The following is a 72089-nucleotide window of genomic DNA, read 5'->3' as shown; positions in this document are numbered from 1 at the left end:
ATGCACGTCCGCATGTATCCCGTGCCACCCAACGTGCTCTAGAAGGTGTAAGTCAACCACCCTGGCCAGCAAGATCTCCGTATCTGTCCCCCATTGAGCATGTTTGGGACTGGATGAAGCGTCGTCTCACGCGGTCTGCACGTCCAGCACGAACGCTGGTCCAACTGAGGCGCCAGGTGGAAATGGCATGGCAAGCCGTTCCACAGGACTACATCCAGCATCTCTACGATCGTCTCCATGGGAGAATAGCAGCCTGCATTGCTGCGAAAGGTGGATATACACTGTACTAGTGCCGACATTGTGCATGCTCTGTTGCCTGTGTCTATGTGCCTGTGGTTCTGTCAGTGTGATCATGTGATGTATCTGACCCCAGGAATGTGTCAATAAAGTTTCCCCTTCCTGGGACAATTAATTCACGGTGTTCTTATTTCAATTTCCAGGAGTGTATTTCTCGTGCAACACGCCGTGAGCTTTTTGAGGGTGTGTTTTTCAGCAGTGCTAACGCCTCCTGTTCAAGCCTTGGTGTACCCGTACGCACTGTGCGTTGACGACTGTGACCGTCAGGCCTCCGCATCTGTAACGCAAAATGAACACACCAGGTTTCGAAGTAGACCTTAAATGCACTTGTGTCATTACGAGAAGGTGCCAGTGGAAAACGTACTTCAAGTGAACCTGTATCTCGTAGAGTCCTGTGGATGGAAGTACATGTGCGCGGATTTGGCACTCTATGGTTGGGAAACCGCTGAAAGTACAAAGTTTGAGCACAGTGTGCATTTCCTTCCGCCGCCCCGTAAGCAAAATGCATGTCTGCTTTTTCCTCCCATGAACGGCGCTCAATTTCCTGTCCGCTCCACGCAGTAACACACTCAAGAGTGTCCCCGTTTGTTGATAAATTGACTCAGGGACAATTGACTCCGCAACGTACACAGGTGTTGCCCTATACGCAACACCTCTCAAACAAGCATTTGGACAGCCAAAAGCAACGCGTACACGTCCGAGTAAGTCGTATAGATCATTAATTTAATTGGTTATAATCAGGGTTGTTATAACTCTTATTTTAAAATCTATATCTTAACTTTTATTTTTTGAATATTTATTCTAGTTCTATTATTTTTTATACATCTAGGAAAACCTGTAGCGCTCTCCCTGAAATATCCCCAACTGTGATGACTGCAGCGTTTGCATATAAAGGTCGTAAGACATTTACCTTGGACTCTCCCCTCTTCTCTGCCTTCTCTATATGGCAGACATGCCATCGCCCCAACCCCCCACCCACCTCCTCCAATATCCCGATGACATGGCCTTCCGTGCCCTCGCCCCCACCCTTCAACGCTCCCAACGCCTTCTCCAATCCCATCTTGACCAGTTTACCACTTGGTGCAACCAGTGACTGCTCAAGGTCAATCCTTCAAAAACCCAGGCAATCATCATAGGCAAAACAACCCCTTCCTTCCGACTCCTGGATTTCTATCTTACCATCTATGGCCACCCCATTAACCTCACCCCCACCCTGAAGCACCTTGGTGTCACCCTCGACCGCCGCCTTTCCTGGACCCCCTATCTCCGGACAGTTCAAGCCAAGGCACGAACCTGTCTCCATCTCCTCATAGTCCTCCCCAGCCGAACATGGGGGTCTGGACCCGTCCATAATACTTCACTTATAAGTCCCTCATCCACGCCATCCTTTGATATGCCCACCCCACTTGGATATCCGCCCATCCCAGCTACTATAAGTCCCTTCAAATCCTTGAATGCAATGTACTCCACCTCGCCTATCACATCCATTTTCGAACCCCTCGCAGCTCTTTTACGACCCGATTCCTTCCGTGCGCCTCCTCCTTTTCCTCGAACAGATGCAGATCCCTTACACCTCCCGCAAGCTTGACCCTTCCCACCCACTTGTCTCTCCCATCCTCTACCACCCCAACCCACTGTTGCACCTGTACTCTTGCGTCCCACCTGCTCTCCATCTTCGCATGCTCCACATCCTTGTCCAAGGTGGCTACCGCCAACTCCCCCTTCCTGATAACGTCCTCGTTTCTTCCATATACACCTCCTATCAGATCTAATCCTCCCCTTCTTTCCCTTCCCCTTTTCCTGCAGGGCTCCCTCTCTCCCTCCTCCTCCTCCTTTCTCTCCCCACCTCTTCACTCCCAGTTTCTCACTCCCTTCCCCCCTCCCCGGGCTTCCCCACATAATCCTACCCTCTCCCCTACTCCCTCCCTATCTCCCATTGGCTACTTCTTCCCCTCCTTCCCCCCTGCCCGTCTCCTGCACCCAGTGGCAGGCCACCACCCCATCTCCACAGTATGTTAAGTGCACCGACGATCATCACAGATGTGATACAGTGTTCTCTTCGACTAAGTGTGTCAGTGTTCTTCTTCAATGTGATCCTTCGTTCGAGTGTGAGTCTACGTTTGTGTGCAATGCTGAACTTACTTGTACAACCAGTGGCTTCCGTGAACGCCTTCATGTCATTTCTTATGGATATCCCCTGTTTTTACCATTCATGTATGTTTTTTCTGTCTCCATGTTTAATGTCTGAATTTCTGTGGCCGAAGAGTGGCGTAGGTAGGCCGCAGCCGGCCTGCCTTTTGTAAGGTATAAAAATTATATTAAAGAAACAAATTTCCCTGATATCACAAGTACCTGCAAATCGTTGGCCTAGAGCCCTGCTGCCGTGACGGCTCGATGGCATGTTGTGTGCCTACCGTCTTGGCGGCACGCGACGCTGTTGAACGATGCCTAGCGTCGTACACTAAGGGATACGGACATGGTTTGCTGTGTGAAACATACTTGTTATGACCCACTCCACCGGCCCCCTCATTTTCTACATTCATTGTAGACGCACTCAGTATATATACCACCAACAGCATACCACAGAAGGTCTTCACGAAAACGGGTGCCTGGAAAAGAAATCGAAAACCTGGTGTTTTTGTCAGTATGATGCCACATACATAGAAGAATTTCATTGGTGTGTTTTGAGGATTATGACAAATTTTGTTCGGATAAGACGGCAGTCGACCGTACCCTTTCAAGCGCATCGGTGCGACAGTCGCTTGGTGGATTCATGTAACCATGGGAAACCAAAAATCTCGCTACAGTAACTTTGGCTGGGGGGGGGGGGGAAGAGAGAAAAGCAGAGAGTAGGAAACCGAGGGAAGAAAGAGGGAGACGGGGACTGAGAGTGAGAGAGAGAGAGAGAGAGAGAAAGAGAGAGAGATTCCCTTCGTAGACTGCTTCTTGGAGTGCTTCTAAAGATCATATCGGCCTACAAAACAATGAGTAATAACGGAAATAATTGGACACACGATAGTGAATAACGTTAAACAAAGCAACAGTGGATGGGCAACGATTGGCACTATACTTGAGACTATCTGTAAGCTACGAGAGAATTCATCAGCTGTTGTTTGCGACAGATTGTGGACATATTTGCATTCTGAAACAGGGTGACAACTGGCACTGTGCTGCCACAGGCACTGCTCGACACGCAGCGTAAGAGTGGAGAGAACGGTATCCCAGTGATGAAGGTGAGGGCAAATTATGAACATTAACTGCCATCATGCTTCTAGTACACAGGACATTCGGCACTGTGGATGTAAATTGTATGAAATGATAAGTCCAATTGCAGCTGACGCTGCTCGTAGCAAAAACTGCGTTCCCTGAAACTAGAAATAAATACTCTTATGAAGCCTAAGGGATAATAGTCGAGATTAAGCGATAAGGCGTAAATGAGCATTAGGATGCGAATACATACCAATAGTTAGGTTGTAGACACAAGTGCAATGTTTTTCTGTTTCGTCTCCTCTTCACCTCACCCTCGCCGGACGATGTGGTCGAGCGGTTCTAGGCGCTACGGTCTGGAGCCACGCGACCGCTACGGTCGCAGGTTCGAATCCTGCCTCGGGCATGGATGTGTGTGATGTCCTTATTTTAGTTAGGTTTAAGTAGTTCTAAGTTCTAGGGGACTGATGACCTCAGCTGTTAAGTCCCATAGTGCTCAGAGCCATTTGAACCATCTGAACCATCTCTCCCTACAACAAAACACACACACACACACACACACACACACACACACACACACACACACACACACACCGTCACAGAGAGAGAGAGGAGGGGAGGGGGAGGGAGAGACAAACAGAGAGAGGGAAACAGTGGGAAGGAGGATGGAGACGGAGGGAGAGAGAGAGAGAGGAGAGTGTGTGTGTGTGTGTGTGAGAGAGAGAGAGAGAGAGAAAGAGAGAGAGAGAGAGAGAGAGGGAGGGAGGGAGAGACGGAGAGGGAGAGACTTTTTTAGAAGTGTTTCTGTTTTAAGAATAATGAAGAATTAACTTTTATATAGTAGTGGATGAGCATAAAGGTAGAAATAATTCGCCAAAGCCCTAAAGTGGACCAACAACGTAGACACCGTAGATGCAGAAAGAGATTCATTGGAAGAATAGCCAGGGAACTACAACAATAAATTTTCTCTCTGTATCTGGCTTGGTTGATAATAAAAGATACCTCTAAGTTGTTTTGAGAGAGAACATTTTATTATACGACGAAATTTTCAAATAAAAATAATTGAAACGATCAGTGTAGATTGTTTTCGCGAACCGCATTTAATAGTTTAATGCTAGACATTGTATCAGTTATAAAGGTTGCCGCGGTCGTGCAAAATACGCATTCAAGAAAACCTAATGGGACTTCGTAAATCATGAAAAGATAATGAACAGAGGTTGTTTGATTGATCATGCAAATTTCCATATAGGCGGCTGTAATGGCACTCTCGTCATCACGACGGGCATGTCATAGAAATTAGAGGTGATAGCGATGCTTAAAGACAGGCAGTTAGTAGGGAGAAAGGAAGGAGGGTTGGTAACAGTGGTACCAGAAGAAGTATCCTTCACCGCACCTCGTAAAGTGGCTACAGGGTATACATGTAATCTTTTAATGTATAATTCACGTGACTACAGAACGTCATATCTTAATATTTTATTGAGAGACCGTTTAAGATACGACCAGCGGAACGCTCAGAACTATTGCAGAAAATAAAATTAATAATAAAATCATGAATTGAGTTCTTGATTCCTCTGGTCTCTTTCTTTAAGAGATGATGAGTAGCGCGGTCAAAGAAGACCTTACATAACCCAATATCCATTTGCGAAAGTCGTAAATTTCCATGTCAATATTTTATCCCCTACTTTCGAGATTAAGAGCGTGTCTCAAGATAAAAACAGATATTCAGCGTTTATTAATTCGACGTTAACTCTAAATATCATCGTTAATCCTTCGCTGAGCCGGTACTATTTTGAAAGCCGGCCTATTTATCTCACTGCAGAAAACGTCTCACTTGGCGTTTCTGCAAATACGCTGATTCACAGTTTGCACAAGACATGCACAAACGTAAGCAGCCGCTCCTTTTCACTTATTGTTCAGTTTAAAGCCGTTTCTCTCTGGTGTTGTCGATCGATTAACGTTTATTAAGTTACAGAAAAATTTTTGTGTGTTACTGACCTCAATGGCATATTTACCGGCGGATCAGTATGTGAGGAGGTAGAAAAATCATTGGCTACGTTACGCCTCTCTGCAGTCAACTTTCCACCGAAAGAATAGTCTCGGTGTTCAACTTGAGGAAGAAGGATTTCCATTTAGATTAAGCGAGTTGCGTGGTTAATTTACTCTTTGAGATCAAAGTTGTCAAACGGCACCTGAGGGAAAACACGACTTTTCTCAGTGGCTTATGAATAGCATAGACGCTGATGTGGTGGCAGAAAGTGTATGTCAGAAAGATTTCATACACCTAATCCGCTATGTGAGTAGTCATTGACATAGACCGAGAAGCGTAACGGAATCTGTAATCCTAAGAGTACAGAATGGAGTTTAATGCAAATGTTCTCGTAGTCGTCGAGTACGCTTATTTGGATGTATAAGAGGAGTCACCTAAGCGATTAACTTCAAACATTTGACGGACTCTTTGAGATATCATTATACTTTTTTCACAAAGACGATTTATACGAATTTCTTCACCGAACGAAGCAGAATGACAGAGACATTCGGATCTACTTAACATTTTTCCTAAGAAATCTTATTGCAATTGCTCTCGATGATCTGGAAGAGACGAAGTGAACGAGTGAGGGCAGATGATGGTTGAAGGTATCGCTATAGCAAGCAGAAATCTACTAATACCAAATCCTGCTGGCGGCCGTTTTGTTAAGAAGCGAGGTGGAATCTTCCTACAGGTCGATCAGGGGCCTGAAGATGGCGTAGTAAATCGCTGAAACTGGTAGCCAAATAAAGTAAGTTTGGAAACTAGACAGCTGAAAGGTGTATAATTTGACATCAAAACTCCGATATAGATTTAAAATACAGGGTGTTCGGAGATTCCCGTTACAAACTTCTAGGGCTTGTAGAGTAAAGTGACTACATAATATTTCGAATAGGAACCCATGTCCGGAAACGTACCGTTTCCGTTGTACCACAGTTTCAGTTCGGTTGTTAAATTTATCCACATTTAATTCAGAAATTCAATTAGGTGTGATGAACTGCCGTTATTAGGTAACAATTAAAATGGAAACATCACGAAACATCCATTTCTCACTTAAGCACATTTGTTTATACTAACGCACTACGTAGTCCTGCATACTTGATCTTCCTATAAACCGCAATGGATCCGTTCTTGGAAGCTGTGCCGTTGAATGACCGTCTCGCAGCAAGGCAGACGTTAGGGTGACATAAGATCACCGTCTGACGTAATACACGTCAGTCTGTCCAACCTGTTGCATGTCAGGACAAGCAACTCTGAGACTTTGCCCTTTCCCTCGGCAGACATGGACGCTTTACGCTTCTCAACTAAATACGTCGCGGAACGGAAACGGTGCGTTACAGGAGATGGATTCCTGTTCAAAATATTATGTACTCACTCCCGTCAACAAATCCTAGAAGTTTGTAATGGGAAATTCCGAACACCTTGTATATTATGCGTTATTTACAATTCATTTCTTTTGAACATCAAACCAAACACTGTGAATATGATTTCATAAGCAAGTTAGGGAAAGAGAAGCTTACATATGAAGGAGATGATTGTTGCTCCGATGCAGTACTGCTATAAAAGGAGCGGGGAGAAATACAGCCTCGTGTCACATCTGTGTAATTGACGTGTCTAGAGTGATTATTCCAGAAAAAAAACCTTTTAAAAACACAAATTAAATATGTTGCTTCTTGTCAGGCGATGTCCGACAGTCAAGACAAATCACAACAAGTCCACGTAATTGTTGTCGGAAGGGCAGTGCAACAAGTTGAGTGGAACCAACAGAACTTCTGACAGACTTTGTTCAAAGTTTTGAGTGCATGTGGAATAATTTATTTGCAATTTGGGAGAACGAAAGTCCATTCCTAACCGTAGTGGCTTCATCGGTAAATTCAGCAGCTGGATTACAGTAGAATCAAAGAATTTTGTTACTCGATTGTGATATAACATTGAGACAATAGATAGAGAATTCTGGTTAACGATGAAGCAATGTTTACAAATAACACATTTCTGAATATAAGAAATAGGCATTACAGTGCCACTGAGAATCTGCAGTAACACGTCTGAATATTAACAAACCAAGAAATCTGACCAACGATGTGATGTATTAACGATGAAGTAACTGCTCTTTGCATCACTGCAGTAACCGTAGCAGGTAACAGCTGCTGACAATTTCTTACCGAAATCCTACCAGCTTCACTGCTTCATCTACGTTTACTATAGGGGACGACAGAATGACAGCCGGTATAGGTATAACAAGCAATAAAGAAACCAAGAGCTGTATTTTCATCTCTGAGTTACTCCAGGGCCAAGAGGTTCGGCATTCCGTTATGCAATCTTCAGGCTCCATTATCAATTTAGTAACTGAAATTAAACACCTGAGGGCGCATAAAATTAAGGGTAACAAACATCTTATCAATTGCACATTATCATTATATGTAATTACATTAGTCACTAAATGTAGCAAACTGACATAGTAAACTTTAAAAGTAGTACTACATCACACTACCTACATGTGTAGGTTCCAAATATATTAGTTACTAAATAAAATGAAATAGATAAAACTGTCAACCTAAAACTGGGCTAATAAAAACAGCACACCATAAAAAAGTGAGCCTGCATGAGTAACCTTTAGGAGATCGTCGTTACATAATCCCTTGTGAGTCGTGATTCAATAAAATTGACAGAAAACGTGCAGTATGTAGTAGTCAAAGCTCCAGTGAAACGTAGCTCAAATGGTTCAAATGGCTCTGAGCACTATGAGACTTAACATCTGTGGTCATCAGTCCCCAAGAACTTAGAATTACTTAAACCTAACTAACCGAAGGACATCACACACATCCACGCCCGAGGCAGGATTCGAACCTGTGACCGTAGCGGTCACACGATTCCAGACTGGGGCGCCTAGAACCGCACGGTCACACCGGCCGGCAGTGAAACGTAGTGTATGGTGTCAGAGTAAGGATAACCCTGAATGGATTCAAACTCTGTACGAGAGCATACTAGTTGATCCTCTTTTTAGGACCATAGTGTTATTTTAAGAATTTTTAGCATATTGCAGCCCCGTCAACATCTGTGATAGACTAATATATAAGAAATACGAGCAGGCCTCCACAAAACCAAAAGACGGGGGAGATTTGAATAAAATGGCTCATAAATATAAACCCCAAATCACCCACCCTGAAGAGCCAATTTAAAGTCCACAAGAACAATCACCTGATTCGACTGATCGTGGACAACACTAATAGTGCATACCACAAGCTAGCCAGATACCTGCACTACAAAATAAAAGATAATTTTGTTTTCGCATTAAACTACTCCGTTAAAAATTCGGTAGAATTAGCAAAGAAACTGAAAACATTAACCTGCTCGGAAACGTCAAAGCTTGCGTCACTTGATATTACAGGTTTATATACCAATGTGCCTGTAGACCAAAGACTGAGCGTTTTAGAATGTAATCTGCGCCTCCACAAGGCGAGTGATGAAGTAATGACCCTTTTGAACATAGTCTTGAAACATAATTATTTCTCCTACAACGAAAAATATATTCGCAACATTTGGGTTAGCAATGGGAATACTTACTAAAAGATATACAATAAGATATGAATAAAAATGAAATAAAACTAATATATTGAAAGATCTGCCTCAGTTGCGTAAATTTTCTGGTCTTTACCCAGGTTTCGGCTAGAATAATCTAGCCTTCTTCAGAAGCTTCAAATTACTATGACATGCCAGAGTAAGGCACAGCGAACATTAAAAATTAAAAACTACAGCACCTTGGTACCATGTCGAATTAAAACTACTTAACTGAAGTCCAGCCCCGGCATCACTTCTCCACGCGGTCGGTTGGGAGAGGCAACTACGTTGGCACTGACTGTTGCACGCGGAATTGCATTGAGCACATAGCAACTCGTGCGCATGTGCATACGAAGAGTCAAGGCTGTATTTCATCGGCTGTCTGTTTATCACGTATTGGGAGCAAACTAAGCATTATGTAGATGCAAGTCCTATGTGCATTAACTATACGCGAATTGTAAAAATTGGGAAATTTACTTGGCTGGGTATATAAAGTTTAAGGATTACCTTTACGACTTTATACACATATGGTCATCGTGTAACGTATGCCCACCGAACATGACTAACAGCGAGCACCTTACTTGTCTCACTTATTTAAAACCTTACTCATTATCTATAATTTAATTAGGTTGCAATACAGCTCCGCTGTCATCACACTTAACTACTATTGACCAACATAGGTCAAGCATATTAATTAAAGTGTGGCGGAGGGTACAACATCTTCGTCATCACGCTTACGTCTTATTGACCGACATACACATACTGATATGGTGATGGAGTGCCACTTTTAAATTTTACTGTGCTAGACTCTTACATTTAATTGTAGGTTCCTTGACGCAGTTACGTATAATGATAATGTACAATTCACATGAAATTGTTTACCCACAATTTTACGTGCCCTCAGATGCTTCATTGCTGTTACTACGTTGTTCATGGGGACTGATGATACCACAATGGAGTGTCGAAACAAGTTGCCTCTGCAGAAAATCAGACACGAAAATACAACTGTTGCTTCATTTACTCCCTGCTTATAGCTTTATTAGAGTCGGTACGACCGAAATTTTTGCAGGATTGTATCTTCCCCCCCCCCCCCCGCCCCCCCCACTCCCACCTACCCTGCGTGGTAGGTGCCAGGCTCATTACATATTTAAGGTTAGGAAAGCTATCACCAAACTCTTTCCGGCTGGTGGAAAGGATGTGTTGATATATCAAGTGCCCTCCATGTGCACTTGATTTGATTCCACTAAACATTTTCGTCTAAGTCCAAAGATGAAGCCCATGCACAACTTGCGATGCCGCCAGACGATTTAAACATTACACTTACGCAGCGTGTGCCAAGGTGTTTCAGGAATCTCTTCAGAGTAACCGTCGACTAAATGTGAACCGCGCTAAGACTGGAGGCTGTTCGAGCTCGTGCGCTCGCCAGAGAACAGCCAGGCGGCCATGTTCGCAGGTGAGCAAATCACGCAGATCCCGGATATGGACTTTTAACACGATTCTTGTCCGTGCTCCCTCGTTACGCGAGCAGATTCAAGATACGCTTACTTCCTGTAATGAAAAGGTGGCGAACTATATATACATCTGTTTCAGCTTGTAGGTTCAACTGGTTATTTTAAAATGTTTTAGTGTCGAAGCTGCACTATGGAAAAGTAGAACTAGTTTCATTATCAAATTTTAGAAGACGGGCAACTTCTCATCCAACTTAAAGCTGACAAACCTCATATTTTTAAACTCCAGGTACACTACCTTCAACGTTCCTTACTCAGGAGCAGCGGTATAGGGACCTTTGATGATCCAACGACCATCCACCATATAGAAAGAGAGCAGAGCCGGGATGCTGACAAATTGACCAAGTGCCTTACATCCGAAAACGGGGAAAAACTCACGACGTAGAACTACATATATGTGCAAATTTAGACCTATTTTAGAAACGATTTGCAGCACCGGACCTAGATGGGGCGGTTATACATTACTCACAGGCAACATTGAACCATTGATTATACGTTGTAACGTGCGCGTGGGGCACACAATACTCATTAAAGCCTGTACTATGGTAAGCGAGCGGGATTCACCTTACGAGACAGGATTTTCGTATAGATATTGACCGCGTGTACCTGAATGGTGGCAAATCAGACATACACCCACTCTGTACTAATAATGATCCGTCAAGTAAGTTCAAAATGCAATTACACGTAAGTATGTACCAAAAGCAACACTGAAGATGCTACCAATTTGATAATAATACGGTCGCCAGCCTAATTAGGCATTAACTGAGTTTCTTCCCTGTACAGGTTGATGTATATTCATGCAAAACAACAAGTAGTAACACTGCATAATATAGTAGAATTTTAGAACCAGAAAATCTATTGAACTGATAGTTTCACGTTCTGTACTGATATGGAAAAACCGTGAATACATAACACTACACTATAATGTATACTACAAAACTTCGTACTGTATATTGATCTGGTTAAAATCGGGCATAGGTTACCCTAGAAATAGCACTTTCGAGCCACACACAAAATGTCAATTTTGATAAAGATAAAACACTAATGAATTTTGACTTATATACTGACTTTAACTTTTGCTGGTCAAACCAATTTAGAACACTTCAGAATTCAAATGAATAAAAAGGGGGAGGTGGGGGAGGGACCCTGAAACTGTTATGATTACTATATTAAAAAAATTGATTACTGAAATTATCATGCGTTCAAGATTTCCAGTATATGAGTTACTACTCATTTTATCTTATTTACTTCTCATTTAAATACCTTTATATCTGTCTCGAAATAATTAAACTTCATTACTATATCAATATTAAAGTTATCTTTCAACTTCCTTAGACCTTCGTTATTCATTTACTGGTTCATTAACAAAACAGTTCTTTAAACACCATTCCAACATAACTAGGTCTGCAAGTAATTATTATTAACACAAAATTTAATTTTTCATTTCGGGATACTCGGATTGCACAACATTTGGAAAGGACCCTGCCTAGGTTAGTTGTGAGGATAATTAAATGAGGGGAAAGTTCTGGTAAAATTTAGGTTATTATTGAACAGTTCACTCTATGGTCCATACACATACAGTACTAAAAGTTTCAACCTGCTTGTATCGATGTGGCAGTTGGCGAGCGGCGAGATGGCGAGGCACAGAGCACACATACAACCACAGCTATGGCTCTTGACGTATCGGCACATTAATTCTTCATAGCGTCGCAATACTTTTCCATTTAGTGCCTATGGAATTTTGCCATGCTGTGCGGGCGTTGGAACGGCATACCCGAGGCTCAGTGAAACTACGTCTTCCATGAGAGCCTCCTCGCTCCAGAAGGTGTTGCTCTAACCAGTGCCAAACTCCAACTACTACTGCTGAGCCCGTTGTGCCGTGCAGCGCCCGCGCGCATTTTCCCGCGCTCGTCTGCCATCCACCTTTTACCGCTCCCTGACAGATCGGGTATTCACCCGAGGTTTTGCATTCTACATATCCTCCTCAACACATTGCCTACGTATGGACCAGACGCACAATTACAATTTTAAACATCTTACAACAGTCTCAAAATTCGTTACATTTCAATTCTATCACAATATTACTTGACATTTGACATAAACATTAATCTTCACATTGAAACATGTTTAGATTTTTCTTAACACAATGACATGAAACAAAAAAAAAGAAATGAAATCAGAACATCAATTACACTACTTTATCGAAAAATGAGAAGAAAAAGTTACTTATATGTACAATAGTACAGCGTCGTTGATGTTACAACGTCGGGACAACGTTAATGTTCACTCCGAAGTCAAGATAGCGGATGATGAAGATACTCTACGAGCGTCTGCTAGAAACACGTTCCGATGGGATCCCTTTAGAATTTTACGTGGAATGAGCTATTGCGTGCCGTTCAGTGTCCGGAAGAATTCCTGGAGGGAATGACCGTCCTGCTCCCTGAGAGCTCTGGGGTCGACCGTGCGCTATCACGGTGCCGAACAGTGATTATATGGTGTTCAGCAAATACGTCGCCACCAGATTGATAACTGTTACGCGGAAAATCATCAGCTTTTCTCAGACGTGCGCCGTGACAGGGAGGGGCATTCTTACAGCCATGAGTTACTATATGGACGTCATCCCTCACTTCTCTGCCACTCGGACGCCAGGGCGATGCTATAGATTAATATCAGGAAAGCCTTTTTCACGATCAACCACAATTACCCTTTTGCCCTGATAGGGCAGAGAGACTTTCCATGAGACATTTGTTGACACCCTTAAGCAAATTCTAACCACAGCGTTATGAAGGAAAAATTTTGAAATTTGTGGTATGGTCTTATGGCACAAAATTACTGAGGTCATCGGTCCGTAAGCTTACACATTACTTAAGCTAACTTTAACTGACTTACGCTAAGGACAACACACGCACCCAGGGAGGACTCGAACCTCCGACAGGGGGGAGCCACGACGGCTGTGACATGACGCCCTAGACCGCTCGGCTACCCCGCGCGTCCAACATCAAGGATTTTAGTTAATGACCAAATGTCGGTGCGACAGTTTCAAATGGTTCAAATGGCTCTAAGCACTATGGGACTTAATAACATCTAAGGTCATCAGTCCCCTAGACTTAGAACTACTTAAACCTAACAAACCTAAGGACACCACACACATCCATTCCCGAGGCAGGATTCGAACCTGAGACCGTAGCAGTAGCGCGGTTCCGGACTGAAGCACCTAGAACCACTCGGTCACAGAGGTTGGCGCAGTGCGACAATGATATCCCCATTCTATGGCCCTTTTCGTTATTTTCTCGACTCCCTCCTTCGACGAACTAGTGGCACTCTATGAGAGATCGAAATAGAAGCTGCGTCATGTATTGCGCACGCTGATGATTTCGGCGTATTTATACGACATGAGAAGGACGTCACCTTAGTCAAACCTGTCTTCAATGTTTTTTCTCAGGCTACCGCTGCAGAAATGATCCCAGAAAGAACGGTGCTACACCCGATAGGTGCTTGTCGGAACTACTCTTCTCTGCACGTCCTCAAAGGTGGCCGCTTATGATTGGCGCCATATCCCCACGACCATCAAGAGTTTCGTGATCTATCACTCCAACACGTAATTACACCGCCTACAGAAGGTGGACTTAATACTTACATCTTGTCTAAAGTTTGGTGCTTTGTTCAAGTCATCACTGTCCCATCTGCGCTAGCTAGAACGATAATCCAAGTAGCAAACTGGTTGTGGAGGCACGGCAACATTTCCAAAGTGAAATTTGCCACGTGCATCCAGTCCAGGTCTCGTGGAGGACTCCAGCTCGTGGATGTCAGAAAAGAAATGTGCTGCCTTGCTTCTGCACAAAATAACATTAACAGGACGACAGCTGCCCTTGTTCGTACCCATGGACATCCTCCTGACTGTGCGCCAGTCTACGTACCTAAGACACCGTACAAGTTGGCAATTCTCATGGTTTTATTTTTGCAATTTTTCGATTGCTAGAGATTCTAAGACGCGGGCGGCATATCATGAGATGTCAGGTGTGACATCACCGAACACCTCAAGTGGGAAATGGTTGGCTAAATGTTTGTAGAATCGCGCAGCACGTGGTATAAGGTTATAAGTAGAACTATGGTTACTAACGAATGACTAACGGCTATTAATATAATAGCGTCCCCAAAGTGCGAGAACAGGGTACACTCGAGCCTATGTTTAGCCGTAGGAGCACGCGATGTGTGGCACATATGCTGTGACATGCTCACGTCTATAAACAGAACCATTAACCGGTCGTTTTCGACGGAGACATCTATAATCCTGGATGTCAAACCTTTTCCAAAAGCAAATAGAATCAACACAGTGAGGCTCTTAGGACACACCACCTACGCCATATGGGACCCACCAAACGTTCTGAAAGACACGTTCGTATCAAAGATATTTTCAACGATTTTTACAAGTCCCAACCAAACAAAAATTTCAGTAACTTTTAAATACAGGATGACAAGATTCCTAACCCCACCTGAGGCAAAAATCACAAGAATTTAATGTGATCTGACATGGCACAGTCTTGAAGAAGAAGAAAAACTAAAAGAGAGGAAGACATATCGAGAAAGAAAAAGAAATGAAAAAATAAAGTACTGGATTTTTATTTCTTGCGATTAAGACTTCATTTATTGCCATGGAAGAATTATTGTTTTATCTTTGTTATTTTTCATGTTTTTAATTTTCTTCTTGTCTTCTTTTTGAGGCTAAGATACTCATTAGTAAATTGGAGTGAGAATTGTAATTGCCTTGCAGGACTGAGGGATTTTATATATTTTTAATTACTTATTTATTCATTTTTCTCCAGTCTCTTTCTCCTTTATTTATTTATTTTTCTCCGATTCCTTTTTCGAAGGTAATTTGCTTTGAACTTCATACAAAACGCTCTTTATTTGGTATTTTTCATAAGTAAATTTTACAAAAATTTCCATTTATTCACAACTATCCTTCAAGAGGAAGATTCCTTTTTGTGTAAAACATTAGTAGTCCTTTATTTTGCTTCCTTTATCGAGAGATGGAGTACTAATTTTATTTTTCTTAGGAAATATATTCTTTTATTGTCCCAGACGGTCTTGTAACTGTTTGCCCCTACTACTTATTCCGCCATTTGCAATTCTTTTTTTTTTTCCTTTAAGGATGATACTCTAATTACTTTTCTCCGACTACGATTATTCATTTCGTTCGAGGACTCAAGTTTATTTTGTTCTTTTCAATTCATGCGAGGTCGTTTCTTATGAAGTCGTGAATACCATTTCTTTCGTAGAAAATAAATAACTAAAATAAAAAAAACGACATGCACGAGATAAAGGAGCGACTCGGTGACAGGTCACAGATATAAGGGTTACGTCGTGGCCAGGATTCAGAATTCTTGACCCCTGCCCTTTTGGCCGCCACCTCCGTCTCACTGGCACGCAAAATATATACATAAACATGGCCTAAATTCCTATGCACTGGGGATAAAACAACCCAGGTTAACATTTAAAAGAAACAAGAAGTTATAACTAAAACCAACTTGAAGCAAAATGAGGAACAGAAATAATGAATACATTAACGCGGACGAAAAAATAGGACCGTAGAACGAAAAATTGAATTTACTACTTAAAATTAATTAAAATTAAATCAGAAACATTTCAATCGGAAAAAGATGAAAAATGAGAGCAAACTCGGGAGCTGATATGATGATTACAATTATGTGACTCAGAAATAGAAGTAAAAATTACATTTAAATCAAAGAATTGAATAAAAATAATGATCAAGTCCATTTCGATAAAAATTAAAAAATAAACAATATGTAAAGCACATTATGATATTCGAAACCACTCATTTCCCATGCGAAAGTCTTACCAAGTCCATTAAGAGAGGCGAACAGTCCATACAATGCTACCTTTTTTAACCCTATTGAGCGCCATCGCAAAATTCCGGATTTTTTTCATCAGTTCCTTGCAGTAGAGGGCCCGCCAGGTTGAATGGTGTTGAGTGTGATACCTGCGATCTTAACTACATCATGGATTCAAGAAGTAGATCCCACCACTGGGTACCTCTCATTGTGAGGGGTGCTCCGCAGCACCCATTTCCTGCTGACCTCCATTAGACAGCCAAGCTGTGACTAGATAGTGAAAGTCTCGAACGACTGGTGACATAAACGCAGTTTTGAGATGGTTACAACCACAATCGTATGTAGTTTCCGTTCTATTTTTGCTGCTGGTAACTAAATATTTATCTCTGCATTAAGCTGCTGCTGCTATCAACTTGTATTTCCAAGTGCTGCTTCCATGACTTCAGAAACTTAGAATCCGTGCTATACTCTGGATGGTGCTCGGTAAGAAACATTCTGGTTGCCAGCTAGTATCCTACTCTGGGAGAGGTAGAAACAAATGTCATGATCACTCACGCAGGTGGTAATCTGGAGACAGTCACAAAGTGTGATAAATTCGTCGAATAACAATCCTATCAGGAAGAGCAAATAGGAAAGTTCGAACTCTATATTCATGGCTCCATTACTGTGAATTCATGGAAAGCAAGCCAGTGAACACGATTCTCCCGGCCAGGCTACTTATTCGCACTATCGCATCTGTGCACAATTGTGTCTCACATATCTACTGTGACTTCTACAACACTGTGCGTAAGGTTCTTGGCTGTGCAGCCGAAGTATCTCAGACTGTGCGAACACATAGATACTTAGGATCGGCACTGAATCTGAATCATTACCAGGTACTTGAACGTATACCCCTCAGTTGGACCATTTCAGTTATCTTTCTTCAAACACTAGTCATGCAGTTTTCTTCGCAGTGACTGCTATTAAAGCAAGTGCAAACGAGTTGTGAATGTTATAATAATGAAATCTTTCTCCACGGATTTGTGCTACAAACTTATCTGTGCAACTGTCACTTCATGAAAATCCGTGGCTTAGACAAAAACCACTATTATCTTCATCAGTTACGTTCCTCACTGAGACATTGGATATTATTGTTGAATGTTCAGGTTCTCATAGAGAATTAAAGCGGCAAGTGCAATGCATAAATTTTTGTAATTACTCTCACAAAAGTAAATTTGGTACTTACCCACACGAAGTCACCAGCAACCTTCTGGCGTTGGGAACAGACCCTGAAATAAGAAATATATATGAATTTACTGTAAATCTTTAATACCTTCCATGTAAGGTAAACATTTGAGGGATGCAACATATATTAACAGTTCGATAGTTGTGGATGACTATCTGAAAGAGTTGTGGAACTGTAGTAAAAATCTGAAACATTCTTTACTTTTTTCACTTTCAAATTTATACTAGGGATATGTTATGGACTGATTGCAGAAAAAACACTAAAATGCGTTTGTATTATGAAAATTATTGTATAAATGTTGCTTGGCCATAAATTGATTTGTAAACTCCTGAATATTTCAAGACTGTCAGTTGAACACTAGAATAAGTGAAAATGTGTGTTAATTCCTAAGGGACCAAACTTTTGAGGTCATCGGTCCCTAGACTTACACACTAGTTAAACTAAGAACAACACACAAACACCCATGGCCGAGGTAGCAGTCAAACCTCCGGCGGGAAGGACCGCGCAATCCGGGCAATGGCGCCTCAAACCACGCGGCAAGAGAATAAGTGAACTCGTATCACTGTTGACATTAGAAAACTCATTCATATACAAGGTAATAACAGCGAAGACACAGTAAATGTGGAGGGAGAGTTAAAGTAGATCCTGGATTCCCCTATAAGCAGTTTCACTTAAAAAGTAATCTACATGATGTTGTTGATGTATTCTTTCTTGTTGTGTTCCAGAAAGACCACTCGCCCGAAAATAACGAGATAGGCGCCATCAGGCACTTTATTCGTTTATTTTAAAGACAATGGGGCAAATTGATGGACATACTGTCTAGATAAGCGCTTTTTGAACAACAATGTGTGTTATACCGTTTCCTTTCTATAGATCCACTTTTCCAGAATATTCAACGTTTGTCTTCCATGAAAGAAAGATATATTACACTTATGAGGTAACGCTTATAGTTTGTGAGTGAATGTAAGTTCAACTGCACAGAGTGAGTGACGTAAAAAATAACACCGCTATCACTTCCTGAACGCTTCAGCATATCAAAATTGGGCTTTATGGAATGACAGAGACCCTTAATTATCTAACATTATTACATACAGCGTATTGTAAGTTAACCGGCGGCCCAGAAACGACGGAGAGGTTCCGTCTCCGCCGCAGCAGCAGTGGTCCACAACCCCACGACGACTACCGCAGTCCACTTCCCAACCTCGCCGCCCCACACCGAACCAATCTTCAGGGTTCTTGTGCGGTTCGGCCCCCGGTGCCCCCCCCCCCCCCCCCCGCCCTCCCCTAAGGGAACGTCTCACACCAGACGAGTGTAACCCCTATGTTTGCGTGGTAGAGTAATGGTGGTGTACGCGTACATGGAGAACTTGTTTGTGCAGCAATCGCCGACACAGTGTAGCTGAGGCGGAATAAGGGGAACCAGCCTGCATTCGCCGAGGTAGATGGAAAACAACATAAAAACCATCCACAGACTGGCCGGCCCACTGGACTTCGACACAAGTCCGCCGGGCGGATTCATGCTGGGAACCAGGCGCTCCTTCCCAAACCGGAAAGCCGTACGTCAGACCTCATGGCTAATCGGTTGGGCTTACATACAGCATGTATTAAACGCTAGGACATACAAATGTTTGGTATAGTCAACCGTCAATGCCTTCCGAAAACGTTAAATGTTAACATATAGCCCGAGCTCCAGAAATCGTAGCTGCCTTTGTGTCTCGTATTTGAACTTGTGTTCATATGTTTCAATTGGAAAAAATAAAAGTCAAGTAAAAAGAAAAACAAAAATTTTACCACTTTGCCACCAGCTCATCAGGAGATGCTCATCAGGATATGCGGAATGAAGGATGAATGGGTCCAGAAACAGCCTGTTAATATTCACCAACTATTTCAAAGGAATTTTCATCACTGACATCATTGTGTAATGCGTACAGTAGAGGGACAGTTCGTAGAAGAGGTTGGCTTAAGCATGACTATGCATATTACCGTGCAGATGCATCTGTGTGGTAGTGGTTTGTGGACAATAACATTTCTTGATTGTTCCACCCAGAGTACTGATGTGAAACTAAACGAACTCCTCTAGGATGAATTAGAACGTCGACTTCGCTCCAGATCCTAGCGCCCAGTAGAGACTGGAAGTCTGGATTCGGCTGCTGAGGATGAATGAGCTGCCAGTTCTAAAGGGACATCCTAATCCAGTACTACTTTTCATGAATGTAGTAGTCGATAACAGTAATATTTTTCGAATTTTGGACAGGTCAATATTATCTCAGCTGTTTTCCTAAAAAATTCATATAATTTTGTACATAATATGTTATATTTCAAGCTAAAATTGGTGAAAAGAAATTACTTTATTTTCGTTGTTACAATCGGTATGTACTACCTCTGAATGTACAGTTAAAATTGTTTTCTTAGAAACATTTGAAACATTATTACGAAATATTTGGCACACTTAATATTTCTGTTATTAATTACACAATCCAGTAGCGTTTATTATGTTTATAATCTAAACTAATAGAAATTCCTTTGTCAAGAAAATTTGTAAACCCTTTGAAATACTGTTACTAGCGCAGAGTTAAGTGTTAGTAAGCATGCCTCGAGTGTGATTGGACGTATTTTTGTATTCAGGATGAACAATGTAATTTCGTCTTTGATAATGTGACAATTCAAAAGACAGCGTGACATAGTAAAATGTGACGCAGTAAATCATCATAAAAACGAAAGTTCTGCAACAAAGTTCTTCAAAATTATTTAGATCAATTGAACGATGAGAACCTAAAATGTGAGGATTTCAGTTTCAAGAATCCGACCCCCAGACTTGAAGAACTGGAGCGAACTGTGCGAGAAAAGACAAATAAAAAGATTATTGTAAATCTTACTCCTCTTGAATTTTCTGAAAAGACTTTTACCATAGTGGACACTAGCAGCAACACAGAAGGGTGGGGTAGATCACACATTCCTCCACAGACAGAAACCTCACTGACAGTGGCTGCAACAGAAATAAAACCTTCATAAAGTCGAAGGGCGTACACATCTCATATTAACATCTACTAATGCTGAAGATTAGATGGGTAGATCACATAACTAATGATGAAGTATTGAATAGAATTGGGGAGAAGTGGAGTATGTGGCACAACTTGACAAAAAGAAGGGACCGGTTACCAGGACATGTTCTGAGGCATCAAGGGATCACAAATTTAGCATTGGACGGCAGCGTGGAGGGTAAAAATCGTAGAGGGAGACCAAGAGATGAATACACTATGCAGATTCAGAAGGATGTGGGCTGCAGTAAGTACTGGGAGATGAAGAAGCTTGCACAGGATAGAGTAGCATGGAGAGCTGCATCAAACCAGTCTCAGGACTGAAGACCACAACAACAATACGTGCACTAATAGGCGTATTCTTGTAGACACATCCATCAGGCGACATTCCCCGAGTGGTATAAGCACATCAAACAATGCTTCATTAGAATATGATATTCCTGAACTAATAACATTGCAGACCGCCACACATCAGCAACGTACCACTATAACGATTCTTTTTAGGTGCGAGTCATGACGATAACAGCGAAGAAATGAGTGCCAAGAACAGTTTTCATGTTGTCACCGATAAAATAGTCGTATATGAGCCGCGCTGCGGCTCGCGTTAGTGCTGTTTGTAGGTTTCCGCCGTCTGTTGGAGGCCAGACGGTATCGTTTAGTTGGCATGGTTGCTTTTTTTGTCTTCTTCTCGTGTTGACTGGCGCCACTCGGTTTCGCAAGCGTTGCCTGTCCGCTAGTGGCAGCAGCGACGGTTATCGATATGTGGTGACTGTTGCCCTATCTTTGGGGTGACGTCGTTGTTTTTCCGGGTTGTGTGAGTGGACCAGTTCGGTTGAGGACTCAGGAGGAGACAGGTCCGCACAGTGCGAGAAAACGCTTGGACCGCTGGTGGCACGCATGGATTGCAAGAGGAAGGCCTGTGGTCGCGAGGGTGCAGGACCTCGTTGTAAACCGGATCCAGCAAGCTTGAAGATGAGTGCATTTTCAATCCAAGTAGAGAAACCTCCACCACTGTAAAACCTCGCGATTCTCCAGTGACTTGGGTTCAGTGTTGCTGCTCGTAGCGTCGCCGAGGCGAGGAGGTAGTGGTTCCTTTCTCGTTCCAGGCACTCTAAACACAATATTCTGGGGACGTAGTGCAGACCGCCGGTTCCGGCTTCGACGTATTGTTCCATCGTTGCATTTGGTTTATAGGATTTCAGGTAACTTATGCAAGATTATCATTAGTCATTCGTTAGACTGTCAGTAGTCTGAGTTACCATCTTGTGAAGTGAATGCAACTCTTGGCTGCCTATCTCACCACTCGCGAAAGTGTTTGTTGCCGGAGCTTCTCAGAGGTCGATTCCTGGAGCACCGTCTGGATCGGTTGCTTTTTTTTATTAATAAACTTTTGCTATTGTATTTGCTGTTTTACAGCAGGTTTCAAAATGTTTTTATATTATTTCCATTCCTAGCGTGTAATGCCTTCAGCAGTGATTGTGGTCATTTGCCTTAAAATTCTAATTTGGTATTTGTATTTTAGCAGTAAGCCTTAAAACCTTATATACTGCCATTACTTGCGTCTGATGCCCTCTGCTGTGTTTGTGGCGACTTCCCTTAATATTTCAGTACATGTAAATTGCAAATTGCAGCGAGTTCTTAAGCAATTCTTAATTTTTTTGCCATTCTTGGGGTGTAAGGTCTTCAGCCATGACTGTGGTCACTTGTCTTAAAATTCTAATTTGGTATTTGTATTTATGCAGTAAGCCTTTAGTACCTTATTTACTGCGATTCTTGGCAGCTGATGCGTTCTGCAGTGTTTGTGGCGACTTGCCTTTAATATTTCAATACCTGCAATTTTCAAGTTGCAGCGAGTTTTAAACAATTCTTAATTTATTTCCGTTCCTGAAGTGTAAGGCCTTCTGCCCAGATCGCAGTGTCTTGCTTTTAAAACATTATCTGTTGTATCTGTATTTGACGGTGATTTGCTAAATTGTAACTCACTCAAAACACTATTATTTACACAGTTGTTGTGTACTTCATTAATAACTTGTGGTATTTTTATTTATGGTTGAGTCTGGTTGGTTGGTTGGTTGGTTTAGGGAAGGAGACCAGACAGCGTGGTCATCGGTCTCATCGGATTAGGGAAGGATTGGGAAGGAAGTCGGCCGTGCCCTTTCAGAGGTACCATCCCGGCATTTGCCTGGAGTGATTTAGGGAAATCACGGAAAACCTAAATCAGGATGGCCGGACGCGGGATTGAACCGTCGTCCTCCCGAATGCGAGTCCAGTGTCTAACCACTGCGCCACCCCGCTCGGTCCGTTGAGTCTGGAATTACTGGCTTAAATAAATTGTGTTTAACTGTAAAAAGTAACCAATAGTGAGCGATTACGGCCCCGTCCACAATCATAACGGAATCCTGCTTTCCCTTGACTATCAGGTCGCAGTATAGTAAAAAATGTTCAGTATTGAGAGAACTTTCCTACTACACTAATTTTATCTCATTTTAATATATGAAAAGGATTAATTTGCGTTCGTTTCTTCCATTTCGAAGCAGGTTCTAGAACAATGTGAGGTACAATATTCTGTCCGCTCTTATTGATATGTCTGAAACGCATTTCACGCGAAAGGGAACTGACGCACTGTTTCCAAGATAAAGGTCGTGTACAGTAGCTCTGAAACATACGTGTAGAATTACGGATCTCTTTATAAATTGCAGTGTAACGTGGTGTCCATTTCACTTTCACGACATTTTGTTGGAACACTAAATCTCAAGTGTTGTAATCCCTAGAGTTTATTTAACCCGTGACTGTTTCATATGCTTCGACGCTTTGCTTTTACCACTGAAACAAAACGAATTCCCGATGTTCATTACTTAAACTAGGAGCCGCTAAAGTTATTGCATGTTGAACGGGGGTGTACTTCTATTGCAGCCACACGGTTCGCTTGTCGACAACAGTTGTGTTACTGCAGAATGCCTGAGTACATCTGTTCAAATCACACGGGCGTTCACAGCATTCGAATGAAATGCTCCCCGCAGGACGATTTTCCGGCCTTTTAGGCCGACATGTGTAGTTCAGATACGCTGACATTACGGTGACGTTTGTGTCATGCACTGTCAAAAACACATGCGTTAACAGCTACGTAACTCTTGGTCCTTTGACAACGATCGGTATGTTCGCATCTGAAATTTCGGGACGTTCGATGTATATCAGTCTCATAACAAGAACGAAACATCACCTGTTCGTTGACGTACAAATAAACATCGTTTACTATGCTACAAGGCCTCATTCTTGGGGCAAATACAATTATTTACGAAATCAGCATCATCATCTTTCCCAAAGCCTGGACCGCCTGGCCTGTTCAAGCTTTATACTCCATGTCTTTCTGGGACTGTGTCTCGCTGAAATGGTATAAGCAGGAGCTTATTATGATTTGTGATTTTCGTTCATTCTTAGCACGTTTGAATCGTTTACTGCTAGACTGATTAATTTTGGCTCCTAACAAAGATGTACAGAAACTATCCAATGTCGTCATTTTTTATATTACGTCTATGGCGTAGCCCTTACGCACACGTAGTTACCTCATTTCACCTACCGACCTTTAGCACACACGTCAGATTCCCATACAACAGACAATAAATACGTCATTGTTCATAGACTTTTATTTGTCTCTTTTTTACAGTGCCGCAGTACCTTCCCACGTATTGTAGCACTCATTTTAGAGAAAATCGCATATTAATATTCAATATCTCCATCATACTTGTGCGTTACATTACAAACAAATTCACTGGTGGGAACACCACTAACATAACTTTATCAATAGTGACTTTTAATCGAATGGAGTTTCTTCCTCGAAACGCCATGACTTTAGTTTTTGATATCGATATTTCTCAGTTATGTGTATCAGAAGATTCGTTAAGGAAGTTACTGCATTTACGCAGCTCATCTTCTGAGATTGATTAAAAAATTCTTTGTCATTGGTGTTTTAACAGTATTCATTGTTTTCTGCCGACTGAGCTAGCTCCCAGTAAGTGCTTTTGCTTACCACGGTTGAACAGTGTAGTCATCCTATAAAGTGACCAATACTGGAAAGAGTCTACAGCCTTATCCAGCTCCTCGCTATGTTATTATCGGTTGAGCAGACTTCACACTTAAATTTCCTGGACGATAAAAACTGTGTGTCGGACCGACACTCGAACTCGGGACCTTTGCCTTTCGCAGGCAAGTGTTTTACTGAGTTACACAAGTTGCCATCTTACAGATTTACTTCCAGCAGTACCTTATGTTCTACGTTCATAACTCCACAAAAGTTCTCCTGCTAAACTTGCAAGACTAATGCTCCTGGAGGAAGGGAGTGGTTTCCTCCAGACGTGCTCCTCTTGCACGTTTCGCAGGAGATGGCAAGAAATGTGCTGTTCGAAAAAAAGCTGCGAGGAGGGGTCGTGAGTGGTGCATGCATATTTAATTTAGTAGAGCACTTGCCCGCCAAAGGCAATGGTCCCGAATTCGAGTGTCAGTATGGTATACAGTTTTAATCAGTTGGACATTTAATTTATGCACACACTCCGCTACAGTCAAAACTTTCGTTCTGGGACGTTCACATTTTGGTGCCTATTAAAACAAGGTTGTATCCATGCATACGTTCTGTGACGTATGGGGCTTGAAAAGTATTTCCGATACCTATTGTCCTGTAACTATACTAGACGCTTCTACGTAATCTGTTAATATATGTTTCCAAATTGTAACTAGTGGAAAACTGAAAGTTTAAGTGCCTCGGTGATGTGAACTGGTAAGGCAAGTGTTCGTGTACTGTCTGCGGAAGACAGAGTTCCTCCGAGTCATGGAAGGGCACTTACTTGTAACTCGTCACAGATCTTTCCAGTGCATATCCCGCAAACGAGTGAAGAAAATCCGATTTAGGTAATTACATTTTTCAAAATTATTCGAAGGAGTGTAAGTTCAGTTGTAAATTGAAACTTTCACCGCCACGATGTTTACGTATGATAACGTTGCCGCAGACAGTTATCGCTGCAAACATATAGACACCTCTGTCTCTCAGTTTTGCTCAGTCGACTATTACTGCACACACCTGCACCGGAGTATCTCTCTTTACGAAGCTTAAAGATGCATCTTTAGCAGGAACAAATGGAGTATTTTTAATACCAAAAGCGCCGGTAAAACTTCTTTATTCTTCTATGGGTCACCTGATCTGTCATAAAAGGACTTCCGCCCTAGGTGCAGGATTGAACGGAAAACGATTTAACTGAATCAGGTGTGGGTTCTTAGTGAAAGGTTGTGTTTTCTGCAAACTAACTAAATTTCGCTTTGTGTGCCCATTTCCAGTATACAGTTGCCTCCAAAGGTGGTACTATAGGCAAGATGGACACATGTCAACTCCTTTAATCTATCGTTTCGCGTTTTAAACTATAAAAAATTTTGAAACCAGTTTGGTAGGTTGTCAGAGAGCGCACAGATAAGGTTAAGGTTGTGGATGGGGCCGTAAACAGTTACTGTGAGTTGCACAATCAAACACAAAAATTTATTTTTCTAAGAATCACTTATTTACACATAGGCTTAAAACATCACAATTAAACAAGGCTGAAGGCCTAGTTAAAGAAAACTTGACATGCTTTCTGACCTGAAGGCCTGAAACCCCACAAAAAATACAAGAACGGCTGAAGGCCTGGCTTAGAAATCAAAAGCAATTAAAAATAGAAGGCAAATTTTTTAAAAGAAAAGAAACATGCAACGAAAACAATTAAAGGCCGAAGGCCTACACTACACGTCTGAAGGACAACTAAAATTAAAGAATATCAATAAAAAAATTTTTTTGCAAGAAAGTTTCTTTTCAACTACAACAGAACGGCTGAAACCTTATTGCACGGCTGAAGGCCACAAACAAATCTGAAACAACGGCTGAAGACCTGAACAACAAGTCACATAAATAATTTAGAATAAGCTCCTTGCTTCTTATTTTAAAAAAAATCCTTTAGTGAATACACATGGCTGAAGGCCTTATGAAGGGGTTCACGCAAATCCTCGGCTGAAGGCCACACGTAACACATGGAACAACTAATGGCTTATTGCCTGGATTACAAACAATTTCAGATAGAACAATTTCTAAGAATTAAATTTTTTTTCTAAAGCAATCAATGCTCAAAATTTTAATTTAACACGGCTGAAGGCCTTTATTAAAATTTTAGAAAAAACTGAATTAGTACATGGCCAAAGGCTTTGCACAATACTCCAACTAAAATGAAAATCATAATTTAAAACAAACAGAACAAGTGGTGCTCAGAAGTGTTCCAAGTGTCGGCCTGGGATGGTAGCTCAAACGTAAGATGAGACGAGACAGACAGCCAAGAGTTGAAGTTAGGTAATTAGATGGCAATCCAGACTAGGGACAGCCAAGGACCGATCAACAGTTTAACGAATTCCCTTCCATCCGACCAGTGGCATGATGATGGAGAATATCGGCCGAGGACGAGAATATGAACAGCACTACGCCTCCAGAAATTGGCGTCTAAAAACAGACAGGGGAACAATAACCACTCTAAGCAAATATGAACCAAACAACGTAAAGGGCTGTCGAACTATACACTGTATATTTCCTACTTGTCACTTCTTCTTCCGTGTGTTTTTGCTTTTAGAAGCTTTAATTGTCGAGTGCTAGTAATAGTGTTCCACAGATTTCGTGTTTGTTTTGAATACAGTCAGGGAGTCCCTTTAGTCAGCCATAGTGCCAGTAGTGCTAGTGTTTGTCCAGAGACAGGTAGTGCTATTTTCATTGTTTTCTACAAGAAGTGTGTAGTAACCACAGTTTAGTCAACTATCAGCCGCCTTTAGTGAATTAGCAGTCTAGTTAAAAGTTGATCAACTCTCTACAGTAAATTTATTTCTTAGGATGGATAGGACGCAGTAGGAGCTGGCCACTGTTCGTGAACAGCTGAACGTGTTGATGGCTGCGGTCAGCCGTCTTCGGGCTGCTGCCTCTGAGTGTAGCGGCAGTGGGGAGTCTGGTGCGTCGCATGGTACACCCTAGGTGTTACATGCTTCACCTACTGTCCCTGCTGTCGAGACATCTTCGCGGGTATCGGGTGCGGTTGGGCCACCCTCTACCCAAGGGTAGTGGCGGGTTCAGCGGCGTTCGCGCCGCACGAGGCGGAGGGTCAATATGGAGGCTGGCCGTGTGGCATCGCCCGCTCTGCCTGTGACTGAACATGTGGCCGCTCCTTCAGCAAGGTCCGAGCAGGTACACGGGGGGAGGGGTTTATTAGTGATTGGGAGCTCCAACGTTAGGCGGAAAGGTCGGGGAAGAAGGCCAGTGTTCACTCTGTCTGCTTGCCGGGGGGTCTAATCCGAGATGTGGAGGAGGCCCTACCGGCGGCGATAGAGAGCACTGGGTGCACCCGACTGCAAATTGTTGCTCATGTCGGCACCAATGACTCCCGCCGTCTGGATTCAGAGGTCATCTTCAGTTCATACAGGCGGTTGGCGAAGTTGGTGAAGGCGGAAAGCCTCGTTCGCGGGGTGGAATCTGAGCTAACTATTTGTAGTATCGTTCCCAGAACCGATTGCGGTCCTCTGGTTTGGAGCCGAGTGGAAGGCTTAAACCAGAGGCTCAGACGATTCTGCGGAGGTTTGAGGTGCAAATTTCTCGACCTCCGCTATCGGGGGGAAAAATGTAGGGTCCCCCTGAATAGGTCAGGCATGCACTACACGCAGGAAGCGGCTACAAGGGTAGCGGAGTACGTGTGGAGTGCACATGTGGGTTTTTTAGGTTAGAGAATTCCCTCCCTGGGCCCGACAAGACGCCTCCTGAGACACGGCAAGGTAGGAGTAGGCAAAATGCAGCAGGGAATAACAGTGTTAATGTGCTAATAGCAAACTGGAGGAGCGTCTATAGAAAGGTCCCAGAACTGCTCTCATTAATAAACGGTCACTACGCCCATATAGTACTAGGGACAGAAAGTTGGCTGAAACTAGGCGTAAACAGTAATGAAATCCTAAACTCAGATTGGAATGTATACCGCAGAGACAGGCTGGACAGTGAAGGGGGAGGCGTGTTTATAGATATAAGAAGTGCAATAGTATCGAAGGAAATTGACGAAGATTCGAAATGTGAAATAATTTGGGTGAAGGTCACGATTAAAGCAGGCTCAGACATAGTAATTTGATGTCTCTATAGGCCCCCTGCCTCAGCAGCTGTTGTGACTGAGCACCCGAACGATAATTTGGAAAATATTTCGAGTAGATTTCCCCGCCATGTTATAGTTCTGGGTGGAGATTTTAAGAAGACTGGGGGACTCAAACGTTCATAACGGGTTGCAGGGACAAAGAAGCCAGAGAAATTTTTTTAAGTGCTTTATCTGAAAACTTCCTTCAGTAGTTAAACAGAGAACCGACTCGTGGCGATAACATATTAGACCTTGTGGTGACCAACAGACCCGAACTATTTGAAACAGTTAACGCAGAACAGGGAATCAGCGATCATAAAGCGGTTACTGCATCGATGAGTTCAGCCGCAAATAGAAATATTTAAAAAGGTAGGAAGATTTCTCTGTTTAAGTGACAAAAAGCAGATTTCAGAGTACCTGACGGCTCAACACAAAAGTTTGGTCTCAAGTACAGATAATGTTGAGTATCAGTGGACCAAGTTCAAAACCATCGTACAATATGCGTTAGATGAGAGTGTGCCAAGCAAGATCGTAAGAGATGGAAAAGAGCCACCGTGGTACAACAACCGAGTTAGAAAACTGCTGCGGAAGCAAAGGGAACTTCACAGCAAACATAAACATAGCCAAAGCCTTGCAGACAAACAAAAATTACGCGAAGCGAAATGTAGTGTGAGGAGGGCTATGCGAGAGGCATTCAATGAATTCGAAAGTAAAGCTCTATGTACTGACTTGGCAGAAAATCCTAAGAAATGTTGGTCATATGTCAAAGCGGTAGGTGGATCAAAATAAAATGTCCAGACACTCTGTGACGAAAATGGTACTGAAACAGCGGATGACAGACTAAAGGCCGAAATACTAAATGTCTTTTTCCAAAGCTGTTTCACAGAGGAAGACTGCACTCTAGTTCCTTCTCTAAATTTTCGCACAGATGACAAAATGGTAAATATCGAAATAGACGGCAGAGGGATAGAGACACAATCAAAATCGCCCAAAAGAGGAAAGGCCGCTGGACATGATGGGATACCAGTTCGATTTTACACAGAGTACGCGAAGGAACTTGTCCCCCTTCTTGCAGCGATGTACCGTAGATCTCTAGAAGAGCATAGCGTTCCAAAGGGTTTGAAAACGACACATGTCATCCCAGTTTTCAAGAAGGGACGTCGTGCAGAACTATAGACCTATATCTCTAACGTCGATCAGATGTAGAATCTTGGAACACATATTATGTTAAAGTATAATGACTTGTCTGCAGGAATCAGCATGGGTTTCGAAAAAGACGATCGCGTGAATCCCAGCTCGCGCTATTCGTCCACGAGACTCAGAGGGCCATAGACACGGGTTCACAGGTAGATGCCGTGTTTCTTGACTTCCGCAAGGCGTTCGATACAGTTCCCCACACTCGTTTGATGAACAAAGTAAGAGCATATGGACTATCAGACCAGTTGTGTGATTGGATTGAAGAGTTCCTAGATATCAGAACGCAGCATGTCATTCTCAATGGAGAGAAGTCTTTCGAAGTATGACTGATTTCTGGTGTGCCTCAGGGGACTGTCGTAGGACCGTTGCTATTCACAATATACATAAATGACCTTGTGGATGACATCGGAAGTTCACTGAGGCTTTTTGCGGATGATGCTGTGGTATATCAAGAGATTGTAACAACGGAAAATTGTACTGAAATGCAGAAGGATCTGCAGTGAATTGACGCATGGTGCAGGGAATGGCAATTGAATCTCAATGTAGACAAATGTAATGTGCTGCGAATACATAGAAAGAAAGATCCCTTATCATTTAGCTACAATATAGCAGGTCAGCAACTGGAAGCAGTTAATTCCATAAATTATCTGGGAGTACGCATTAGGAGTGATTTAAATGAAATGATCATATAAAGTTGATCGTCGGTAAACCAGATGCCAGACAGATTCACTGGAAGAATCCTAAGGAAATGCAATCTGAAAACAAAGGAAGTAGGTTACAGTACGCTTGTTCGCCCAGTGCTTGAATACTGCTCAGCTGTGTGGGATCCGTACCAGATAGGGTTGATAGAAGAGATAGAGAAGATCCAACGGAGAGCAGCGCGCTTCGTTACAGGATCATTTAGTAATCGCGAAAGCGTTACGGAGATAATAGGTAAACTCCAGTGGAAGACTCTGCGTGAGAGACGCTCAGTAGCTCGGTACGGGCTTTTGTTCAAGTTTCGAGAACATACCTTCACCGAGGAGTCAAACAGTATATTGCTCCCTCCTACATTTATCTAGCGAAGAGACCATGATGATAAAATCAGAGAGATTAGAGCCCACACAGAGGCATACTGACAATCCTCCTTTCCACGAACAATACGAGACTGGAATAGAAGGGAGAACCGATAGAGGTACTCAAGGTACCCTCCACCACACTCCGTCTGGTGGCTTGCGGGTTATGGATGTTGATGTAGATGTAGATGCTGGACAGCAACAACACGACGAGGAAAAGGCACATTGCTTACAAATTACACTAACGACCAGTGCAGGTAACTGGAGCGTTAACGGCCACAGGGGAGAAAATATCGCTGGTGCACTTCACTGATAAGTAACAGTCAGTTTAATAATTAATCACAACATTTGAAGACGGCTGCATGATTTCGCTGACTCCAACACAATGCTACTAACCCGAACGGCCAAGGGGGCAACAACCCGCAAATGAGCGAAGAGATGTCACGATAGTTGAGGTTTCATAACAGATTAACTGATCACTCAGCTTCAGCGTCCAGGTTCGGTGGGCAACGAACCTGTCGCTTCCGCAGCTAGCACCTCACGATTTGACAGTGCGTGCACACCGTAAGTGGCCCCAGCATGGCTTCACGCCACGGACACTTGCTTGCTGTTCCGTCCCAACTGACTCACTAGCACACACATCACCACCTGGAAGTACTAGCGGTCACACCAAAGATTGCACGACGGAGTACTAGTATTGATAAGCGTTGCTGCTGCCATTCAAGGACGCAAGCCAAAGAACCAACGGCATGAGTGCCATCCATACCTGGCTCAAATTTCTCTTCTGATTATTTTAATTATGACACAGTTAAATCTCTGTCCTGTGCCGCGCGGATTGGCCGCGTGGTTATGGCGACATGTCACGGACTGTGTGGCCACTCCCACCGGAGATTGGAGACCTCCCTCAGTCGTGGGTGTGTGTGTGTTGTTCTTAGCAAAAGTTAGTTTAGATTAGTTTAAGTAGTGTGTGAGTCGAAGGACCGATGACCTCAGCAGTTTGGTCCTTAGCAATTGACAAACATTTGAACATTTTCTGTACTGTACAATCTCAATCGTTGGGATAACTTTTACTCACTTACTTTACAGACAATGTAATAGGGACTTGTGCATAGAAGTCACGATGTCATCTATATAAACGAGTACTTGTATAATTATCTATTTACGAATGATGGCCTCATTGTATGAAAACTGCTATCAGCATCAGCAAAGAGGAAGTCAGTTCACAAAAACATGTTTACATGTTGATATTACTGGAGTGGTGATGTGCAGAAGTCAGGTTTCACGAATACTCACATTTTTTGATATTATTAACAATATCTAAACATCAACAGGCCCTACTCAGAAATCTCTTAATCGAATAAGAGTTGGCCAGCAATAAATCCTTTGGGTTACTATTATAGTGAATTTTATTAGTAGCTCAGTTACTTATTGTTACTGGTAAGTCATCGAGGATGTGTGTTCCTGAATAGTGTGCATCGTTCTGGACCGAAGTAAGTGATCTTGAGTGCTTCTAAAGATTGTTCTTATCAGTCATTTCATAAACTGAGATGTTGATTTCAAAGAGATGTATGTCATGTATCACAGATTTAATTAAGGAATAAATAGAGCGAGAGGCAGCAGTTTCTACAGACATTCCTTTGAACAGGCCTCTGCAAGATCTTCTGCAGTAGACACTGCAAATAAATTACATTTCATATCTTTGGAAAACTTTAGCTTCAGTTGATGAGTTACCCCCAAAAATTACCTCGTATGAGATTTTTGAATGAAGGTAAGCGAAGTATGCCAGATTTTTTATTTTTATGTCACTTATATTTGACAACGTTCATATTCCGATTAAAGATGTATATAGTTACTTAAAAAATGTTGTGGTATACTCCTACCATCTGAATTGGTTATCAAGTTGTAATTCTAAAAATTTAACACTGTCAATCTCTTCTATACGTTTGTATCCGTATTTTAGATATATATTTGGAGGAAACTATCTACAAATGCTGAACCGCATATAGCGTGTCTTTTCAAAATTTAGTGACAAAGAAAAGTGTAATAACCATTTACTGTCTGTAACACCATAGCTCAGATACTACATACTTTCTGCTGATTCATTTTGCTTTCTGTTTGTTCAACATTCCATCGTTGAGCTTTTGTTATTATTGTATGATTAGTTCGATACTGCATAAAAGTGTATACTCTTTTCTTTGTAAAAAACTTTGATATGTTGTTAAATTCTATGTAATGTTTTCTCTTCGTTGGTTAAATATTTTGCCTCACTTGAAGGGAAACGAAACTTATTATATGTAACTGAAAGTTTGCTAAACAACATTTTGCTAACTTAACAAAATGTTTATATTTAATGTTTTGTAAGGAACGATTGTTTAGAACTTATGTAAGCTGTTTCTTACTTAGGGCTGTTTGCATTATGTAAACTTAAAACCCGTAGTGCTTCCCCTATTAAACGGAAGTGAGTTTTGGTGTGCAAAACGTGGCTTGGCCGAGACAGAAGGTGGGATACCGAGTCGTCGGAGTATAGCTACCGATTCAGTCGTAGGCTAGCTATAGTAGAGTGAATAGCGCAAGTGTCGAGCGAGGTTTGCACTATCTGTAGTTGTATGGAAAGCCTCGTGTGGGTGACCCATTTTAAAATGTCGCTCTAATACTGGAGAAGATTTTATATGTAGAAGTACGTCGCCAAGAAGAATATAGCAGAGCAATACACTTCTACCGGAAAGTTCACCTGCAGTTACTTGCTCGCCACAATGTTGCGCAATAGTTTTCACCTGAGGGGAGAAATTGATTCTTTGTAAAGTGAGAATCAGCAACTGTACCAAGGGATTTCAATAATAAGGTACATACTTTGAAATACGTAGAATAATCCTGACTTGTTCCTCATCATGGAACCTTATAGGGTTCCCTCCTCGTAACTACAGTTTTCCGCGTGTCACAGTTAATGACCAGTGCTGCTTAAATGATTGGTTTTCATTTGATTATTTAATTGAGTGAAAAGACTATTTTAAAATTTTCTGGATAACAAAGGAGGAGGTAATTTTTCTTTTGTGAATAATTTCTAGTAACTGATTAACATCATTTTAAAGTTTTGCATCTCAAAGTTTGTATACCTAAAATCAGTTTTAAAAGTTTATTAACTGTGCTGAAAACGAACAGACAAATGAAATATTTGAAACAAATTAATGAAGCTCTTAAAGCCAGTTTTGAAAATAAAAATCTTATGCTACCTGCTGAAGAAATAGGCTGTAGTCATGTTCTGTAAAGCATGCAAGGTGAACGGAAAAGCTTCTAAAGCTTGTATTCTGCTATTTATCACAGAAAATTAGGTTCAGGCTATTTCGTTGAGACAGTTAAGATTCCAGTACTCCACATTTGGTTTGCTAAAAATGTTGATTACTATTTGCTAAAGAAATATAGTAACTGAAGTTGAAATAGCTTTTGAACTTTGTGTAATTTGTGGTCAGTGTAAATTCAGTTCGTGATATCAAACTTATATTTTTTCTTTAATGACAGTAAAATTTACTTTGAGTGTCTCATTCATACTAATAATGCACAAAATTGCTTAATCAATGAACATAGGGACTAAATGAAGTAAATCTGGAATTTTGTGTAATTTGCATGAAGTAACAGTTTGTAGGTCTCAACTTTTTTCTTGCTCTTAAGGACTTTATAGTTGCTATGAGTTCTTTATTTATGAAAATGGTTACAACTTTAACAATTAATAAATTCGTGCATCTTACTGCAAGTCAATGTTAATCTATAAATATTAATTGAAGAGAATCAGCTGAAATCAGGTCAGGTCCTGGCCCAAATTTTGTTTAACATTGACTGTCGCTGCCTGTAATGATGAAACAATTTATACAAGGTAAGGTACGTATGAGTGGTGGCTAAAAAAGTGTCTTTTCTGTTTGAGAACTCACAATGATAGTGAAACAGTGCATATCCATTATACTGTATGTCTGCATGTGTAAGGGGTCATTGCACTGGTGTGGAAAAGGAAGACCGGTTAGGTTTCAATGGGACAACAGTTACTGATTAATTAAATGAAAGGCGTTACATTTCTATGCCTAATTAGGCTGGCGACCGTAATTAATTCACTTAATTGATTTAGTTGTTTAAAAATATTCTTCAAAATTTCGATACGTAATTTTCTGTAGTTTTATGCTGAATTCATTTTCGTGTTCGATTAGCAACATATTTAGGCAATTCATGATCAAATCTTATAAAATCCTCTTACAGGGTAACACTTCCTGCATCTAAATACCTCATTTGGTAAACAATCTGTAAGCTGGTATAGCTGAAAGGTGCAGCTGTAGTGTTACACGTTGCTTTTCCCGTGACAGGGCTATTTGTTCCATTGGGGTGGAAGTGTTTTATGTCGTTAATGAAAATTTCATCACTCTACGACTTTGCTTGATTTTCTGATTATTACAATGCTTGTATCATCAGCAAACAAAAGAACTTGACATTTGATAATGTTAAAGTTTATACACAACATAAGTAAGGGCCTTAAGGCGGATCTTTGTGCAATATCACGTGTGATTAAGTCCAAGCTGGATAATGACAGAAAACTTCATACAGGAGTCTTTCCTATTGGTTCCTTTCATTTCCTTTCAGAGAGACATAATTTGAGCCGTTTAGCAGTATTTTATGGTAGACTGTAGTAATGTAATTTACTGAAAAGGATATTGTGATTTACAGTATACCAGTAGGCTGTAACTTAATGTCTAATGAATTAAGTGAAAAAAATTGCTCTGAGCGCTACGGAACTGCTGAGGTCATCAGTCCCTAGAACTTAGAATTACTTAAACCTAACTAACCTAAGGACATCACACACATCCATGCCCGAGGCAGGATTCGAACCTGCGACCGTAACTGTCGCGCGGTTCCAGACTGTAGCGCCTAGAACCGCTCGTCCACCCGGCCGGCGAATTAACTTCATTCTCGCACTACGTGTAAAGAGCCTTTGCAGTATCACAATGCTTTCAAATATAAACTGTGGCTTCGACAAGATATTATTTGTAGACGTATTATTAAGAAACCGCTCGTATATTTCCTTTTGTACTATTCTCGAAAATGTAGACAAGTGAAAATGGTACTTTTTGCCTCCTTTCTTCACCAGGGGTTTCAGTTCACCACTGTTTAGGCAATAGAGAAATTCGTCTGTGCTAAATAACTGGTTACACAAGTAACATAAGAACACTGGTTACCAATTTTTAGTATTTTATAATGAACACTTGAATTGAAACTTCCTGGCAGATTAAAACTGTGTGCCGGACCGAGACTCGGACGCGGGACATGACGGAAGTAAAACTGTGAGGACGGGTCGTGAGTCCTGCTTGGGTAGCTCAGCTGGTAGAGCACTTACCCGGGAAAGGCAAAGGTCTCGAGTTCGAGTCTCAGTCCGACACACAGCTTTAATCTGCCAGGAAGTTTCAAAACTGCCCACATTCCACTGCAAAGTGAAAATCTCATTCTGGGAACACTTGTTTAATTTTAAAGAATTCTTGGTGAACATTACGTCCCCTGGGATATTGAAGGCGTATTACCGAAGTTATCTGTAATGGCTGTCTGAGATATAGTATCCTCTACTGAATCTGATAACCACATAGTTTCACTAGCAATTTACGAAATGCTTGTTAAAATATTTTACAATACTGTGAACATCTGTTACCAATGTATTGTTGCTTCTAATACTGCCTATTGATGAAGAACTCCTTCAACCGAAGTTTTTTTCCTCGAGTAGATTGGCTTTGGTCTACCAGAGTTCATTATTAAGTTTCAACATGCACGTTACCCACGGTAGTGCGCTCAGGACTAGGTGCAGAGGGTCGGCCGGTGTAGCCGAGCGGTTCTGGGCACTTCAGTCTGGAACAGCTCATCCGCTTCGGTCGCAGGTTCGAATCCTGCCTCGTGCATGGATGTGTGTGATGTCCTTAGGTTAGTTAGGTTTAAGTAGTTCTAAGTTCTAGCTGACTGATGACCTCAGATGTTAAGTCCCATAGTGCTCAGTGCCATTTGAACCATTTTTTAGGTGGACAAATGCACCGTGCATGCGTCAAGTCAGCTATTAATAGAAGAAATGGAAACAAGAGTATTATAGAATACGATAACTGTAGGCGTTAAACTTTTGCGCATCTTCTCAGTAGATTTTGCCATTTAAATCACATAAACAATTCCATACCACGTATGTACGTTTAAAGCGTCTAGCTATATTCAATAATCATAGACTTGTAATATTCAATCCATACGTATAAATAGGAAATTGCAAACAGAATTTTATACGTCATACAGGACTGTAGCTCGATGTAACTGTATTTTCTGTTCTTTTAAAAATATTTTGGTTGCTGCGTCTTAAATAAATTACTTTATAATCTCATCAACAGAAATTTCCTTGCAAAATGCGACGTTCTTTGATCTTTTACTGTTGCTTGTACGTAACAGTACATTTGTTTATACTTATGAAACAATTTTAGGCGATTACTACCCTGAAAATTCTGATAGACTACATGCTGAAACACTCCCTAAATATTGAAACGTCATTTTGCGCGTTTATCTATTTATCTTTATTTTAACATCGAACAGATACAATTTTCCACAGTGTTGCCTTCACAAGGATTGCTACTGATCAATAGGCAAATGAAACCCCATGGATGAAAATGAAGTGTTAAACGTAGTTTTGAGAATAAAATAAGGCTACTGCAGCTAATAATTACTCAATCTTAATTGAAACATGAAGGCCTTAACTGTTTCAGTTGTAAATCATCAGTCTTAGATGCGACGACTGTCGTACAAGAAAGACTTAATCACCATCCCTTTAAAATTAAGTTGTGTAACTAATGATTTATTTGTCTGTAAATTCCTGTCTGCCGTCTTGGTAGACAATGAAATAACAACGCCACAGAATCGAAGAACGATATTTATTTTTGTTATGATTCTCGTCGTCAGTTGTTATGCTAAATACGAACATAAATTGCTGGTTTGGCAGTGAAGTCCGAAAGGAGCTGGCTGCATACTCTGTATCTGCAACGACTGAAATAATTAGTAGGAGTTGGTAAGAAATAGTGCATATTGTACTTAACTTATGCTACAGGCCTCTTCATATGCTGCATACATATAATTTCAAACATATCTAGAGAGGAATTACTTATGCCATACGAGACTAAGCTCCTTGTTAGAGGTTGCTTCCTATCGGCTGAAGGCTATGCTACATTCCTAGTTGACGTCTAGAGCAAGAGTGGACGAGAGCTCGCTAGAGACTTGATACAAGCCGCGGAGCGGCGCTAGCGGCGCTAGTGGCGACTCGCGGGCCCAGCGATATCCATTACGGACCGCGGTCCATATCTGCAACCACTAACAAGTTTGGCATCGAATGTTGATGCCACAATTTTATTCATCAATCTGCTGACTGGTCTGACGCGGCCTACCACTAGTTCTTTTCCTGTGCCAAACTTTTCGGCTCGGAGTATCAGTTGCAACCTACGTTCTCACTTACAGGGTGTTTCAAAAATGACCGGTATATTTGAAACGGAAATAAAAACTAAACGAGCAGCGATAGAAATACACCGTTTGTTGCAATATGCTTGGGACAACAGTACATTTTCAGGCAGACAAACTTTCGAAATTACAGTAGTTACAATTTTCAACAACAGATGGCGCTGCGGTCTGGGAAACTCTATAGTACGATATTTTCCACATATCCACCATGCGTAGCAATAGTATGGCGTAGTCTCTGAATGAAATTACCCGAAACCTTTGACAACGTGTCTGGCGGAATGGCTTCACATGCAGATGAGATGTACTGCTTCAGCTGTTCAATTGTTTCTGGATTCTGGCGGTACACCTGGTCTTTCAAGTGTCCCCACAGAAAGAAGTCACAGGGGTTCATGTCTGGCGAATAGGGAGGCCAATCCACGCCGCCTCTTGTATGTTTCGGATAGCCCAAAGCAATCACACGATCATCGAAATATTCATTCAGGAAATTAAAGACGTCGGCCGTGCGATGTGGCCGGGCACCATCTTGCATAAACCACGAGGTGTTCGCAGTGTCGTCTAAGGCAGTTTGTACCGCCACAAATTCACGAAGAATGTCCAGATAGCGTGATGCAGTAATCGTTTCGGATCTGAAAAATGGGCCAATGATTCCTTTGGAAGAAATGGCGGCCCAGACCAGTACTTTTTGAGGATGCAGGGACGATGGGACTGCAACATGGGGCTTTTCGGTTCCCCATATGCGCCAGTTCTGTTTATTGACGAAGCCGTCCAGGTAAAAATAAGCTTCGTCAGTAAACCAAATGCTGCCCACATGCATATCGCCGTCATCAATCCTGTGCACTATATCGTTAGCGAATGTCTCTCGTGCAGCAATGGTAGCGGCGCTGAGGGGTTGCCACGTTTGAATTATGTATGGATAGAGGTGTAAATTCTGGCGCATGAGACGATACGTGGACGTTGGCGTCATTTGGACCGCAGCTGCAACACGGCGAACGGAAACCCGAGGCCGCTGTTGGATCACCTGCTGCACTAGCTGCGCGTTGCCCTCTGTGGTTGGCGTACGCGGTCGCCCTACCTTTCCAGCACGTTCATCCGTCACGTTCCCAGTCCGTTGAAATTTTTCAAACAGATCCTTTATTGTATCGCTTTTCGGTCCTTTGGTTACATTAAACCTCCATTGAAAACTTCGTCTTGTTGCAACAACACTATGTTCTAGGCGGTGGAATTCCAACACCAGAAAAGTCCTCTGTTCTAAGGAATAAACCATGTTGTCTACAGCACACTTGCACGTTGTGAACAGCACACGCTTACAGCAGAAAGACGACGTACAGAATGGCGCACCCACAGACTGCGTTGTCTTCTATATCTTTCACATCACTTGCAGCGCCATCTGTTGTTGAAAATTGTAACTGCTGTAATTTCGAAAGTTTGTCCGCCTGAAAATGTACTGTTGTCCCAAGCATATTGCAACAAACGGTGTATTTCTATCGCTGCTCGTTTAGTTTTTATTGTCGTTTCAAATATACCGGTCATTTTTGAAACACCCTGTGTTTGCTGGATGTATTCTTGTCTCTGTCTTTCTCCACAGTTTTTAACTTCTATAGCTCCCTCTAGTGTCAGTGTTTCTCATATAGTTTCCCCGCCGATTCTGTGGAGAGATTCCTCATTCCTTACCTTATCAGTAGACCTAATTTCAACATTCGTCTGCATCACCACATCACAAATGCATCGATTCTCTTCTGTTCAAGTTTTCCCACAGTCTATGTTTCACCACCACACAATGCCGTGCTCCAAACGTACATTCTAAAAAATTTCTCATGGTTCTTTGTTGGATATTACTCGTCTTTTGCTATAGCTTACACGTATTTTTTTTCCACAATTTCGAACACCTTGCACCATTTGACACTGTCGAACTTTTTTATAGATCGGCAAATCCTACGAATGTGTCTTGACTTTTTTTCAGTCTTGCGTCCATTACCAACCGAAAAGTCAGAATTGCTGACCGTCATCTAACACAGTCCCAATTTTCATTTAGATATTCATCAATATATTATACTTGTGAACAGCTTGCACACGAGAGCTGTTAAGCTGATTATGTAATAACTCTCGCATTTCTCAACTCTTGCAATGTTGGGAATTATGTAGATGATGTTTTTCTTGTCTGATGGCATATCGCCAGTCTCATAGATTCTATTCACCAACATGAATGGTCGTTTTGTTGCCAGTCACCCCCCCCCCCCCCCCCTGATTTTAGGAATCCGATGGAATGTTATCTACCCCTTCTCCCTTATTTAATCTTAAGTCATCCAAACCTCTGTTAAATTCTAGTGGTGGATCCCCTACCTCTTCCCTAGCGACTACTGTTTTTCCTTGTGTCATGTGATAAGAGAAGTTCTGCCCCTCGTAGATGCTTTCAGTGTACTCTTTCGAATTATCTGAGATTTCTTGTCCACAGTCAGAGCTCTCCGTTCATACTAATAAACCACAGATTCATTCAAGAATCGATGTCTCATGTATAAAAAAGAGTTTTAAACACTTGAATAAAAGTGTGTTAATATGTTAAACATTTTACGCGAAGTATATAAGCGAGAACTGCTTAGATAAGATTTTAAATTATGGTTATAGGTAGTTTTGTTATAAGTCGAAAATGCTCTCATGATCAAAAAGTGGATGAATGTGGTCTGCATTATGTGCGCCGCATTTTAAGCAAATGCAAGTTTTTACACGAATCTCAGTGTTTATACCATCATATCTCCTGGTCTATCTGTCATGCAGTCACACAGCTTTGCAGGTCCATTCAGTGATATATGTAATTACTGTCTGAAAAGTGTGCTGAGAATAGTATTAATAGTAAAGAAATAATGAATTAAAACTTGATGTCTGATACCGAAATTAACTGTATGGACAGCGATACGGTAGTAAGTGTTTGTGTTTGTGGGAGAGGCGGAGGGGGGGGGGGGAAGGAGGAGAGAGAAGGCGACTGTTTCAGCGAGGAAAAAAGGAAAAAAAGAGATCTGAAATTGTTTAAAAAATCTGTTGGAAGTCGCTAAGCGCTCTCATTCTCAAATACCGGATGAATACAATCCATGTATATGTGATCCGTCAGTCACTCTGCCCCAAGGCCAACACACAGTTTATAACTGTCGTTCTTGCCCTACTGTGTTACCGTCGCCTTACCTCTGTGCATTTGTATCTGAGTTTACGAAGGTTCCCAGTAAGACTCGACAGTTGATCAATAGCAAACAGTAACAAATGTTGCGGCACATCTCTGCATTGCTTGTATGCGTTCCTTTAATCTAGCATAGTGCGGTCCTAAACACTCGAGCAATACTCACGGACAGCTCATAAACGTGTTCTCTACGTTATACAGGATGGTCCATTAATCGTGACCGGGCCAAATATCTCACGAATTAAGCGTCAAACGAAAAAACTGCAAAGAACGAAACTTGTCTAGCTTTAAGGGGGAAACCAGATGGCGCTATGGTTGGCCTGCTAAATAGCGCTGCCATAGGTCAAACGGATATCAACTGCGTTTTTTAAAATAGGAACCCCCATTTTTTATTACATATACGTGTAGTACATAAATAAATATGGATGTTTTAGTTGGAACACTTTTTTTCCCTTTGTGATAGATGGCGCTGTAATAGTCACAAACATATGGTTCAAAATTTTAGACGAACAGTTGGTAACAGGTAGGTTTCTTAAATTAAAACAAAGAACGTAGGTACGTTTGAACATTTTATTTCGGTTGTTCCAATATGATACATGTACCTTTGCGAATTTATCATTTCTGAGAACGCATGCTGTTGCAGCGTGATTACCTGTAAATACAAAATTAATGCAATAAATGCTCAAAATGAAGTTCGTGAACCCCAATGAATTTGGCAATAAGTGTGACGACATTCTTCTTAACAGCGACTAGTTCGCCTTCCGTAATGTTCTCACATGCATTGACAATGCGCTGACGCATGTTGTCAGGCGTTGTCGGTGGATCACGATAGCAAATATTCTTCAACTTCACCCACAGAAAGAAATCCGGGGACGTCAGTTGCGATGAACGTGCGGGTCATGGTATGGTGCTTCGACGACCAATCCAACTGTCATGAAATATGCTATTCAACACCTATTGAACCGCACGCGAGCTATATGCCAGACATCCATCATATTGGAAGTACGCTATTCTGTCATGCAGTGAAACATCTTGCAGTAACATCGGTAGAACATTACGTAGGAAATCAGCATACATTGCACCATTTAGATTGCCATCGATACAATGGGGGCCAATTATCCTTCCTCCCATAATGACGCACCATACATTAACCCGCCAAGGTCGCTGATGTTCCACTTGTCGCAACCATTGTGGATTTTCCGTTGCCCAATATTATGCCGGTTTACGTTACCGCTGACGGTGAATGACGCTTTGTCGCTAAATAGAACGCGTGCAAAAAATCTGTCATCATCCCGTAATTTCTCTTGTGCCCAGTGGCAGAACTGTACACGACGTTCAAAGTCGTCGCCATGCAATTCCTGGTACATAGAAATGTGGTACGGGTGCAATCGATGTTGATGTAGCATTCTCAACACCGGCGTTTTTGAGATTCCCGATTCTCGTGCAATTTGTTTGCTACTGATGTGCGGATTAGCCGCGACAGCAGCTAAAACACATACTTGGGCATCATCATTTGCTGCAGGTCGCGGGTGACGTTTCACATGTGGCTGAACACTTCCTGTTACGTTAAATAATATAACTATCTGACGAACAGTCCGGACAATTGGATGATGTCGTCCAGGATACCGGGCAGTATACATAGCACACGCCCGTTGGGCATTTTGATCACAATAGCCCTACATAAACACGATATCGACCTTTTCCGCAATTGGTAAACGGTGCATTTTAGTACGGGTAATGTATGATGAAGCAAATACCGTCCGCACTGGCGGAATGTTACGTCACACCACGAACTTATACGTTTGTGACTATTACAGCGCCATGTATCACAAAGCGAAAAAAGTGATCCAACTAAATCATTCATATTTCTTTACGTACTACACAAATATGTAATAAAAAATGGGGATTCCTATTGTAAAAAAACGCACTTGATATCCGTTTGACCTAAGACAGCGCCATCTAGCAGGCCAACCATAACGCCATCTGGTTTCCCCCTTCAAGCTAGACAAATTTCGTTCTTTGTAGTTCTTTCGTTTGCCGCTTAATTCGTGAGATATTTGGCCCGGTCACGATCAATGGACCACCCTGTATAGGTGAATTACACTTCACTCGAATTTCCCCAGTAAAGCGATGTGGACCATTCGCCCTCCCTACAACCGGCCTCACACACACGTTCCATTTCATATCGCTTTGAGACGTTAGCCTAGATATTTTATCGACATGACTGTTTCAAGCACCATGCCACTAATACTGTATTCCATCATTACTGGATTCTGTTTCCTAGTCATCTGCATTTAGATTTTTCTACACTTTCATGCACCGAACGTAATGGAAGTTCTGTCTAAGTCATCCTGTGTTCTCCTAAATCACTCAAAAACGACAATTTTCCGTACCCTACCCCGAGATCATCAAACAGTGCAAAACTGCTGCTCTCCGAAGAAGAACGTTCCTTTTACACTTCTCCAGGGTGCACCTGGCGATGCCCTGGCCGCTGATGAGCATTCACCGTCGAGGGCAACGAACTACGTCCTAGTGCCTGAAAAGTCTTAGAGCTACTCATACACCAGGAAACCAAATTCGTATGCTCCGATTTTCGCTAACTGAAAAAGGGCACTGCGTCAAAAGTTTTACCGAATTCTAAGAATATGGAATCTGCCTGTTTCCCTCCATCCATGGTTCGCACCGTATCGTGCGAGAAAAAGGCAGCCTAGTTTTGCACTAGCAATGTTTTCTAAATTTGTGCTGATTCGAGGACAGAAGCTCTTCTGCCTCAATAAAATTTATTATATTCAAACTTAAGATATTCTTAAGAACTTTGCAGTAAACCCTATTTTCAGGATATTGGGGTCGTAGCCACCTGCACTTTTCTCCATTCTGTTCGGACCTCGCGCTGGACCAGAGATTCGTGATAAATACAAGCTCAAAGACCAGTACCGTATGTAAAAACAAACTGAGATTGCATCCGAAACAGTGTACTTATTTGTTTCCGAATCTTTCAGCTACTTCTCATTGCCCGGGGTGCCTCATTTTACGACCCACTCGCTGGAGTCTGTGTGACCATCAAACGATGACATGTCTTTATGATCCTCCTTTTAAACCGAAATTCGAAACTTTAGCTTTCCTTTTACTGTCTTGTATTGGCACACCTGATTGGTCGACGAGAAAGAAACTATTCAATTAATTACATAGGGATCTGCAGTGTAACATAAACGCTGAACCTAGCGGAAAGAAGCGACAAACGACAATACAAAATCCTAGGAGCGCCTAAGGACTGAAACCCGACGATTTTCATTTCTACTCCGACATCTACTTAGCCACCCAGTAACACCGTGTTTCCAGTATTATTTAAAATTCTGTTATCGCGGTCGAGAAAGTGCAGAGCTGTTAATATGAGGCGTTTTGAGCAAGTTGATGGGTGAAGCAGGAGTGGAAGCTGCATTCCATTATGTAGAGACGTTATGAACAGTCGGAACAGGTAAATTGCTGTTATATACATTACAAGAGCAGCTGTGAAGCTGTTGAATAGTGGGCACCTGGAAAGCTATCCATGCCCGGAGGTGACATAATCCGAAGATTTATATCTCACTCGATTACTGGAAATTGTAGGCACTATACGATTTGTGAATGGTGACTGGGGTATCTAAAATAATAACCGAGTACCCGGAACCTGGAAATGAATACCCGTTGCAGATTGCCTATCTACCGGCATTTAGGGACACCAAAGTTTGATTTCCTAAATTTCGCGAGTTTCACGAGTAACTTTTGTAACTGACTGCAGAACGATTCTATTGCCGCCAACGTTCATTTAGCATAGGGACGGAGAAGACAAGAGAAATTAGGTTTCGTACGGAAGCAGACAGACAGTCGTTTTTCCCTCGCCGGATTGTGAGTGGAATAGGAGAGGGAATGGCTATTAGTGATACAAGGTACCCTCCGCCATTGACCATGTAGTAGCTTGTGGAGTATTTCTGCAAATGCAAATGTGAGATTGGAAGTCGGCAAGGGCATACCAGCTCAAACAGAGCCAAGCACTGCCATTTTCATTCTTGCCACCGATGAGAAGAAAGATCGTTCACTGCATTTGCTGTACGGCGGACCTGCTGTAATGTGTAACGTGTATGTCAGAGAACCTTCAGTAAGTTTGCCGGCGCTGTTTATTTACCGGCAACACGTCGCACGTGTCGAATTCAAATCCTCGATCGAGTTGTCGGAAATCGGCGCCGGGGCGGCGGCAGGTGAGAAACACCACAAGTAGTTGTAAAGCTGCCACCGGCGCTGCGAGGCTTCTAAGCCGGGCTCCTTTCTATTGGTGTTATGCCCGTCTCAAGTACCGCCGTCACAAACACATCGGCAAGAACCTGCTCCAAAATCTAGCGTTCTATAGAGTGGACGAAGCTGCTAATCCATTTCCGCCAATGAATATAATACTACACTTGTATAGCCGGCAACCGGTTTCCCAACCTCTGACGAGAATATTTAATGAGTCATCTGTATTCATTGCACATCTTGATTTGCAATTAAGGTTGAGCAAGTACTAGCTTGAGTTAACCATCTTATGGGTCAGCGATAGGCATATATACAGATTACGGTAGCATCGCATACGCAAGCCATAAAATGGCAATGCTTTATTGGAGCTGTCACTTTTACTCAGGTGATCGACGATAAAACATTTCCGATGTGAGCCGACCAGAGTGGCCGAGCAGTTATAGGCGCTTCAGTCTGGAACCGCGCGTCCGCTACGGTCGCAGGTTCGAATCCTGCCTCGGGCATGGATGTGTGTGAAGTCCTTAGGTTAGTTAGGTTTAAGTAGTTCTAAGTTCTAGGTGACTTATGACCTCAGATGTTAAGTCTCATAGTGCTCAGAGCCATTTGAACCATTTCCGACGTGATTATGGCGGGACGACGAAAATTAACATACTTTGAAAGCGGAATCGTATATGGAGCTAGACACATGGGACATTCCATTTCTGAAATCGTTAGGGAGTACAGTATACCGAGACCGACTATGTCAATAGTGTGCAGAGGTTACCAAATTTGAGGTATTACCAAGGACAACGCAATGGCCAACGGTCGCCGAGATCAGCGGCGTTTGGAAAGAGCCGTCAGTTCTAACAGAGAAGCAACAATGCGTGAAATAATCGCAGAATTCGATGTGGGACGTACGATGAACATATCCGGTAGGACAGTGTAGCGAAAATTCGCATTAGTGGGCTCTGGCAGCGGACGAACGACGCGACTGCCTTTGCTAACAGCACGACGTCGCCTGAAGTGCCTCTCCTAGGCTCATGATCACATCAGTTGCACCCTAAACGATCTGAAAATCGTGTCCTGGTAAGGTGAGTCCGGATTTCAGTTGGTAAGAGCTGATGTTAAGATTCGAGTATGGCGCAGGCCCCACGAAGCGACGGAACTGCGTTGTTGACGAGGCACTGTGCAAGCAGGTGATGGCCACCTAATGGAGTGTACTATGTTTACAGGGAATGGACCTGGTCCTATGGTCCAGATAACCTGGTCTGACTGGGAATGATTATGTTAGGCTACTTAGAGGCCATTTTCAGCCAATCAACGACGTATTTTGTACGGATGAGAATGCACCATGTCAGCGGGTCACAGTTGTTCGTGTTTGTTTGAACAACATTCAGGACAGTTCGTGCGACTGATTTAGCCAACCTGGATCGCCTGACTTTAGTTCCAAGAAATATTTATCGATACAATCGAGAAATCAGTTCGTGCACAAAATCTTGCACCGGCAACACTTTTGCTATTATTGACAGCTACAGAGGTAACATGGCTCAATATTTCTGCAGCCATGCCACTAAGAGTTGCTGGGCGAAACGGGGTGCGACACGATATTGGTAGGTGTCTCAGGAGTTTTGTCGCCTCAGTGCATATCGTTGTTTCACACGGCTCTCACGGAAAAAAAAAGTTTGTAGAAAGATTTGGTGCGTCCGCAGCTCGTGGTCGTTCGGTAGCGTTCTCGCTTCCTGCGCACGGGTTCCCGAGTTCGATTCCCGGCGGGGTCAGGGATTTTCTCTGCCTCGTGATGACTGGGTGTTGTGTGATGTCTTTAGGTTAGTTAGGTTTAAGTAGTTCTAAGTTCTAGGGGACTGATAACCATAGCTGTTAAGTCCCATAGTGCTCAGAGCCATTTTTTTTGAAAGATTTGGTGTGATTATATATGATATGTTTGTCATTTCTTCTGAGGTAAAAATGGTCCACATGACACAAACAGTATTTGTAACGAAGTAGATCCTTCTTCCCGCATGGATCAGACATGAGATTCAACTTTCTTAACAACAGTGTCCTAATTCTTGAATAACAAGGTTTCGAGCTGTTCGTTTGCTACGCAGTGTAAAGATAGCTGACATTTCTAGGAACATATTAGGAAATGTAGAAAGACTTGCCTGTTATCAGTTCCTGGTGTCAAGATTGACACCTGAGCCCAATTATGAAATTTGCTGTTGTGTAAGTTGTGAAGTCTGGTTTGGTGCAGATCCCCATGCTAGTCTATCCTGCGTACGTATCTTCATCTCGGCATATCTGCTGCAACGCACATCAGTTTGAACCTGCATGTTGCATTCAAGCCTAGATCTCCTTTCATGCCGGCCGGAGTGGCTGAGCGGTTAAAGGCGCTACAGTCTGGAACCGCACGACCGCTACGGTCTCAGATTCGAATCCTGCCTAGGGCATGGATGTGTGTGATGTCCTTAGGTTAGTTAGGTTTAAGTAGTTCTGTTCTAGGGGACTTATGACCACAGCAGTTGAGTCCCATAGTGCTCAGAGCCATTTGAACCATTTTTTTCTCCTTTCGTGATTTTTATATCGCTTCTGTTACCAAACAGATAATTCCTCGATTCCTCAGGATGTGTCTTATCAAGTAGTGCCATATAGTTCTTCTTTACCGAATTCGATGCCATACCTCCCAATTTGTCATGCGATCTACGCAGTTAATCTTCAGCATTCTTCTGCAGTACCGTATTTTAAAAGGTTCTAAGTTCTTCTTGTATGAATTGCCAATCGTCTACTTTTTACTTCAATACAAGCTACACTCCAGACAAATGTCTTCACAAAAGGCTTGACACTTAAATTTGTGTTAGATGTTAAGAAATGCCCCTTTCTCGGAAATTATTTTCTTGCAACAGTCGTTCTACATTTTATATTTCCCCTAGTCAGCCATCATAAATTATTTTGATGCCAAAAGAACAAAACTCATCTACTACTCTTTATATTCTACTAATTACCCCTGCACAATTCTATGAGTCAATTACGTTTCCTTCTTGACTATCTATATACTCGCAGAATCGATGCGAAAAGTAGTACAGTACTATTACTATTCCATGAGCGCATAATTACCCTTTGTAATATTCTCTCTGGTGTGTGTTGGGAGGACTTCTAGGATTTTCTCCGTGCCGAATAGCCGCATTCAATAATTGTAATTTTGCTATCGAGATTACTGGAAGAGAGATTGGAAATATATTGTATGCTAATCAAGAGAATATGTACTGAGCATTTACATCAAAGCCCTGTAAGGAATTTTATTATATATGTATTCTCTCATTGGAAATTTCGTTGGTAATCAGAAGGGAACTTCCGATGAATTGGAAACGAACCTCCAATTATTAGATCGAAGAGCTCCATTATTTCATCGGATAATTAAACTCTATCAAAGCAAACTTTCCGCTTGTTCTGAGGTTTCCCGACTGACTACGCAACGCAAGAAAACCAAGACATTTTATTTACACAGGATTGCAGATCGCTTCGAATCATCGAGACTGCGAACAAGGAGAGTCATCGTCCGATTCTGATTAAACAAGTAAAGCTTCATTATAACTTTCTTGAGCGACTGTGATGACTGTAATATGGCTGCTTATGAATGAGATCATTAATAAAATACTAATAACTAACTTTCCTTCTCATCAGCAACCAGTATAAACACAATATTAATTAAAATTATATACTTATAATATCTCATTTCCTAATCTAATTCTCTCAGCATCGCTTAATGTATTTCGATTACATTTCATTAATTTGCTTTAAATTTGTTGATCATCTTATTTGAAGACAAGTTGCAAAACGATTTAGAAAAGTTTACCGTACCGGAAAAAATTGGCAATTGACCCTAAATAATGAAAAGTCTGTGGTCATCCACATGAGTGCTAAAAGCAATCAGTTAAACTTCGATTACATGATAAATAAGTCAAATCTAAAGTCCGCAAATTCAATTAAATACCTAGAAAATACAATTACAAACAATTTAAATTGGAAGGAACACATAGAAAATATAGTGGGGGAGGAAAAACAAAGACTGCGTCTTATCAGCAGAACTCTTAGAAAATATTACCGATCTACTAAGAAGACTGCCTACACTACACTTGCCCGTACACTTTTAGAATACTGCTCGGTGGTGTAGCATCCTTACCAGATAGGACTGATGGAGTACATCAAAAAAGTTCAAAGAAGGGTAGCAAGTTTTGTATTATCGCTAAATAGGGGAGAAAGTGTCACTGAAATGATTAAGGGTTTGGGATGGACATCATTTAAACAAAGGCGTCTTTCGTTGCAGCGGAATCTTATCAAGAAATTTCAATCACAGCTTTCTCCTCCGAATGCAAAAATATTTGGACGCCCACCTACATAGGGAGAAACGATCATCGTAATAAAGTAAGAGAAATGAGAGCTCTCACGGAAAGATATGTGTTCGTTCTTTCCGTGCGTTATACGAGATTGGAATAATAGAGAATTGTGAAAGTGGATCGATGAACTCTGTGCCAAACACTTAAATATGATTTTAGGAGTATCCATGACACAATTACAATACTATAATTCCCTTAGTCTCCTTTAATGCTTGCAGAATGTGCAGACTGATTTAGATAGGGTATAGAATGTCTCCCTCCCTTTTCAAGTACTTCTTCCCATTCATGTCCTTCGGCTCTTTTAACAGCAGTCTAGTTTCTGTACAAGTTGCCAGTATCCTTTCGATCTCTGTATTTTATCTCGCTACCTAAGAATAACAACTGTCAAAAGATTCCTCTATATAGATAAAAGATGCAAACGTAGTTTTGCTTTCTTTCTGCTATATTCTAATTGTAAGGTAAGAGTAGGATCAGTATTGCACTTAACTTAATGTGCGTAAACTTACGTTTGACTAAAATGTAGTTACTAAAATGAGATCCACAGATATGTAGGAGTTTCTTGTCGGAAGTTGGGACGATATATCTAATCGTCGTGAAGACATATGTCAGAATGATTTACTGAATATGTGTAAATAAGAGTAATACGCGCAAGAGAGACGTTTCGTACGAAAGATTTGGCCTACCCATTTTTTTAGTATTGTTCATTGGTTTGGGACCTTTGTTAAAAGAACGGTAACTATGCAAAAGATTCAGAAAAAAAGATGGGCGGTTCCTCAAGAGTTTGTTTAAACACCTTGAGACAGATCTCAGAAATTAACTGCTGCAAGAGAATGAACTGCTGCAGGAGGGGTCACAAAAAAGACGTTGTGCTTCGCGGATAACCATACTCACCAAAGTGCATGTGTCTACATTCAATACAAATAAATCAGTCATTAGAGATGAGGCGTAAGAAGCAAGACGTTAAAATCAGAGAAACTCTGGTTCGTAGAAAAGACTATAAGGAAAGTTTCTTCCCATGTCCCATCAGAATGGAATAATAATTTGAGAGGGGGGAGGGGGGGGGGGGAAGGGAGTTTCGTCGCGGGAAGGAGAAAATTTAGGTGTACGATGCCTATAGAAATGACAAATTTTTCTGAATTATCGATACGGGGCAAACGATGTGAATTACATCGGTGCTGACTATACACCCAACATCTTCGATATACAGAATTTTCGACAAAACGAAAAACGAGATATGCCGAAGTGAATCACCTTTGTACCTTTACAACACAAAATTGATACCACGTAATTATTTTGCACGATGGGATTGTCATTATCGATTCATGCGCCTCTGCCACAGAGCGCCGCCTATTTCTGCTTTGGAGAGCTTGCGAGTCTCCGGCCTCCGCTTTTTGTGATGAGGCGTGGACATCCAATACATTATCGCCTACTTGCTATTTCAGCTATTTTCCATAGGTGCTCAGGGCAGTAGCACGCGTATAACAGACCAGTTTCTCGTAACACACGGTTCCTAGTCATAGTCGGTTATGCCAGCGAATTTCCACTTTTAATGTCATTACCGTCGCTAAAATGATTCCCCATTTGTTTCTGATTCGCTTACGTAGTTTATTTGCCACGTCGCATCTCCACAATGACACCAGACGGCATGTAGTCTCTCTGTGGGCGGTGCCTGTCGTGTTTCGGGTCATCAGTTGTTATTAATACACGTATGATTTTACAAACTGCAAATGGTATTTAGAAGTCAGCTGCAGAAACATTAAAGTTCTTCTTAATCTCTCAATTCCATAATGGGACGCTGGAACGATATTCAATTGTGCTCACTGAAGGCAACATGTGATGTGACAGTGTCTCTGAAGGATATATTATTGTGCTCATTTCAGTCTCTGAATCTAATATGGTGCCTTTTCTGATAGCGCTGAAAGCATTTTTTAAATCTAGATATCAGATCTTGGTGATGACATTGAATCCTAAAAACTTATTTTAACAAAGGCATAGCAAATATTCTCCCAAGTATCCTCTTATGGGAAACTTTGAAACTGATGGTCAGCTTTGTTTTGGAGGGTAAGTATTTACTGGCTTCTTGGAAATGTTTTGCAGCGGAACTGTCGGTTCTTCACCCTTTAGCATTATACGGCTTCACTGCAGCCAGGATGGGTACAGGCTCAAGATATACAACATGAATACTTATGACGAAAATCGTGTCTATTGTGGAGTTCCAGCAAGCTGTCAGGTCCAGTGGCATTTTCAAAATTTTTGCTGTGGTCATTCGTCACAATTTTAGTTTGGTATCAAACAATTAAGGACATTCGCTGATGCTTTCATAAATTTAACAATGTCTCTAATCTCTTAAACTGTCGTATGCATCAGTATGGTACTACATATAATTAAAGTGTCTTTGTTTTTCTCGAATTGTTCAGCTAATTTGAAATGAAAATGAAGAACAGAGATTGTTTACACCGAAGTCTCAATAAATCTATATCGAACTGTGCTACTGAGTTGCCTTGGGTAGCAACTTCCCGTTTGTGAAAGAGTCACAACAAGACGAGAAAACAAGCCTCTGCAAGCTAGCTTTAACTATTGTCAGACTATCGCTGTCTGTAGAGTTCCCCTGCCTGAGTAGCGGCACGCCTACCTTCAGCTCTAATAAAAGAAAAGTAATGACAACACGGTTTTTAATCTAGGACTACCTTTACTGTGTACAAGATGTCTTTATAAGTACTACAGTAATTTACGACATGTACCCGTACCGTACAAAAGAAAAATTTTTGCAATTACTGTTCTACTAACTCAGATTATCAATATATCACTAGAATGCCTACCCTCTCCTTGTTTACGAACATCACACTCACGCAGAACGTTAATTGAAGATGGTTGACAGAATGACTGGTGCACATTTTCCTTGTGTTTTCATTTGTTTACTGGCACCTCTAGCAATGAAACGAGTTATGTTAATCCGTTTAACTGTACTACGTGCTAGTGCAGGAGAGTTGATGTCAATTTTGGATTATGGATTTAATAATGTTTATGTGGCGTGCTCAAAATAAAAAGGACAGCTATAGTCAAATCATTAACAAGATTGACATCGATCATTTATCCTCGGAAAGACCTATAAGTAACGGGAATACTAAATTTCTATTTCATCGTGTTGTTGGTAGCAAATTAACTGAAGAATGGAACTACAGAAATTACCTTTGGTACATAAGCCCGTTCATCGTTTCAGCGGTTTAGTAGTGAAAACAGACAGAGTTACTTTAACGTTTATAATATCAGTATGAATACGCTTCAGTTCGAAAACAGTTACACAAATAAAAATGTTTCAAGCTACTGAAACAATATATAACTTTTCTGGTTCTCAATCATTTGACTGATATGATACAGATGACACAACTTCCTTTCTGTGCCAAGTCTTCATCTGTTCTGCATCCAGGGGAAGCCCGTTGGATCTGACCAGCCATCGGGAATTTGAACTACTCTGAATCGGATCCTAACGATCCACACGTGCTCACCTTCTCCAGAAGTGGAACAAGTCTTCCCATCATCATATCACTGTGGTGTGGAACGACATACAGTTGCTCATGTAGTATGAAAATGTCCCGCAGGTGCCCATAACGGTTCTTTCGAAGCATTTCTGTCATGTGATAACTTATATAATGGACCTTGGTATTCGCCTATAATAACCGTCATGTCTGTTATATTATACTGCAGAGCTGCGTTCAAATGTTGATTTACTGTAGTTTAGTGATCTTCGTATAGGCACAGCTGTACTTGTGGTTCGAAAACTCCTTATGTGTGGGTTTTCATAAATAAAAAAAAGTAAATTACATCTAAGAGCAGGCGAAATCTGTTACAATTTTAATTACTCCCTGATAACACAAAACAATTCCCATCCCTCCATACTCTTTATCTAGTCAATACTTTCAATTTCTTCCTTCCCTGGTCGATCCCGCGGAGAGTATTTTTTATCTTGTTATTAAGTTTATGGGCATCTGAACATTTCTGTTCTCTTCTCTTCCCAATTTTCCACAATCTATGATTCGCTTTCGTACAAAATTAGGCTCGAGAAACATTTTCAGAAGCCGCTGCTACAAATTAAGTCCTATCCTTGACATTCGTAAACTTCTTTTAGAATACCTTTCTTACATAGTTCTTGGTTTGTGCGTTAGTTTGCTTACAAAGTAGTAGAATTCTTTCACTTCGTATATTACGTAGAACCCAGTGTACATAACTTTAGCTCTAATCTCATGGCTGCTAGGGTTCATTAGTTTCGTCTATGCGTTTTTTTTAATGACCATCATCTTTTAATTCGGCAGGTACTGTAATTATCCGTCATTTGCACTGACGAAAGTAATATATTCAGCGAATCTTTGTCGATATTCTTTCATGTTGAAAGCATGGCCTTTTATTTCTACCATTGCGTCTTGGATGCAAAAGTTGAACACAGAGGCAAAGGATGCACTGCTGCCTTAAACTTGTTTTCATCCGAGCACTTCTTTCTTGGTTTTCTATTCAAACTCTTCTTCACTCCCACGGTTGACCCTAGCCATCCAAATGATTTTCTTATTCTGTTTTGTCTGACTGGGCTGGATTGAGTTCGCACCATTTTCAGCACCTATCCGGTAACTATCCATTCGTAGCTTGGAGGACAATGCACTAACCCTACTGCTACTGTGTGAAACAAAGTAAGTTTTCATCACTTTATTGCTTTCCTGGGTTCAATACAACATTCATGTGCGTAATTTTAGGCGTCTGATGCTACCTGTAGCTCTACATATGTATGCAGCCCGTAGTAGGTTGCCTTCCACGTATTCTAGTTTATAAATTTTGTGGCTAAAGCTTTATTGCTTGATATTTATTTTATACGTGACATGCCAGTTTGAATGTTTTACTTCTGATGAGGATGCTCACAGTAGTGCCGAAACCTGGTCAAAATAATTTTTGCGACCGAGGGCTGTTAGTGCTTTAATTTTACTTCGTTAACGGTCGCTGGCCAGACAGCCATGTTTAATACTAATTACAGTTAATTTGCTTTTCGCCTAGAATACGAAAAGTAGACATTATCTTCGATTTTACTTTCTCGAAGAAATTTCGAATACCTAGGATAGGGTTAAGTAGAGATCGTGATGAGAGATCGTGATGTACGGCTGGAATGGTTCCATGAACTGGGTGATGGAGATTCTAACAGTGATGTTACTCAGAGAACGACCAAAGTGTAGGCTACACGAAAGCGATCATAATTCAAGAAAAGAACAAGTGACGAAAGTGATGAATCTCAATCATACGAAAAATAATTCAAGGTGATGCATTTTTAATGAAACGATGAAATAAGTAAATGAAGGAAAAGTAGCCTACCAATGTTAAAACAAGATTTTGTAAAGTTATTGTGCGTTTACCTGGACCCAAAGTGAAGGTCGTGTCACAAAGACTGTATATACCCACTGTAAAAAAAAGTTTCTGAAATGAAGCTTTGTATTGCATTGATCACGTGTATGTACGCTAGATCACTTGTTTCGACACAATGAAGCTGACATCTTCAGATCCACATCGCACAGGTTATTAAATCATGCGGTGAGATAAACCTCACATTTGTTTTTATAATATCGTAATGGACTCATAATAAAAATTGTATTCCTTTGTATTATTTTGTTATCCTGACAGGTATGAGGCAATATGTAGCCGGCAGACACCCCAGACACATGTGACATTTTTGATGTGCCACACTTTTGAGTCTTGCCATTAAGACACAGCTATATTTCTTTATAGTGTATTCCCATATTGTTATGAGTCCACTAAAATGGTACGGAAACAAACGTAGTTTTTTCACAGCATGGTTTCGTAACCTGTACTCTGTGGTTATAAAGACAGCAACATAATCCTGTCGAAAGTAGTAATCAAGTGTACATACAAGCGATCAGGCCAATGAATACCTTCATATCAGAAGCTTTCCTTACAATGAATTAACTGATCGCTCTCCAGCCAACAACGTCAGGTAATTATCACAGAAATATATATTCTGAAGTTATTCTTAAATGAAAATATAATACACTTTATTGCAATATGTACTAACGTTTATATCAAAGAAATTAGTGGTAGTTTTTCTAGGAAAAGAGATGCTAATGAAACAAGTGTCATACAGATTACAAATTTTCATCGGTTTTCTACATCTATGTGGATCTCTGAGATGTTCTAGAAATAATTTATCGAAGTTGTAGGATAACTCAAAGTTTAGCGGATGTCAGTCATGTTTCTTATGCATCGATGAAAACTGATTCAGGCTTGTGTTGAGATGTTTGAGGTTGGATAATCTCCTTGACGGAGGCTTTCGCAGAGAGAGTGACAAGCTGGCTGCCATCAGAGAGGTACTGGAACTATTTACGAGAAGTTGCCAAAAATATTTCTTACCTAGTGTATACTTTACTGTATACGTATATGAACTGTATTATATTCAGATTTAAACAAAACACTCTTAACATCATATATATATATGAACCGTTCAAAATATCCAAATACTGTCTTTAGTGTCATCGGTGCAAGTGACTGTGTGAGGAATTATCGTCAGAGGGTCGATTTTCCCACTTGGTTCTCGGATAAACCGACTACTACCCGACTTTCCTTAGATTTTTATATCTACTTTTCTGACAATTTCTAATGTCTTGCAGCACTTTATGTTGTCGATCGAGAAATGCTATGAAATACGTGGCTCCATTAACAAGAACAACATAAAAGTTGCCTATTTTGTTCGCTTGTCTTTCCTAAAGAATAAATAATCATCGTAAAATATTTTCAGTTTTTATTTCCATTTTTCTGTGCATCATTTCCGCTAGCAGCTTGGATGCATGAGCTGTTAATCTGTTTGTACGAAAATTCTTGCATTTATCTGCCTTTGCTGTCTTCGGGACTAGCCAGATGATGGTCTTTGTTAAGTCCGAAAGTATGTCTCCAGACTCAGATTCCACACACTTCCACAGTTGTTCGATTGCCGCATATCCCAATTATTTTATAAACTCTTCAGGAATATTATCTATTCCTGCTAGCTTGTTTCATCTTAAGTATTCAAAAGACACTTATTTGTTCCTCTATCATGTCAGTAGGCAGTTCATCCCAGACCTTAGAGCCCTCAATGTAGTCTTCTCACTTATCCGCTCTCTCCTCTATTTTCAACAGTGGAACAACTTTTGCACTGGAATTATTGACTGTTCTTCTTAAATTCTGAGCTTTGCATTATTATTGATTTTTTTGGTTGACGTTTGTTCCCAAGATGCAGACGATAAGAGTGTTATTTGAAAATAAAAATAAGTACTTTCTTGTAAAAAATAATTTACTGAAGTATTTCATCAACTTACGTATTGTATGACGATTGTTTCTAGTACTAAAATCTCCCTGTGGGTAATGTCCGTGTCTGTAATTTTAATGTGATTCCATTATTTCAGTACATATGATGCAATCTAAGTAATGCAGTTGGATCTATACAAATTATTACACATCAACTGTGATTTATTTTTTCCACTGATAAACCACAATTTTCTTCAAAGCTTTGTAAGGCGCTATAAACTTAGTGTTCTTCGTGTATTTGTTAAATCGTACACAGAAGCTGGAAAAGCGGCGTCTCATACAAATAATTCTATATGGGTAAAGGTGTTTAGTGTGGTCCATCAAATAAATCAGAAAGTTATGAGGAAAACAGTATCAAATGTATCGGAAAATTATGAGCAATATCTAGGAGTTCTGAGAACTACGTTGTATGCGTTCGAAACCAGAATGACATACTACATTAAATTATGTTAAGGTCCAAAGATCTATCACTTTTCTGGAGATTCTCTGTTATCAACATTGTAATTGCAAACGATATAGTAAATACAAGAAATAGCAGATAATAGGAATTATATCACAAACTCCAGCACGAACACAGGACGAATGATAAAGAAAAATCTTTGTGACTTTTTTTAAAAACAAAACATAGCGGCCTTCGCCTTACGATTACAGGGGAACTACGGAAGAAGTTACATCTGAAAGACTGGGCAGGAATTTGATTCCATCTGCTCTCATCCGCAACTGCACTAACTCGCTCCGTGTCCTTGCAGAATATTAAGCGACCTGCTGTACGGCATTGCAGAGAAACAGAAATCCAGATTCGGCTCACAACAGGCTCACTATTCGTAAAGTGTCACAGGTGCGGAATCAACATGAAATTCTCTTTATGTTACCTCGCCAGATTTTTGCGCATCGGCATCTGCGAAAGTGTTATTTTCTGGCCATGCGTTGACAACTGAGCCGTTAACATGATGAATTATTGAATATTTAATGAGTCTGCTAGCGTGCCATTACGCCAGCGTTGAACAAGTGATGTGAAAACCGTTAATACGTAGCGTACAGTTTTATCGTGATACTCCATCCATCCCTGGAGGAATATTTACGGTACGGTGAAATTTAGCACGTTATGTTATACGGGCAATGTTTCTGAATATCAACCGACCAGCTGCAAATTAGGGGGGGAGGGGTGTTCTATAAGTATTGCAAGACTTTTTTTTTTTAAAGCAGGTTAGTTTTATTCAGGACTCCAATGCACTGTATTATTCCCCATCATTTTGGCTACAAAATCCTGATTCTCAACATAATCTCCGTTCAATACGACGACCTTACGCTACTTTACTGTGAGGACCTGTGTGCCGGCAAGGTACCACTTTATTGGTCTACGTTGAAGCCAATGTCTGGCTGAGTCAATAACCTGCCCATTACCAGCGAACTGCTTACCGCAGAATGAATCCTTCATTGGTCAGAACAGATGGAATTTGCGAGATATGGGCTGTAGGGTGGATGAGCTCCTCTGGGGTGTGCTAACATGTGAGAGGCCTTGCGTTGTCATGGGGAAGAAGTCCGTTGGCGTTTCTGTGGCGACGAACATGCTGAACACAACTTTTTTTTTATTTCAGTTTTGTAAAGGTGTGTGGGACATGCCGGCACGTGAGAGGTCGGGTAGGTTTCCGCGACCTTGTTGCGATGATGACAAGACTCCTCACCCAACGACACACCGTACTTTTGTACACTGACAGGTCCCCGTAAACATTCTGCAAGAGACTGTAATTATCTGAGATACTCTGGTTTTCTGCCAAAAGAAACTCAATGACTGCTCTCTGCTTGGAACGCAACTTCGTTACAGACGTCATTCTCAAGGTTAATTATAGTGTCGCCGGCTATCGGAACGTCATGAAACTACAGGGACTGAAACGGGAGTATTCCACGATGTCCCACAACAAATTCTGCATTTTTCAACGAAAATTGCCGTCAAAGAATGTATTGCATTACTTATTAAATCTCCCTCGCATGTTATGTCATCGGATGGTATATCAAGAGACATATAATATAATCCGATTGCAACCCGTTTCCTTACGTAATTAAGGTACGACACGGAACAATGTATCACGATATTGTCGGCTCTATCCTAACTTTCTGTCCATGTATTTAATTTCACTAGCCAAAATGTGCTGCAGTTGATAACAATACAGTTTTTAACACAATAATGGCTACGCTTTCTTTTATTTCCTTTTAATAAGGCTACAGATATGGTAGGAGAGACGTAAAGATTCTCTGAGTCAGTCCTTGGAAAGTGGGTGGTGAACAGAAGGCAGGGACCTGCATTAGAGTTCACATGTAGTTCACAACTGCACCTCTACAAAAATGTTATAAGTGAGGGAATATGAAGTGGCTGACAGAGTATTCTCGCTCAACTTGTATATATTTATTAGAAAGCGTCTTGCATCTCAACGGGCCGTATTACGCTAAGTACCAACTAATATCAAACTCTCCTTTTCCAAAATTGCTCCTAATCATCTGCATATCAGGATCTCGTGTGGACTTATATCCAGAAGGAGCAGAGCATGGAAAATGAGCCTTGTGAAAATGAATATAAAAATAAACATGGATTTTATGTGAAATAAAAGCAAAATAATATCCAGAACGTCGTCAGTCCGTGCGAAAGTGTTGAGATGGAGGAGACAGTTATATCTGAAGAGGAACTTGTTGGTTTTTCTAGTGCTACCTAAGAATATTTAAGAGCTGTTACCATTTCCTGTTTATTTGAACAGTAATTGGAAGTTTCTGGATAACATTTTACAATTTTCAGATACTGTATTTCCTCGTCCAGATAATGTTTAAAAACTAACATCGGATATTTAATACTTTTTCTTGAAACAAATGTCATAAACTTTGTTTTAATAATTTTTGATGCTGTTTTAAAAAATGTACATCAGTTAAACTCTTGGAATTTAATGATTGTGAACTTTGTTCCAAGGCACAAATGTAACTTTCGAGTGTAAAGTAAGTCTGAAATCTTAGTAGCTTTTTATTAAAAAAATATTTAAAAGCATAAACATAATTAAACTTCTGAAGACATGAGGCATTTTGGTCAACCACAGGATTTTCGCACACATCTGCAACACCAGAATGACATTAATATGTTCCACTTAACTTCGATTAAGACATCACGTACTCCACGTATTCTACAAGTAGATGCAAGGTGTAATACTAAATAGCTTTGCTTGGTTTTTCGAGGGGGCAAATGAGCAAACGAACAACCCTGAAAATAGTAAAACACCCGGGACCAGAACGTTGTAAGGGAACTGCTTAACCAACATTATCGTTAACCATTAATTGTTAACATGGAGTCCGACAGATCCTCAACGCATTTAGTTTACCTAAATTTGTATGAACAAAATTGGCAACATACAAATCTGTTTATTTTCCGTCACTAGTTTTTCATTCTTGTGCTGCTCACCGTTATTAGCGTTTGACAGTTATTTAATGGCTGGCGAGTTCCTTATAAGATAATGTCGAACAAGTAGGTGTAAATTCGGATACTCAAGCTTAAAATGGCAAGGAAGGATTTTCTTTGGGAAATTTGATTCGGGTTAGTGCAAGACCAGCTGAAGAATAGGGAAATACTGGGTTGCTTACGCAGAGAAATTCGCCAAAGTGCGGCAAAAATGAGTGGGTCAACATCTGCTGTTAATGACAAACCACCACAAGAAGAAGTGCCAGCTGAGAGAGGAAGGTGCATCATCTGGCCTAAAAATAAGGGTGTAAGAGCTCAATTTACTTGTCATCAGTGTGGGAAACATAAGTGCATGAATCATTCCTTACAGTCTATGATCAGTGTCTAAATGGTAATTGTAATGAGTCATCAGAAGAAGGCTGTTGAATTGCTGAATATTCAGTTCACATTGTGTAAACGTAATTGCAGGAATTATCTTTTATCTAACGCAATAAAATGCGTTATTTTTTCAAATAAGCTTTAATAGGTGCAATTTCACAATTTATATGGCTGCCTCTACGTAAAGTTGTATTAAATAAGCTAGTTATTAATATTATACGTTTGTAGTGGCATTAACATATCGTGGGATCCAGTGGACCTCATGTTACCACTTCTGTTAAATGACGCCGTGTTAGCAAAAGTAGGTTAAGGAGAAAGGAATAAACAAAATCCAATATATCAAGCCAACGTCGGTAGAGGTGCCAACCGTGCCTTAGTGAACACTGCCTTCAGACAGCATTCGGATAACATCCGTTGACCACAAGATAGCTGGCGCTGAGCACCTTGACGAGCAGCCTTGTGATACGCGCGATTTGTTGGGGTTGTTTGTGTGTTTAAAGAAACAGCTGTTAATACTGCAACGCAGCGTGCAGTTGGTGGCACTGCTGACTCGACTGGACGTGGACGGTACGCGGCTGCCCCCTCCACACGACCGCTGTACATAAGCGAGGGCGGAGCGTGACGCCATGCCCTCGTAGATCATTTCCTACAAACTGCTACACAACCGTCAACACAGAGAATGCTCTCTGCCTCCCAGCAACCATAGAACACCAGCCAGGATACAAGAAGAGTGTAGCGGGGTGCCGTGTCGCCTCATATACAATTACTACCCTTAAGCCGTCGGCACAACGGGCCGTGCATCCGAACATTGAGCGTTGAGCCCTGTCATAGCATGGAATATCACGTTGGATAGTCTATCCCAAAGTGTGGAGCAATATCTAGCATGTCAGATATTTTGAACGTAGACAAGTGAGAGGGCTGAATTCCACCTATGTCAAATGCATGCCGTCTCCCTTCAGCACAGAGTTGTGAGGCGCCATATTGACTTCCAACTTAAGCCCATACATGTATATTCCGACTATGATCACCAGTAATTTGAGGATCTCTCGAAAACACGTGAATTTTATAGATCGTTATGATAAACTCACGGGAAATGTCGTAATCGAAATAAAATAGTTATTGTAACTTACGTATTATAAGAGCACGTCATTTGAAGGCAACGGCATGTTAAGGATCCACCAAAAATACGTTGTTCTTGGTACAGTTTGTTATATTTAAGTTTAAATTAGTAATACAGGGTGATTCAAAAAGAATACCACAACTTTAGGAATTTAAAACTCTGCAACGACAAAAGGCAGAGCTAAGCACTATCTGTCGGCGAATTAAGGGAGCTATAAAGTTTCATTTAGTTGTACATTTGTTCGCTTGAGGCGCTGTTGACTAGGCGTCAGTGTCAGTTGATGCTAATATGGCGACCGCTCAACAGAAAGCTTTTTGTGTTATTGAGTACGGCAGAAGTGAATCGACGACAGTTGTTCAGCGTGCATTTCGAACGAAGTATGGTGTTAAACCTCCTGATAGGTGGTGTATTAAACGTTGGTGTAAACAGTTTACAGAGAATGGGTGTTTGTGCAAAGGGAAAAGTTCTGGACGGCCGAGAACGAGTGATGAAAATGTAGCACGCATCCAGCAAGCATTTGTTCGCAGCCCAGGAAAATCGACTCGAAGAGAGCTGCAAATTCCACAATCAACTGTATGGAGAGTCCTACGAAAAAGGTTAGTTATGAAACCTTATCGTCTGAAATTGGTTCAAGCACTGTCTGCAGCTGATAAGATTAAAAGAATCGATTTCTGTGATTTTATCCTTGCTCAAATGGAAACAGATGAATCTTTCGTTTCAAAGATTGTGTTTAGTGATGAAGCAACTTTCCACACTAACGGGAAAGTCAACCGTCACAATGTCTGTATATGGGGCACTGAGAATCCGCGGGAAACAACTCAGTATGAACGTGACTCGCCTAAGGTGAACGTTTTCTGTGCTATTTCAGCCAATAAAGTTTTTGGTCCCATTTTCTTCGAAGGTGCTACTGTAACTGGACTACAGTATCTGGAGATGTTAGAGAATTGGCTGTTCCCTCAGCTCGAACAAGAACCACAACAATTCATATTTCAGCAGGATGGAGCGCCACCACATTGGCACTTATCTGTCCGTAACTACCTGAACGTCAACTACCCGAGGCGATGGATCGGCCGCCAGGCAGCCCGTGACAGAGCACTTCATCACTGGCCTCCAAGAAGCCCTGATCTTACCCCCTGCGATTTTTTCTTATGGGGGTATGTTAAGGATATGGTGTTTCAGCCACCTCTCCCAGCCACCATTGATGATTTGAAACGAGAAATAATAGCACCTATCCAAACTGTTACGCCTGATGTGCTACAGAGAGTGTGGAACGAGTTGGAGTATCGGGTTGATATTGCTCGAGTGTCTGGAGGGGGCCATATTGAACATCTCTGAACTTGTTTTTGAGTGAAAAAAAACCTTTTTAAATACTCTTTGTAATGATGTATAACAGGAGTTTATATTATGTCTCTTTCATGAAATACACATTTTTAAAGTTGTGGTATTCTTTTTGAATCACCCTGTATAACGACGATTAAAGCTTTCAGAGGATTGTATTGTATGTTAACCAGGGACCTAGAAACGATGGAGAGGCTCCGTCCCCGCCACAGCCGCAGTGGTCCACAATCCCACGACGACTACCGCAGTCCACTTCACCCATCCGCCATCCCACACCGAACCCAGGGTTATTGTGCGGTTCGGCCCCCGGTGGACCCCCCAGGGAATATCTCACACCAGATGGGTGTAGCCCCTATGTTTGCGTGGTAGAGAAATGGTGGTGTACGCGTACGTGGAGAACTTGTTTGCGCAGCAGTCGCCGACATAGTGTAACTGATGCGGAATAATGGGAACCAGCCCGCATTCGCCGAGGCAGATGGAAAACCGCCTAAAAACCATCCACAGACTTGTCGGTTCACCGGACCTCGACAGAAATCCGCTGGGCTTTGAGAGGATGGCAACATGCTAGATATAGGCTCACACAATTCAGGTTTGATTTAGCATGGTGGCACGGTAGCTCAGCGTGTTTGGTCAGAAAGTTAGCTGTCCTCTGTAGTAAAAGGAAACCGAGTTAATGAATCGAAAAAGAAAAATTAGAAAAAAAAGCGCATTGAATAACGTTGCAGATTCGGAACGAAATGTATGATGTGTTGGAGGTTCGTACCCCGTTACAGTCATATATATTTTTGTTTTCTAATCTTTATGTTTTTAATAGGTTCTGATACTTTATTAATAGTTTTGTATAAGTATGTACTATAATGTTCGACGTTATGTAAGTATAAGTTCCCTTTTCTTTGAGGAGTGACATTGTCCAATTGGCGTAATCTAAAGGACAACTTGAACTACTTGCTGGAATATATTTTCTGTCTTTTTCTTTTAGGATTTGTAATTCACATGTAAAGATTCTGCTACTGAATAGCAACAGTGATACAGTAATAACGACCTTAGGGTTTTATTACAAAATGAGAATGATGAAATAATTTTTAGGTTCTGTGGAGACCTATTGCAGATTTGTATTGCAGTATCTGTGATGGAACTTCTAAAAGCTGATATCCTTACTGAATGGACATGGTATTTTACTTTTTGCTTAGAACATGTCCATGGACACTGAAGTTTTTATTTATGTCCACAACAGACAGAACAACGTGAGTAGCATATGGACAAGGGAGGAAACGTGTGTTTTAATAGGTCTAATGCAAGAAATTTACGCCATCAATTTCGTAAACAAACAGTGTGATGTACGAGCCAGATGCAGTCGGCAGTTGCCGCTGGAGAGCGCTGCGATTCCGTATTCCATGTATTCCATGTATGTACTAGTAGCATCATTTCTGAGCCTTCAACAGCAAGTTGAAAACAGCACGCTTAATGTTGACGTTCGACAGCACGGATCGTGTGACGACGGCTTTAGAGGGTACATGAGCGTGGACAGCTGCTGAAGCGCAGCTCTGTTGTCCGCTTTGAATAGAGTCGTTGACTCACTACGGTTCAAGTGTACTTCATTGCACATCTGTGAAATCAGAATCTGCTATTGGACAGCATTCAATGGCCTGTGTCCTCCTTTGCATGCTGTGCACAAGGTAGCCGAGCCTGTAATCACTCTATGACGGAGGCTCTCAGCAGGTCAGCCGATGAGTGAGGAAGATCCCTGTCATGATATATATGTTACTACAGGTCTTCACTGTCAGCAGATGACGCAGCTCATTCCACTCGATTTATTTTCACCTCCTGGAGGTAAACAGCCTCGAGATTTGGTTGTGTGGTCGTGCTTTACGGCCTCGATAAATGAATCCATCGCCGAATGGCCGTTGGCCAGTGAGCCGAAGGGCCCTGCTCCTATACGGCACAGCCCTCAAATTACACTCTCTGGCGACGACAGGCGTTCGAGAAATTGAGGCAAAATACAACTGGTTCACCGTTTTGCTGATCCCATGAGACAGCCTGGAGGTACACGGCTGTCTACATACTCTTCTACAATTATCGTCAAGTGTAAAGCAAATTATGCACTCGCCGAAGAATAGAACTCATCAATATTGATCTAGGTTTCATTCTTGGTGTTTTCTGGAAATGGAGAGCTGGGAGATTCGTACAGTTTTCCGTTTTGAATACCTGTAGGCCAAACTGATCGTGTGAACAAGGCTGGGTATCTTCTACGTCAGTACAACATTCCCAACGGCCTCCGAAAAAGCAGCAAGTATTTTTGTTGCGTTCTCCTAGGTCTATCTATGAAGATTAATTTGACCGCCTTATTTTGGGATTAAATTGTTATCCACAGGTATATTGTGCTAAAAATCTGTTAAGGGGCTCCGGAAAGCCCTATTTTTCCAATGTTAAAATAGCGCTTATAAATAAGATGTTTTCTCATAAAGTATTTGAGCTAGGAACTTGAAATATTTGCTGGTTATTTATTGAAGTATTCGCTACAACGTAACATACGGATTTTTAAAAAGTTGAATTCAATTGTTGGAGGTTACTTTTTTCTATCGTAATGAAAATTCACTGCTTTTGTGCCAGTTTTTTGTTTATGAGTTAAACAGTATACAGGTTTTCGTAAAAAGGCTGTGTTCAGGTACGCAGATGGAGCTGTGTAACATTTCCTGAAAATTAGGAGCAAATTGGTTTGGTAGATCCTGAGAAAACAGGTAATTTGTATGAAAAAATGAAACTTGTGGGAATCTAGCGACAAAGTTTGGATTACCTTCTTAGTGCATTCCAGGTCCATACAATGGATTATCTTCATCTTCAGCAAACTGCTACTCCAGCTTCCTCGTTGCCCTTTTCTAATTACTCTGGCTTGTATTTCTGTGCCATTTACAGCCCTTTCAGCAGCCCGAAGACGTTCCTTGTCTAATGCAAGCATCGTTCGTACCAAGCAGAAAACTCTTTTCATTCCGATATTTCGAAATACTTTGGACCTTACAATGTTGTCATTATTGAAAGGAGCAACAGCGATATGCACACCAAAGTGAAGCGTTTCTATTCCAAAAAACGCATTCTTGGGGCTTCTTGACCGTGTAATACTATTTACATATTCGTTGAGGTTTTGAATTTTTCCATGAACACACTTTTTTTAACAGTCCTAGTGCTACTAAGTCTCTGAAAACAGGTTTTATCACTTCCATTACCGCATCAGGTAGACTGTTTATGAGTGTACACTTCACCAGTAAGCAATCCCTTGTTGTACTTACACCAACTTATTTCTCCTTTCTGACACAAGTAATGATGGGGACATTCATCGGCTGAAAAAGGGTGTAAAGAAAGATCCCGAACAGCCTTCTTCACTTCATCGACATTGTGTATGTCTTGCATAATAGCCATTCCATTTTGTCTGTTAACCTTCTCTTCGCATTGAACCCTTTACTAACACTGAGTTTTTGTATTCTGTGCGAAGCTTTCAGTCGCCGAAGTCTTCATTCCATTCATTTCTGTTCGTGTCCCATACACTCAATTTTCTGCACTACATCATCATCATATGGCTTCAGTTTCTGAATATGCCTGAAACTTTTAGAATAACCGTCACCAAGGTAATTCACATATCGCACTTTATCACACGCAACAGAACGTTGCAATATACTACCAACACCAGCCACTTCCATTCCTCCAATACTGCCTCTATAGTTAGCTGTACAATTATTTTGACGTGTACGTTTCTTTTTTGTGGACACCTACAATATTTAGATATTACTGCTACATTTAAAACTTTCCTTTATACATACTGGTGGCAGATACTACACCATGAAGAGATGTGTGTCCCCGTATATGCCAGCTACCATCTAATGCTGGTGTCAAGTCTCTGTTACCACTGTTTTCTATTACTGCCTTTTCCACAGCTTCTTCATAGATTCTATGCAGGCATGTTCTACTTTAGACTCTGTAAATCTGTTGCAGTTCGTAAACTTGGTTGGGGGATTTTGAAGATTCATCATGCCACAGAAATCTGCACCTGCAGCATCACCGTTACCAGTTGTACGCAAAGCATAAACAAATTTATTGTTGTGGTCATAGATTTTGCTACTATTTTCTTCATTTAACTTACAGCAACACTGTTCCAAAAGGTGGTCATGAATGAACACTTACCACATTTCAATTCCATTTCACTCGCAAGTCCTACATGACATTTTATAGAGAGTTCCAGACCCACTTCACTACACTTAATGCGTCTTTTAGTTTGCAAAACTAACATATCAAACATTTCATTCACCTCAGATTCGTCCATAAAACATCCATACTTTTCACTAACGGAACGAAGATTCCTCTGCGAAGCTCTTTCATTCTCACTTTCATTGCAAGGGACAGGTGTACCAGCAAGATTAGGTTCACACACTTGGTTATTGTCTTTATTGTATACGGTAATAACACCTACCTTTGCCTTTCCAACATTTCTCCTTTTCTCAAAAGCCTCCAGAGGATTTCTAGTCACTTTACGTTTACCCATGATTATCCTTCAATGAAACAGGCACTTCAATGAACGGATTTCACTCCGAATATTTTCAGCATTACAAAATAGTAAATAAACATGATACACACGACAATCGAGCGAGCGTTTTTAGCTTTGTTCGTTTTGTGTAGGAGGGTAGGTTGGAGACAGTTAGACAAGTAGTGGAATTTTAGATTTTTTCTGTAATTCAGCACCACGCCATCCAGTGGGCTCGATTTGAAGAATTAGTAAACAGTGGTGTAGTAGACCTTGTGTTAATTTCAGCATGTATATTTAAAAACATTTAACTGAAAGTATGGTCATGCGACGTCAGTAAATCATAATAGACGACGAGAATTCATTTCAAAATTCAGAGGATAGTTTTGGGGAAAACAAGTGTTTTTTGTGGAAACGAAGACGAATGGCTCTGAGCACTATGGGACTCAACTGCTGAGGTCATTAGTCCCCTAGAACTTAGAACTAGTTAAATCTAACTAACCTAAGGACATCACAAACATCCATTCCCGAGGCAGGATTCGAACCTGCGACCGTAGCGGTCTTGCGGTTCCAGACTGCAGCGCCTTTAACCGCACGGCCACTTCGGCCGGCAGGAAACGAAGACGATGTGTTATTGCTGTAGCAAACATCATACTCTAGGAGGTACTGGCAAAAAATATCGTAATCCGAATCGGATTAAGCATTATTAAAATTAAAGGTATAATCTGTTCCCGTTACTAAAATAATTCAGCTGTGTGATGCAGCACTAACGACTTTCGTAAATGCGGGAACGCATTGTGCTCGAAATATATCTGCAATGAAGTACTGGGTTGGTGCATAAGTTCGTAGCGTTTTTCAATAAGTTTAATGCACACAACAGATACACATAACAGAGACTTTAATCATCATTAATATATTGTCCTTCACTATTTAAAATTGTCGACGCTGGGGTAGTTTTTTGATTTCCCAACTGTAGAAATCACGTGGTTACGAGGCGGTGTAGTCGTCGAGTCATGTTCGGGGCTCATTTTCATCCGTGAAGGAGGTTCCTTGAAGGTTGATCGATGAGAATGCAAAATGTGAAAATGCGAGGTCTGAAGATCACATGAAAAAGGAGGGTGTGGAATGATTTCACAACCGAACTCCTGAGTAGGGTTTTTTGTCAGTTTAGCAGATTGCGGGTGGGCGTTATCGTGGAATAGCGTCGTTTGGTCCCCTCCCTCAAATCTACTAGCGAAGTACCTCTGCTGCTCGTAGGAAGCACTAAGTCTTTATAATGGGAGGGACTGACAGACCTAGCGGTAATAAACTGTAGATTGTCTCACCTAGCGGTAGTAAAATGTATACGGCAACGTCCGTTGTGAATCAATATATGTATTAGTGAAAAATCCTTAAAGTAGTTCCAGAAATTAGCCTTCACGTACAAACATGAAAACACAGCGGGTACTTACATATGTAAAACTTCAGTAGAAGCGGAGTATACAAAATATCCGTAGTATTGAGATGTTTTCTACAAGTGTAAGTATAGTAAAGCTGATTGGAAAAATTCAGTTTAAAAACCTTTTCCTGTATAATTTTTTCGTAGTGGCCTCAAATGGTAAGTCATACATGTCATCTCAAGCTAAGACCATTGCACAAAAAGTGTGGCGCATTGTCAGAAGACAGTGCCTGTCCCGGTTTTGAGCCGACACAGTTTTGCTGCGGTACGGATAACAAAGACGTCACAGCCTGGGAGAGACACGGTGTGGCAACTGGAGACGTACACTCATTTTCAGAAAAAGCAGAACACCATGAACGACTAGAGACAGGACGTTCATATTCACAGGACATATACATTAATATGTTCTGTGGAAATGATTAGCATTTCAGTCACCTCGGTTCAGCATGTATTCTGTTGCCTAGTAGGCACAACGTCCGCCATGAGCGCTGATCACTTAATCCATGCGTGATGGCATCGACGGGTATAAGGTGCGAATGGCGTCCTGTGTTATAGCCATCCAAGCTGCATTCACCTGCTTCAAAATTTCATCTTTGGTGGTTGGCATTGGGTCACAGTGCTGCACCCGTCGTTGCATTACATTCCATACATTTTCGATTGACGACAAGCCTGGGGATCTGGCGATCCTGTGACACCAAGAAGGAAGATGCTGGTGCAACAACATGTGGTGGTGTATTGTCATGCTGAAAAATAGCATCTGGGGTGTTGTGCACAAAGGGTATGGCTACAGGTTGCAGAATGCCATTAACGTAGGTCACACTGGTCACAGTGCCCTGGACACCCACCAGCTGTGATTTGCGCTTGTGCCCGATAGCACCCCATGCGATGAGGCCTTTAGTTGGCACTGTATGCCTTGTGCAAATGCAGTGACTGTGATGACGCTCCACCTGTCTGCGGCCAATCAAAATACAGCCACCGTTTTCCAACAAACAGAACCTTAATTCGTCCGTAAACACCATTTGATGCCATTCCTGTCCCCACTGACGTCGTCCCACATATCGTTGCCGTCTAGGGCGTTTCTGCATATTCGTTAACAGTAGGCGGAAAAGTGGACGAAGCGCACGGAACCCGTGTCGTAATAAACGGCGACGGACTGTCACCCCTGATAGTGTGCGATGTGTCCCCCTGTGCCGCTGTTGTGCCAGAGCCGAGGCGGGCACAGATATGTGCTGAAATACCATTCGGACGGATCTCGATCTTCTCAGGAGGCGGTCTGGGAGCGAACTAACCCATGCCGTCGTGTTCTATGGTCATCCGTGAACCATTCTGCGCGCACCTGCTGCACTGCCGAAACATTTCGTCCCACACGAGCAGCAAATTTCCGGATGGATGAACCATGTTCTCTCATTCCAATAATGCGCCTTCTTCCAGACTCACTAATTTGACGATACGGTTGTTACATGCGTCTGCGAGGCTTCTTACACGTCAGATCGAGTCACACTTCGGTTTACAGCGACAACGGAAGCAGCAGGAACGTTTTACCGACAGTTGGTGTTGTGTCGCGATATCGAGTTTGACCTTGAACCCATGGGATGACATGGTTCAAATGCTTATCGTTTCTGTAGAACATACAAATTTTCTGTGTATATGAACGCCCCCTATAGTCGTTCAATGTTTCCGGTTTCTCTGACCATGAGTCTACTTCGAAGTTGAAGAACTCATTGCAGTACGATTCTTGTGGGCAAAAATTCTAAATTGTACTCACGCTCACCTCACATTGTGTCGGTGTATGGGCGAAACAAAATGTTGCGTCCAACCGCCAGTTACGTGGCTCCAAAAGTTTCGTCCAAGGCAACATAGACATCGGTGATGCTGATGCGCCATTCATTCTAGATATTGCACCATTCAATTTACACCTTTTCGGCAAACAGAAAGAACATCAGAGAGAAGAAACTTTCTAACGGTGAGGATATTTTCACAGCGATTCTCGAATGCGTCGATGACCACGAAGCGGATTTCTGTCGTCGAGGAACTGAATAATTGGTAGAATGTCCCAGCCGTTCGTTACAGAGACTATCAGGACCACTTTGAATTGCAGTGCAGCGTAACGTAACAGTTA

The sequence above is a fragment of the Schistocerca serialis genome, chromosome 4 (genome assembly GCF_023864345.2).
Source record: "Schistocerca serialis cubense isolate TAMUIC-IGC-003099 chromosome 4, iqSchSeri2.2, whole genome shotgun sequence".
Taxonomy (NCBI): domain Eukaryota; kingdom Metazoa; phylum Arthropoda; class Insecta; order Orthoptera; family Acrididae; genus Schistocerca; species Schistocerca serialis.
This window is presented reverse-complemented; position numbering follows the sequence as displayed.